At 36.7% G+C, this 70,196-nt stretch overlaps 7 protein-coding genes and 1 pseudogene across 11 annotated transcripts; 3 read left to right on the plus strand and 5 right to left on the minus strand.

Moving 5' to 3' along the window:
* Positions 1–1,238: 1,238 nt before the first annotated feature.
* Positions 1,239–4,961, minus strand: LOC115972133 (calmodulin-like protein 11). The gene is made up of 4 exons (XM_031092303.1): positions 4,784–4,961; positions 2,214–2,371; positions 2,013–2,090; positions 1,239–1,706 (listed from the first exon to the last, which is right to left on the minus strand). Exons 1-4 carry the CDS (start codon positions 4,857–4,859, stop codon positions 1,572–1,574), a joined length of 447 nt encoding a protein of 148 aa, XP_030948163.1. The 5' UTR covers positions 4,860–4,961; the 3' UTR covers positions 1,239–1,571.
* Positions 4,962–13,514: 8,553 nt separating this feature from the next.
* On the plus strand, positions 13,515–20,836 carry LOC115971149 (peptidyl-prolyl cis-trans isomerase CYP63). Its single transcript, XM_031090865.1, has 14 exons — positions 13,515–13,667; positions 15,429–15,526; positions 15,646–15,700; positions 15,882–15,970; positions 16,610–16,634; positions 16,744–16,782; positions 16,874–16,991; positions 17,204–17,364; positions 17,487–17,835; positions 17,934–18,067; positions 18,249–18,462; positions 18,610–18,963; positions 19,049–19,120; positions 19,967–20,836. Exons 2-14 carry the CDS (start codon positions 15,449–15,451, stop codon positions 20,346–20,348), a joined length of 2,070 nt encoding a protein of 689 aa, XP_030946725.1. The 5' UTR covers positions 13,515–13,667; positions 15,429–15,448; the 3' UTR covers positions 20,349–20,836.
* A 947-nt stretch (positions 20,837–21,783) lies between these two features.
* On the minus strand, positions 21,784–26,319 carry LOC115971346 (2-methyl-6-phytyl-1,4-hydroquinone methyltransferase, chloroplastic). 2 transcript variants are annotated; one of them, XR_004087308.1, is made up of 4 exons: positions 25,448–26,319; positions 24,305–24,611; positions 22,954–23,032; positions 22,212–22,236 (listed from the first exon to the last, which is right to left on the minus strand). XR_004087308.1 is itself a non-coding variant. In XM_031091211.1 (3 exons), exons 1-3 carry the CDS (start codon positions 26,005–26,007, stop codon positions 22,081–22,083), a joined length of 1,023 nt encoding a protein of 340 aa, XP_030947071.1. In that variant the 5' UTR covers positions 26,008–26,303; the 3' UTR covers positions 21,784–22,080. The 2 variants fall into 2 exon arrangements, 1 of the variants encoding a protein (XP_030947071.1); XM_031091211.1 differs by lacking the exon at positions 22,954–23,032 and having other exon boundaries at positions 21,784–22,236; positions 25,448–26,303.
* A 4,677-nt stretch (positions 26,320–30,996) lies between these two features.
* Positions 30,997–45,768, plus strand: LOC115970686 (annotated as a pseudogene).
* LOC115970034 lies at positions 40,528–42,717 on the minus strand. The gene is made up of 3 exons (XM_031089694.1): positions 42,110–42,717; positions 41,634–42,031; positions 40,528–41,565 (listed from the first exon to the last, which is right to left on the minus strand). Exons 2-3 carry the CDS (start codon positions 42,027–42,029, stop codon positions 40,990–40,992), a joined length of 972 nt encoding a protein of 323 aa, XP_030945554.1. The 5' UTR covers positions 42,030–42,031; positions 42,110–42,717; the 3' UTR covers positions 40,528–40,989.
* Positions 45,769–48,087: 2,319 nt separating the features above from the next.
* On the plus strand, positions 48,088–51,902 carry LOC115971757 (guanine nucleotide-binding protein subunit gamma 1). Its single transcript, XM_031091786.1, has 4 exons — positions 48,088–48,537; positions 51,107–51,159; positions 51,459–51,503; positions 51,597–51,902. Exons 1-4 carry the CDS (start codon positions 48,391–48,393, stop codon positions 51,679–51,681), a joined length of 330 nt encoding a protein of 109 aa, XP_030947646.1. The 5' UTR covers positions 48,088–48,390; the 3' UTR covers positions 51,682–51,902.
* LOC115971756 (SOSS complex subunit B homolog) lies at positions 51,886–53,434 on the minus strand. 3 transcript variants are annotated; one of them, XR_004087347.1, is made up of 3 exons: positions 53,172–53,433; positions 52,109–52,601; positions 51,886–51,972 (listed from the first exon to the last, which is right to left on the minus strand). XR_004087347.1 is itself a non-coding variant. In XM_031091785.1 (2 exons), the coding sequence occupies exon 2, from the start codon at positions 52,576–52,578 to the stop codon at positions 52,171–52,173; it is 408 nt and encodes a 135-aa protein (XP_030947645.1). In that variant the 5' UTR covers positions 52,579–52,591; positions 53,172–53,434; the 3' UTR covers positions 52,012–52,170. The 3 variants fall into 3 exon arrangements, 2 of the variants coding, with proteins under 2 accessions (XP_030947645.1, XP_030947644.1); XM_031091785.1 differs by lacking the exon at positions 51,886–51,972 and having other exon boundaries at positions 52,012–52,591; positions 53,172–53,434; XM_031091784.1 differs by lacking the exon at positions 51,886–51,972 and having other exon boundaries at positions 52,012–52,601.
* Positions 53,435–55,166: 1,732 nt separating this feature from the next.
* LOC115972271 lies at positions 55,167–60,388 on the minus strand. 2 transcript variants are annotated; one of them, XM_031092487.1, is made up of 4 exons: positions 60,006–60,388; positions 58,728–59,150; positions 56,042–56,278; positions 55,167–55,954 (listed from the first exon to the last, which is right to left on the minus strand). In XM_031092487.1, exons 2-4 carry the CDS (start codon positions 59,124–59,126, stop codon positions 55,469–55,471), a joined length of 1,122 nt encoding a protein of 373 aa, XP_030948347.1. In that variant the 5' UTR covers positions 59,127–59,150; positions 60,006–60,388; the 3' UTR covers positions 55,167–55,468. The 2 variants fall into 2 exon arrangements, with proteins under 2 accessions (XP_030948347.1, XP_030948345.1); XM_031092485.1 differs by having other exon boundaries at positions 55,167–56,278; positions 60,006–60,386.
* Between the last annotated feature and the right edge of the window lie 9,808 nt (positions 60,389–70,196).

The raw sequence follows: 70,196 nt of genomic DNA on the forward strand, positions 1-70,196 counted from the left end.
TTTCTGTAAGTTGTGGTAGTCGAGGTAGCACTGTTCACAGGTCCTCTCCACATTAATGCGGCCATAAAAGTAGCTGCAACACATTTAATGTGGCAGCTGCAGCCTCTTCTTGGACATCTTACGTTTCCTTTCTTGCCAAGGGTCTGTGGGACTTGTCCTTGTTACTAATGTTCGTTGGGGTGGGTCCTTTTAGTAGGCAGAGTGCATGTTTGAGTCATACTTATCACGTCCAAGGAGACATTTCTTCTCGGACTGCCCTTTAAGTGTCTTCATGCCCACGAGAACTGAGTTGGGAGCCCTTTTGGCACCCACGTTTTCTCCTCGAACGTGATTGATATTCCAGTATGGGGCCCAAGACCCATTATATGATTTTGGGCCTTTGCCCCCACAAAAACAATCTTAAACTTTTAAGGATAAAGCAATAATTTAATCTTTAGTTTACTATGTTTCATTTTGGTTCCCTTTAAAACATGAGAACCCCTCTCATGCAGGTTTTTTTTCCCCCCAAATAAGGGATCCTTGCCCCTAGACCCTAGTGTACATATATAAGTTACATTTTGTCCCTCTCTCATCATTTTCTTCGTTGTCCCTCCCATTTTTCTCTCATCTCTTACTCAAGAATGTTGAAGGCAAAAAGCATCTACTTTGTCTTGCCCGGATCCACCTTGATCTTGTCTAACGTAGGTTTACCCATGGTTTTAAAAATTGGACCAAACCGGCTGGTCCAACTAGTTCAACCAGAAATTAAGCACTATTCCGATTTGGTAAAAATCCCAAAAATCAATGAAAACCAACCAAAACCGATCAAAAATCGGGTTAAACCAAGAATTGGAGGCAAAACTGTTTTTGGCCCCAGTCTAGTTTTAAAATCATGGGTTTACCTTGACCCAAAAGGACCAAAACAGAATGGGGCAAATTGGGCAATAATAATTCAACCTCATACCATCCCATTGTTATTCTTAATCCTAATAAATAAATAAATAAAAAAGAAGAAGCAACACGTAGGTTAGGAACAGGATTCGAGCGCTAATTTGAATTTTTAATCAACACATGTTTAACTGGCATTCATTAAAAAAGTGAAGTTGTGGATTAAAGAGTTAAGGAGTTTTTTATTAGAATAGTTGACATAGTCTGATTGATGACTTATAGATCTTATTCATGCATCACTTATCAAAAAAAGTTCTTAATATATATATTTTTCAAAGAGTCTTAATATTGTACAGGAATTACAAAATACACAGAAGATGTATACCATATAATCTGTACCAATTTTATTACAAGGTAAAAAAATGAAGCCTAGACTCTGGCAACCCAAAACATGGTTTATTCTAATTTCTAACTTCAAATTTGTGTGGACTATCTGGCTAACCATGATGGAAATTACCAGCATCTATATTTCGTCATCATCAGTATAATAACACCATATTCTATTTATTTACCCCCCTCAACCAACCCCCCACCCCCCAAAAAAAAACTGCACAGTGTATTGCAATAAAAAAAATAAAAAAGGAAGGAAGTTGGGACATTGACAAGAATTGGGGAAGTTTTCCATTTTAATTTATTGAATAAGATCAATTAAGCATCATCATCCTTGCAAATTCTTCATAGCTGACTTGACCGTCACCATCTAAATCAGCCTCTCTAATCATTTGTTCAGCCTCTTCCACTGTCAGTCTCTCCCCCAAATTTATCATTACTTGTCTCAGCTACATTACAAAAATGTCTTGGTTTAGTTAAGGTATAAGAACTAATCATATTATTTACATTTATATAAAGATAAACTAAGAAAGATATAAAGCCCAGATCAAACAAAAAAAAAAAAAAGAAGAAGATATAAAGCAAAAAGAATTTGTGATAGCTCCAAAATTGGAAAGGAAAAATAAAAACTTGAAAAGCCAATAAATGGAAAATAAAATAGGCAAAAGTACAGTTATATATATATTTTTTTAAAATTTATACACATATAAAACAAGCTCTACCACATACATGAAGGTGGGGGTGGGGAGTCTCACCTCATTAGCTGAAATATATCCATCTTGATCCCTGTCGAATACTTTGAAGGCTTCTTTTAGCTCATCGGCAACATTTTCCTATTAGAATCACATCCTTGTCAAAATCTAAAAACTACTTAAGAAATTTACTAACAATATAAAATCAAACCCCAATTACCACTCCCCCACCCCCTCTCATTAAAAAAAAAAGATCTTATATACCTTCATTTTTCTTGCCATAATATTCAAGAACTCTTCAAAGTCTATTGTCCCACTTCCATCAGCATCAACTTCAACAATCATGTCTTGAACTTCTTCTTTTGTGGGATTTTCGTTCAATGATTGAATTATTGTTGCCAATTCTTCCATAGTGATGTAGCCTTCAAGTGGTGAAGTCAAGATTTTAATTAAGGGAGACAATATTAAAAGATAGTGTTAAAACTTGAAGACAGAAATAATTTAGAAAATGTTAAATAATATAAGTAACAAAATAAAATAAACAATTAACCTATTTAATTGTCATATAAGAAATATAATTAATGTAACTGCAAATTGAAATGAGATGGAAAGTTTTTATTTATTTGAGTGGGGGTCTAGGAGATTCAAAAGATGCAAGGTGATTTAGGACTAAATAATCTAATTATATCCATATTTCTTCCTAATAATAATTAACTGTAGTATATATTTCATATAGTAAAAAGATATAAAGAAAAATAGTTTATATATATTAATTTGAAAACTTAATATAAATATAAGAAATTTTTAAATAAGTCATTTGAATTCTTAAGAGTAAATTGAAAATTTAAATCAACATAGAAGTATTAAAAAAACTGATGATGTAATTGAAAATTTTCAGAAAGTTCTATATATGTGTTGATTTCTTTTAAGAATTTATACAATGCCTAATAACCTCTTTTTCTTATGCTCTCAATTCTCTCCCCCCATTATTCCAAATATGGATTTATTGCAGAAAACCCCAATGGTTCATTCGAATCGAAGTATTTGAAGAGATATATTATATATCGACTTTAGTTTAAATAGATTAAATAAAATAAAAGTATATATAATATAATTTTATTAATGAAATTCAGGGGTAATTTATATATTAATAATGGATTTGAAATGATTGGTATGCAAGATATTATTTCAAAATTAACACACAAGTATTTCAATTGAAGCAAGTTCTCAAAGCTCAAATCCATTATATATAGTTAAAATCCATATAAACTACTCTGTAATAGTAATTCTTTTTGAATCATTTACTTTAAATCCTTAAATTCAAATGCAACACAAAAGAGGTATTGAATTATATAGATTAAAAAAAAAACAACGAAAATATAATATTAGTTTTTATTATTATCATGTTAATTGTAAGACCAATAAAATTTAGAAGACCTTTTATTATTATTATTATTATTATTATTATAACAAATTGGAACCCTAGGAGGAAAGAAAATTTCTAGTTTATATAGGACCACATATGGGAGACTATATATATATATATATATATATAGAAAGAGGATCAAGTTACACCTAGTGTAACTGTAAGTAATGTTACATCACCCAATTTTAAGAATCTCATCGATGAATTACATGTTTTATGTGTGCTTAACATGCATATCAATTTTCATGCCAATCGAATGTTATTTACTATGTGATTTACAAAATCATCTTTTATGAATTATTTTAAACTACAAAAATTTGAATTTAAACAATTGATTGATAACATGACTATTAATCTTTGATCATTATGAAATTTTGCGAGTATGAAAAATATATGAAATAATGTAGTCTAACAGTAGATTTGTCAAAATTTGCATATAATAATACGTTATTAAGTGGTATAATATTACTTAAAATTATATCAAGTATAACTTGAATCTAACTTTTTATATATATATATATATATATATGTATGTATGTATGTATGTGTTTGTAGGAGACAAAAGTGGCCATTTATTAAGGGAAATATATTTTTCATAGGGACTGGACTTTTTTCGTGGGACTGGGGTTAATTAGGGGTCAATTGTCCCTTCTAGACCCCTATAGCCGTGACTTCACCCATGAGTCATGACTCCGACGTTACCGACAATTCAACAAACTAATTGTCAAATTAGACTAATATAACAAGTCCCAATTTTATACCCAAACAGAAATATTCAACTGTTTTCTTCTCATTATGCTTGTTTTTGGAAGCATTAAGCCTATTTGATCCTGCTTTCAGACATTTGTTTCTAAAAAGTGTTTTCAGAAAAAGGCCAAACAAAAAATATTACAAACAATATATTTCTCTGGTTCTTCAGCAAAAAAAAAAAAAAAAAAAAAAGAGGTTTGTTTCTCTGAACTGAAAACATAAATTTTCCTATTTCATCATATTCTTTGAAAAATAGGCTGTTTTAAATATAATTCATTAAAAAACAGATTTCGAAACACATTTGAGAATTGGTACTAGTTTTATATCTCCGTGAATTAAGAAACAAGAACCAAACGGCTTTATTAGTAATCTGGCATAGCAAAACACAAATAAAAAAGATTGGACTCTTAAACTCTCAAAAATAATGTAACACACAGTTTTTTTTTTTTTTTGATAAGAAACACGCAGTTTTATACAACTAGAACCTGAACCACACAACTATTAATTGCAAAGCTCATTTCCTCAACTATATATCCTCTATGACATGAGAGAATTATTATTATTTTAAATCAAACATATATATACATCAATTGCTAGGTGCTAAAGTAATTAAGAACAAAGATGCATTAAAAAAAAATTTAGCTACAAGAAAACACACCATCGGAGTCCTTGTCGATGAGACAAAAGGCCTCCCGGAACTCAGCAACCTGAGCTTCTGTCAATGTATCAGTCATGTTGAGTTTGATCTTTGAAACCCTAATCAAAATTGAGAAAAACTGTTTTCCAGGGTGAAGAAACTACAAGGAAGAGTGAATGGCAAGTATGATTAAGTTTTAGGCAAGAGTGCCATATAAACAAGTTTTTCATTCAGGTGAGGTGGGCATTAAATTATATTTTGAAATAGTCAAACACGCATGAGAAAATTCCCATTCAAAAGCTGGAATTTTTCTATAAGTCAGTCTTAGGCTCAACGTTTGAATGGTAACATTTTTCAACCATACGTGTTGTTGGCCCGTACTCAACGATAGTCAGCTAGACCACGACTTTCATTTGCTCCTTTTTTGAATTTTTCCAAACGTTTTGCTATAGTAAAAATTCATGGAGTTGAATTCACTCTTAATTTTATTTCTTCTCATTTTTTCATGTATCATTCTTCTTTTGAAGATTGACAAACATAATATGAATATATAATAGCCCCCATCTGAAGGAGAATCACGTAGAGCCAACGGTGAAGGTTGGTCGTTAATTTAGATCATGTGACGATTTTGTTGGAACAATATTTGACTATTTTCTGTAAAAAGAAAAGGAAAAATGTTTTAAACGGAAAAAGTTCATTATTTTAGAACTCAATAATTGATCATTGTTGATTGTTTAGTTTAGGAACGAGTTTTTTTTTTTTTTTTTCAAAACAAGCGTGCTATGTGAGAAATGTTTCAAAATGCATGTTGTTGATTAAGACGATCCTCTCCATTTGTGAACAATGGGTCACCTCTTCTAGATGACAACTTGAAAGATCTCATCTATCGTGAGATTCTCAAAGACGATTCCTCATCTTTCATAGGGATCTTACGTAGGATCGTGAAAAGTAAGTAGGATTGTGAATTGTAGGATCGGATCATGGATCGTAAGATTTTACATTATTTGAGAAAAAAAATACACATTGGTATGTTAAATAATCACATAAATTATATATTCATTGATATAATTACCATACATCGCTACATCAATTTGTAAGCATCATTTAAAGAGACCAAAAACCTCAAAACGTGACACTCTATTGAGATTTTTTTTTTTTTTTGGGTCCAATTGACACTCTCTACATTAAAGTGGAAAAACTTGGTCTATTGGGATTTTATTTTTCATTTGGGTTCAACTGAGCCTTTTATCAAGTTAAAGAATATTACAAGAAACCAAGGTTGTTTGGGATCGTCAGAATCGTACGATCCTACCTATCCTGAATGATCGCAAAGATCCAGATCATTTTGGACAGGTGAGATCGTAAAATCGTAGGATTGGAGAATCCAAATTGAGATTTTGACAACCATGCTCTTGAGACAATGTACCCTTTCTATGACAAAGTTAAGTGATAACCCATCTCCATACTTTGACCACCCACCTTAAGAAAGTCTAGGGCAAACTCCTTATGGTCAGTTTAGATAGACGAGCCCAAGCATGTCTAAGCATGAGTAACAAACAACATCAAGATTCCAATTATTACATCTTGCTCACATCTCATTATTAAAGAATAAATCCCTAAAAACAACCCCCATAAGGACCATAATTAAAGGGAACCATTACAATGAAGCAAGCCATAGATACTATCATCCTCTTTTTATTGATCCTAACATAAGCATTGGGGAATTTTAGGTTGACACCACACTAGTGCCTTTCAATGACATTCTTTCTTCTTACAGGTCATCCAACACTCTTGGATGCATGATTGGCTCGCTGATTTTTTGTAAATCATCAAGTACCTTAGTGCTTGAACTTGATTCATTTAACAAGGAGATTAGTAGATGACGGCCTTATAGTTGTAAACTCTAAACACACCCAAAAACAAGTAGTTTAACTCCCAAGGTAGTTTAAATACTTATAAAGCCACCATTTAACACCTTCCTTAATGGTTAATATTACAAGATAAAAATAATTTTTTATTCAATATAAATTAAACAATTAATAGAAAAAAAAAGGAAGTAAAGATGGCCTTATAAGTGTATGTTCCAAGTTCATCCAAAAAAGAGTACTATAACTCCTCAGATAGCCAACGTCTGTGTTGATCAAGCTTTTGATCTAAAATATTCTGCACATTTATTGCCATATATAGCCAAAGCATAAAATTCATTTGTGAGGACCAAAATGAAACTAACACCAAGTTTAGGACCAAAAGTTTATTTTAAACCTTTCATCTATATATATATATATATATATATATACACATATAAGTTTTTCTCACAAAGGAGCTAGTCTTCTTGGGTGTAGTAGAATAGTTTGTCCCTTCATCAAGAAGGTGTAGGTAGTCTTCGTGGAATAGAAATATTCCTCGACTAGTGGTTTCTTGTTTTGGGGGTTTGGGAAACAGGAGTGTGAGGTTAGGAATTATCACCCAAGCAATGGATGATCTTGCACAAGATTGGAGCCGTTTAACACTGTCTAATAGGGAAGGACCTAGCTGCTGCCTTACTGAAGAAGATAGCTTAAGTGATTTCTGTATTGCAGTGAAGTTCCTGACAAAGAGAGCTTTGAACATTGATGTGATCGCAAAAATTTTTACTCCTTTATGGAGAGCACAGAATGGCTTCGAAATTCAGAACCTTGGAGATCACAAAATGCAGTTTAGTTTTGATAATAAGGCGAATGTGGACAGAATTCTCCTAAGTGAACCATGGAGCTTTGACAAGGACCTAGTGGTGATGCAACGTTATGAAAAAAAGATCCCTGTGCAGGAGCTCAAGTTTGATAGAACAAGTTTTTGGGTCCAACTTCATGGCATCCCACCATGCTATATGACAGAGAATATTAGTGCAGTCATTGGAGAGGTCACTTGGCCCCCTGACTTTAAAGAGGCAGATGGCAGCAATTTTCTACGAGTTAGGGTATCAATTGACTTATCCCTTCCATTATGCCGTGGACGTCTAATGTTTTTGAAGAATGAGAAGCAAACATGGATAAGTTTCAGATATGAGAGACTCCCTAATTTGTGCTATTGGTGTGGTAGGCTAACACATGATGATAAGGACTATCAGATGTGGATTGAAAGTGAAGGAACGCTACTACCTGATCTAAGGCAATTTGGTCCAAGTATCCGTGCCCCTGCATTCATTTCATTGAGGAAAAATGCGATTATTGTACTAGGGTTTTACTCATCCAAGAAAACAGGAACCAGCAGCAATTCTATGGTCTGCGATTCCTCAGGTCAAGCTTCGGTGAAATCCACGATGAACCCTCCCGTTCTGGTGACCTCCAACCATCATCGGAGTAGCAAGTTAGGTAACCGTTTGGACACTGAAACTTCTGAGAAACTCAGTAATGCATGCCCTGGCGTTACTCCAATTAATGTCCCGTTACATGAATTGATTCCCACAAATAGCGGTGTGATTAATGGGATAAATTCTCATTCAATTTGTCCGGATATAGGTGTGATTAATGGGATTAATTCCCAATCAATTGGTCCGGATAAAGGTGTGATTAATGGACTTAATTCCTAATCAAATGGGCTAGATACAACAACAAGAGAATTCAACACCCAATTAAAGGATAATGATGGGGAGTTTTCAAAATTTAATTCTGAAGAGCCATCCATGTTAATGCCAGGTGTGAAGGAATCTCCCTTAGTCCGAATTCATGTCCAAATACATGAGACACAAGTAGCAAAGGGGAACGAGGCATATGCATCCCATAAGTCAAATAAGGTTTCCCAAAACCCTAAGCCACTTTGTGTCTTACCAACATGGAGCTGCTGACCAAGACCCCCATCCACAAACAACCATCATGTTGAACTATCCTCAGGGCAGAAACAAGATGCTACCAACTTTAATGATCATTCAAAATTACCATCTAAATGTCGTTAGGTTTTTTAGGATGATAACGGAGCTCTTTTTGAATTGGTGGAGGTTAATCATTAGCCCCACCAGGCACAATGAGTTGTCTAGCATGGAACTGTTGTGGGCTTGGGAATCTATGTACAGGGAGAGAGCTTGTAGATATTATACGGGCAAAAGATCCCTCTATCATTTTTTTAGCCGAAATCATGACAGATGATGCAAGGCTAGAATTAGTTCAAAGAAATATTAATTTTGACCATAGATAGGTGGTACCGACATAAGGACGAGGAGGATGTTTGGTTATGTTTTGGAAGTCAACAATAAATTTGAAGATGGAAGGTTCACATCGGTATTATATTGATGCTACAATAGATAAGGGTACGGATAATGATTGGCGTTTGATAGGGTTTTTACGGCAAACCAAAGACAAGTAAAAGGAGGGAGGCTTGGGAAATTCTCAGGCAATTCAACTCCTGCCAAGGAGTTCCGTGGTTATATGTTGGTGACTTTAATGAAATTACAAAATAAGACGAAAATTGGGAGGGGCCTTCAGACCACACAATCAGATGCAATTATTTCGCGATGTTATCGATGAATGTAATTTTATGGATTTAGGCTATGTGGGGCCGAAATTCACATGGAGCAAGCACTTTAAAAGTGGTCATTCAATTTGGGAGAGGCTGAATAGGGGTTTAGCTACAAGTAGTTGGTTCTTAAAATTCCCTGGTTCTCGAGTTTTCCATTTACAAGCGAATTCTTCAGACCATAAACCACTACTAATTGTCTTTGCTCCTCTAGATTTACCTCAACGAAAGAAATACTTCAGGTTCGAAGAGATGTGGTTGTCTAACCCAAGTTATGAAGAAACAGTTCAGGCAGCATGGTATCACAAAAGTAGTTTGGATCCAAGCAATGAAATCCTAAAAAAAAATGAGAAGTGTGGGCTGATCTAAGTTGGTGGAATCGTAATGTCTTTGGCAGCGTGAGACAAGAACTGATCCGAAAAAAGGAATTGCTGCATAAGGCCGAAAATGAGGCAATGAATCTTGGAGAAAATCAAGGGTTCAAGAATTGAAAGTTGAAATTAATGTTCTTTTGGATAGGGAAGCGAGGATGCGGGCACAGTGATCTAGACTCCTTTGGGCTAGTCAGGGTGATAAAAATACAAAGTATTTTCATAGTCGGGCTACAAAGAGGTATAGAAAAAATTAGATTGTGAGAATCAAAGATGGGCAGGAGTCATGGAAAGTTGAACCAGATGAAGTAGCAACAATTGTAATAGATTACTACCAAAAGCTATTCACATTTAAAAGAATAGATCCATCAAGCTGTGTTCTAAACCATGTACCTACTGTGATCACTAAAGAGATGAACTTTTCCCTATGCTGTGAGTTCAAGGAAGAAGAGGTATTATCAGCTATGAAACAAATGGCACTATTAAAAGCCCCTGGCCCAGATGGGATGCTATCGCTGTTTTACCAACACTTTTGGAGCACCATGGACAAGGATGTCATAACCTTAGTTTTGTCACGGCTGAATTCAGGTACCCTACCACACCCCTTAAACCACATTTTTGTTACACTCATTACAAAGACTAAAATTACTGAATGTGCACCAATTTCGACCTATTAGTCTTTGTAATGTTTTGTACAAAATTTTCTCTAAACTGCTTGCCAACTGTTTGAAAACACTACTCCCTATGATTATCACTGAACACCAATCAACTTTTACCAAAGATAGATTGATATCAGATAACATCATGATTGCCTTTGAAACTTTACATAATTTGCATAGATATAATTCCAAAAAATGGGGCTTTATAGCGCTTAAATTAGATATGAGTAAGGCATATGGTCGGGTTGAGTGGTCTTTCCTAGAAGAGTTGATAAGGAAAATGAGATTTAATGAAAAATGGATAAATTTGATTATGCTTTGTGTTAAGATGGTCACATATTCCATTTTAATTGACGGTGAACCAAGGGGTCTTATTCACCAAACTAGAGGCATTAGATATGGTGACCCTCTATCACAATTTATTTTTTTGCTTTGCATGGAAGGATTGAATGGTTTGATCAAACATGCTAAAAGGAATGGAGATATTCATGGATTCTCTCTTTGTAGGAGGGGCCCTAAACTAACACATCTATTTTTCGTAGATGATAGTCTTCTCTTTTGCAAGTCAACAGAGGAGGAATGTGATAAGATGCTGAAAATCTTGGAAACCTATGAGAGAGCATTGGGCCAAAAAGTGAATAAGGACAAAATTCCCCTATTCTTCAGTAGGTGCACTCCTCCAAATACCAAAACCAACATTAAGCGTGCTCTAGGGGTTTAAGAAATTCTGCATTATGAGAAGTACCTAGGGCTGCCATCACTTGTGGGGAAGGGTAAATAAGCAAGTTTTAATTATCTTAAGGAGAAGGTGTGGTAGAAATTACAAGGGTGGGAGGGAAAGTTGCTTTCACAAGTCGGAAGGGAAGTGTTGATCAAAGCCATAATTCAAGCCATTCCCACTTACACCATGGGTTGCTTTAAAATTCCTTTAGGCTTGTACTAAGAAATTGAGTCATTGATAAAAAAAATTCGGTGGGGTCAAAGAGGGAAGCGGAGGAAGATCCATTGGGTAAGGTGGGACTAGATGACAAAATCAAAAGTGGAGAGTGGAATGGGGTTTAGAGATTTGGCTTTTTATAATGACTCGCTTTTAGCAAAACAAGCTTGGCGCCTTATTCAGAATAAGTCCTCTCTTTTTTACAAGTTGTTTAAAGCAAGGTTTTTTTCCAAATTGTACACTCATGGAAGCAAATGAGACAAGATATGACTCCTATACTTGGAGGAGCATTCTTAATGGTAGAGAAGTCTTGCAACGAGGTGCTAGATGGAGAGTTGGAAATGGGGAAAAAATTAAAATATGGCAGCATTCCTGGCTCCCAAGGAAACACTCTCCCCAAGTGCTATCCCACCCTATTGAATTAATGGAGAACTCAACAGTGGTAGAGCTGATCAATGAAACAACAAGGCAGTGGAATGAAGAATTGATTGATGGAGTCTTGAAGGAAGAAACCGAGCTGCATTTTGCCCAACAGCACTCACTCTCGGATTCAAAGCTTTGGAAGGGATTGTGATCTCTTCAGGTGCCAAACAAAGTGGAGAATTTGATATGGCGTGCTTGCTCTATGCCAACAAAAGCGAATTTGGTGAGAAGGAAAACCATTGGCGATCCTCTTTGTGACTACTGCCATGAAGCTCATGAAACTGTTTTACATGCCATCTGGATGTGTAAGGAAGTTGACATTATCTGGGTTGATCATGAGTTATGGTCTTGTCGAAGGGAGGCACCTTTTCTCAACTTCAAAGAGCTATTATCCTGGATGGTAGAGCAGCAAAATAACACCGAACTTTTTGCCATGACTACATGGATGATCTGGAGACAAAGAAACCAGGTCCAACTTTACCAAGCGGCTTGCAACGTCTACCAAATCGCCCAACAATCCAAGAAGATGCTTGCCGAGTATCAAGCCTGCCAAACTACTCCGACAATGTCTTTGTTAGAGAGGCAAACACGAAGTAGGCAATGTTGGAGAGCTCCAACGGCGGACATAGCAAAAATTAATTTTGACGGGGCAATCTTTTCCGACGAGAACAAGTCAGGCATCGGCATCGTAATCAGAGACAACTCGAGCTTAGTCATTGCGTCATGTTCAAAAGAAGCTGCAACAAGCCTATAGTAGTGCTGAAGTTGAAGCACTAGAAGCTGTCACGGCCTTGTCCTTTGCAGCTGATATTGGTATTAACAGAGCAATTTTGGAAGGTGACTCACTGGAGGTTATCATAGCACTATCCCAGGATGCTCCTATAATGTCCTCAATTGGTCCATGGATTGATGATGCTAAGGTCTACTCAAATAGATTGATGTTACTAAGGTCTACTCAAATAGTTTTTTTTTTTTTTTTTTTTTTAATTGCAATACTCTCATATAAGAAGAGAATGTAATAGTGTGGAATCTAGATATGCGATAGATTCCAGATTTTATAGCGTGAATAGAGGATATTCTACTACACGTTTCATTTATTTTCCAGGCTGATTTAGCCGGGTTATCTTAATAAATTTTTAGTGTTTTCCCCCTAAAAAAAAATTATATATATATATATATATATATATAAACTTTCATCCCATTTATATGTCCCTCGAAGGCTCAAAGTATTTTTTACTTGCTTGACATCTTTTTCTTTAAAAAAAAAAAAATTTGTATCAACATATCTCTAGCTGTCTAAATTTAAAGTTAAATTAGATGAAAATTATGGTTTTTCTCATCCAATTCTCTTTTCATATATATATATATATATATATATATATATTTATTTATTTATTTATTTATTGGACATTTTATCATCCGACTACTTCATGGATTATCATTTTTTCCACTTTCTCAATTAGTTCCATAAAATGATCAAATGAAAGAAGAAAGAAAAAGAAAGACCTTACTTGAAAAATACCTTGTTTTTCACTTTTTTTTTTTTTTATTTATTGGAAAGAATCAAATCAAAATCCTTTTCGGACTCCTATTAAAAAAAAAAAAAAAAAATCATTTTCAGACTTATACTGGCCATAAATGTCGCTTTAAAAACTTTTTTTTTTTTTTTTTTTTGACTGAAGAAGGTAGAATTGATATATTAAAAAAATGGCAAGATTACAAAAGTTTCGTGGTATCAAATATCAATACCAAGAACACGTGGCAAACATAGAACCGATCACCTGTGTAAAAGTGTGCTCTGCAATGTATTGGATTCTTCCTCCAATACTACTTTCTTAAACATTTATTATATATATTCCCAGAAAATAAAAAATAAAAAAAATAAAAATCTCTGTGAAATAATGAGCTCAGCTCAGCTAGTTAAACCCTTCACTCTCAAATCTCTATACAAAGCTAATTATTTCGGCCACCGAGTTTGAGTCCGAGATTTCTCCCGAGTTCACTCAGTCCGACTCACTAACAATCAAGTTAGTCTCTGCAAATGATTTGCTCTTCTTCTTCAATTTTTATTTATTTATTTATATATTTTTTGTGGCTTCTAGGGTTTTAATTCTCTGCAATTTTGTTAATTTTTTTTTTTAGTTATTTATTTATTTATTATTATCTTTCAATTCTGGACTGATTTTGGTCCGATTCGGTGTATTATTATGCAAATTGAGCTTGTTTGAGTTGAGGCACAGTTTGATTTGGGGAATTAGGGTTTAGGGTTTTGTGTATTCTGCTGCAATGTGCTTATTAATTGCATATATTTGAAGATTTTAGCAGTATTTTGAGAAATTTTCGAATCTGAGGGATTTTGTATTTGAATGAGTTGGGGCACAACTTGATTAGGGAGATTAGGGTTTAGGGTTTTGTGGGTTCTGCTGCAATGCGCTTATTAGTGACCTTTATTTGAAGTTTCTTAGAGTATATATACTGCTTCAATGAAGAATTAGGGTTTTTACGGGTTTTGCAGGTTTGCTTCGAATGCTTTTATGTTCAAAAAAATTGGCAGTAGTCACCAGTATGTTGAATTCTTTCTTTTTGAATTTAATGAGTGATTTGTGAACAAGCTCGATGAAGTCTTTTAAGCTTGAATGAATATTTACACCATTTATTGGTTTTAAGTAGAATTTCCAAATTTTTGAATGATGCTTTGGGTTGTCTGTTTAATTTGGATTGTGTTAGATAGATATCTGCTGAAAATGGTATTTGCGAAGTTTTAGTTTCAAGGAAATGAAGACCTTTGTTTGCATTAATGTGCTTTCATATTGCCAATAAGCTCCAACTCAATTGGCACCTCCTCTCCTTATAAGTGCTAGGTGAAGGGTGAGGTCATGAGTTCAAAACCCATCAAGTGTATCTGTAAATTACCAGCTAAAAAAATGCGTGCTTTCATTTTCTATTTACTTTCTATTTTCATGTCTCTGAGGCAAATGCGTTGGTTGTTTTGTAAGTTAATGTTATATTTGAAGTGTTACTTGGGTGCTGAGTTTAAAATGTCTACCTTGTTGGGAGTTTAGCCAATGAACCGTCTCATGAGATCTGTAAACTTGAAATCTAAATGATTAGAATTTGTTGGACCACCTGAATTGCAGCTTCTCTTGGGAGTTCTCAACTTCTACTTCCTTCTTTACTTGAAAACAGATGTCGATTAAAACTCCTGCTTGAATTTTCTAAAAGGTAGCCCATATTTGTGATGCATTCCAAATTTTTTGTTTTGATGACTTGGAACCTCATCAAGGTCGGGCCCTTTAGATCCATCCCTGGAGATTAAACCTAGGATACCTGCAGTCTCCCGCAAACCAAAGGTATTGAGTAAGTGAGGGTGTGTTATGGGGGGATTGAACCAGGGTACTCCAGCTGGAGTGGGATTTTTCTGCTACCCCAACCAATTGGCCCACTCACTCGTGGGACATTCGAAATTAAAAGTACTTGAGTCATTTTTTTATTGTTAAGTTACACATGCACTTACTGGTTCTTGAAGCCACAACCTCTATGGGAGGAGGAAGTGCTAGTTGAGCTATAGCTCATTGGCACTCGTGTCCATGTGAAAGGGAGAATTATATTGAATGTATTGTTTGAACTTAGCTATGATATAATTGGTGAAAATTTTGGATGATGTGATTTCTGTGTAACATAAAAGAATCAAATGATGGCTAACAAACCCAGAGTAAGAAATGGATTATTTTGGTTATGTAGTGTTGCAATATATATGTTGAATATAGTCTCTCTTCTTTTTTCGCCAGCATCCTTGAAGCAAGTAGATATGACTCAGAAAAAGAACCCCTTTGTATTCTTAGATGTCTCAGTTGATGGGGATCCTGTGGAAAGAATTGTGATTGAGGTAATAAGATACCACAGAGATCTCTTTTTTGCTTGATTTTTGATCCTTTTTTCTTTTATTTAATTAAATGTACATTTAATTTTGAGATGAAGTTCCAATCTTTATTTTGAATTGTGCAGCTTTTTGCTGATGTTGTTCCTAAGACAGCAGAGAATTTTCAGGCACTCTGTACAGGTATCATTGAGGTTTTCAGTTTTTTATTATGATTTTAAGCAGTCATTCCACGGTTATGTATGGAGGTGAACAATCCATTGTCGAAGTCTAATTAGTAGTTACCCCATCTACTAGGGTTGCGCCCTAAAAGAAGTGTTTTGAGTAATATTTTGAATCTTGGTATTGTGCTGTTCTGCTGTAGGAGAGAAGGGCATTGGAAAGTCTACTGGGAAACCCTTGCACTTCAAGGGATCATATTTTCATCGAATAATTAAAGGGTTCATGGCCCAGGTATGTAATATTTCTTCTTTATAGACCATCTTTGTCATAAAAAATTACTTGCAATGATGCTTGTTCATTGACATTTGGTGGTGAAGACTCTGTTTAGTAGTTTCAATCTTAGAGCTGTCCAACTTATGGTTAATTTTAGGGTTATTCATATGCCTTAATTCTTCATGTTAATGTCTCCTGATTACTCCTCTTTGAATGTGAGAACAAGCTTTCAGATGATGCTTATTGGTTATTCAACAGGAATAGAGAAATTGACCCATATACAAGTTTCGATATGTTTTAAGAAATCACATTTCCTATAAAACAGAAGCATGGCTGGCTTCCCGTTCCCTGATTTTGCAATTTGCTGTGTCTACCTTGTCAGTGTCTAACTAATCCACCATGTTTATTTTTGTAAATGTTTGCACATATTCTGCATTGAATCATTTGAATTAAAATTGCATAGAAATGAATGATGCTACCAGACTTGCTTGAATTAGAGCACAATGATTCATCCATTCATCCTATTTCTGCAGTACATGGAATGTCATACATCATCATTTTTATTCTTTAACATACATCTGATCATACACAAATCTCCTGTCAAACATATATCCGATCATACACAAACTGTTCATATTTCTTCTGTTGTCCTTACAGGGTGGTGATTTTTCAAAGGGAGATGGTATGCTTTTCGTTCCCGTGATTTATATCTTTTGATTGATGCAGATTCTTTGTTTAATTTCTATATTCATGCCCAGATTTGTAAGGAACAAACTTTACTTGGTTTGCAGGCACTGGTGGAGAAAGTATATATGGAGGAAAATTTGCTGGTAATCTTTGTGTTTGATTTCCTTTTGCATTTGAGCATGTCTGATGTATTGGTTTCATGATTAACTATTCCAATTGGCATTCTATTTACAGATGAGAATTTTAGGCTGAAGCATGATGGATCTGGTTTTCTCTCAATGGCAAATTGTGGTCCAAACACAAATGGGTCCCAGTTCTTTATAACCTTCAAGCGCCAACCCCATCTTGATGGGTATTTGACATATTCCTGTGTTACTCATATTTTTGTGTCATATTACCTCTTGCTCATTACCACCTAAGCTTATTTCACCTGTTCACTGCTGCTTTTCATAGTCCTGGAAAACTATGTTAGGATAATAATATACAATTGCCCCTGCTCTTCATTGTAAACTATTGGGATTTTTATTCTTGTAATAATAATATTTTCTCATGTAATTTGGGTAGGAAACATGTTGTTTTTGGAAAAGTTGTCAAGGGATTGGACCTTTTGAAGAAAATTGAGCAGCTGGCAACAACTGGAGGGAAACCTGCTGGACCTGTGAAAATTGTAGATTGTGGTAAAACTAGTGAAAGTAATACTCAGGATGCAGTTGGGAAAGAGAAAGGTAATGCTAGGGTTGTCATGGTTTGGTTGCAAGGATTTTGTGATTCACTTTCTACTTTATCAAACAGCATGTTGGGCTTTTATTCTATATGTATTGCTGTATGATATCATTTTTTCTTTCAGGGAAAAAGAAAAAACCAGTGAAGGCTCTGTCTTCTACAGATAGTTCTGAATCTTCTGATGAGGAAATGAGAGGAAGACACAAAAAATCTTTGAAGGACAGAAGGAAAAAAAGAAAAAGGAGATACTCTTCATCTGATTCCTACAGTTCTGATACAGAATCTGATTCTTTTTCTTCAGATACTGATTCAGATTCATCACTATCTGATTCAAGTTATTCTAGTGATGGAAGGCATAGGAAGAGGAGGTCTGCAAAAAGAGATAAGCACCAGCGTGGGAGGAAAAGGAAGGATGGGCGAAGAGTGAGAAAAAGAGGCCGCCGGGACAAACGATCAAAGCGCAAGTCTAAATGGTGTGGCTTATGCTTAATTACGTTCAGCCTTTCTTCTTAGTTTCCATTGAAATTTCCCGATTGATTTTTCCATATATTCATAATGGTCTTATTGGCAGGAGTTCGGAGAGTTCAAGTGATACGGATAGCGAGAGTACAAGCATTAGCAGCAGTTCTGATGATGAAAAGACTGTTTCTGCTCGGAAAACCGGTAACTCAAAACATGTCAAAAATAGACCACCTAGAAATCTTGGTATCCCCCCACCTGTCCTTTTTCACATCTCATTTTTGGTTCATAATTTATGTATGTTTTTATCCATGCCATTTAGATTAATGTGATACTGCAAAATTTGAGTGAATTTCATCAACGCACTTCCATTTACATTGACATTGCACAGCCTAAACTCCTGGGTCATTGTGATATTACGATACAGGAAAAGAATCCTTAACCCCTCTCTCGGTAAAAGAAACAAATGTAGAGCAACTGAAGGATCATGAGATCAGGACCACTAGGGAAAACTCCTCACATGAGGAAGGTGAACTATCTCCAAAGAATGATGAAATTTTAAACAATGGCCACGGAAAAAATGCTAGATCTGATAAACGTGCTAATCAGCAGTCCTATTCAGATGAATCAAATAGATCCAGGTTTTTCTTCATGACAGGCTCCATTTGTATTTATATTTTCTCTTTATCTTAACATTTTATCTGTGTTTGACCATCACAGGTATAATGGGTTCTTTACACTTCTGTAATTGCGCTGACAAAGTTTCTATGAATATTAAAATTTAACAGGAGTCTGACTCCCAAAAGAATGACCAGAAACAGCAGCAGTCTAAGCCCAAGTCAAAAAAGAATTCCTAGTAGAAGTCCTGCTAGGAAGTCTGGTGAGCAAAATCATGGAAGGTATTCAAAGGGTCCATTGGGTAGTCCTGCACGCAAAGCCCCTGAACCTTCTACTTCCAACCATGACAAAGGTGTGTCGAGAAATCCTTCTCCAGATGGTGCTTCAAAGCGCGTCAGAAAAGGGCGTGGCTTCAGTGACAAGTACTCATTTGCACGTCGATACCGTACTCCATCTCCAGAGCGGTCACCTCGCAGTACCTATCGTTATGGGGGAAGAAATTTTTATGAAAGGAACCGTGATAGGTAATCTCAACGCAATGTCATTTAAGTTATGATGAACACTTCCATTATCGCTCAATTTTAATTCTTTTTGTGTGTGTGTGTGAAGGTATCCAAGCTACAGAACTTATAATGAGCGCTCACGTTACAGAAGTCCACAGGGAGGCAGGAGCCCACCAAGGTTCTCTCTCTCTCTCATGCATAAGGAGTATCTTAGGTTGCATACTGTCATAGAAAGATCACATCCTATGGTTTTTTAGTTATTTCTGCATATATTTTTTTTGTGTTACGTACAAGGACACGTCTTTTCTTTGGGTTACCATCTTGTACACTAATTGTATACTTAGGTAGTACCCCTTTTGGCAGTTTCAGTAATATTATTACTGATCAGTGAAGAATCTGAAAGCAATGTGAAGGTCTGATTGATGTTCTCTTCTTCTTTTTTTTTTTTTTGCTCTCTGCTCTTTAGGTTGTAAACCACACATTTTCTTGTCAACCAAACACACAGAAAATACAGGAAATAATATTTTTTTTCTTTACTTTTCTTATACTTTCTGTCAATCAAATGGAGCCTTAAGTGTGTTTGGCAAAGCACAAAATTGGTTCAGTCTGGTTCTGAACCAAACCTAAAACAAATACTAGTTGAACTTTACATAGGTTTATGTTTATATGCAATTTTTCTAAACAACATAATAATCGCAGTTTTGCCTTTTTACAGAAATAGTTTGTACTATTTTAAATGCCAAAGTAGCAAATTTACAACCAGTCCATATGTCTTGAAAGAGGAATAATTGTATATTTCTAGACCCCAACTGGCACTAAATAATTAAGTGGCCTGGCGTAAAGAGTGTCCATGGATGAATTTTAGCTCACACCAGTGTTTCCATTGCACCAATAGCAAGCTAGAATATTTATGATCAAAGTGAAAAAGCCATTAATTTTTAATTGGTGTGTTCCTTAATCCTGTAGATTATGCTATTTTGTTCCCAGCAGACTGAGGTTAATCTATGTTTCCCTTATCATGTAGATACCATAGTAGAAGAAGTCGAAGTAGGAGCATTTCTCGCAGTCCAGGTTATCGTGGCCGTAACAGGGATCATAGCCGAAGCCAGAGTCCAACACGCAGTCCGAGTCCAATAGATACACGACCACCTATAAGTGAGAGATTAAAATCTCGTCTTGGTCCTCGAATTGATGATCAGCAGTCTCCAGCCAGAGGAAGGTTGAGGTCCAGGTCCAGGAGTCATGGCTCCTCACTGTCCAGATCTCCGGATACTTCACCACAAAAGCGTCGTGACAGAAAGATCTCTGCATCTCCTGGCAGGTCTAGATCAAGCTCAAGCTCCCCATCTGGACAAAGAGGGTTGGTTTCCTACGGAGATGCCAGTCCTGATTCAGGGACAAGATAACTTGTTGTGGCATTAAATCTGAGTATGGAATTCTGGTTCTGGGATAAGGTCATGGAGTAATTTCAAGGATCTAATCTGAGTAAACCTATCTCCTTGGCTTACGGAATTGATTGAAGGGAATGAGAGAAACTATTCCTTTTAATGTATCCATTGTTTTTGTTGGTGCTGAATTGTAATTGAAATATGCATAAGCTCGCCTGGTCATATTTTTGCTCCTTATCAATTTCAATAACATGTCGTTGCAAAACTTGGCTGAAAACTGGAAGAACTCAACTGATATGTGAACTTTGTCCAAGTATGGATGTTTGTTCATGCTTTGCAAAGTTTTTGGTTATTTGGTCAAGCTCAGACGTTATCAAGGGAGTAGGGACCTTTAAAATATTTAGGGTCCTTGGATGGTAATGCCGATTTACGTCTAGGTGTCAAAAATGTATCCTCTCCATTTTTAGAACAAATATCATCTAAGTACAGTTTGGCTACTGTAAACATTGCATGTTTCAACCAAGTCTATTATCTCGTTTTTAAATTTTCATGAATCTAAAAGTGGAGTTTGGCTCGAGTCTTGTGTATTGAATGGGTTTCTGTGAATTTAACTGGTGAGATTTTTTGTCATTGGATAAAAAGACCTAGGTTCTAATTTTGCCGATACAAATTACAAAATCAATTGGTATTTTGATTTAGTGATAAAAAGTAAATCATCGTAGATTATACATACGTATACATACATACATCATTTAAAATATTATTTCACTATAAAATTAGTAATAATTTCATTTAAATAATGTGACTTTATTCATGTCTAGATTTGTGAACTACATCATTTCTTTGGATAAAATGAATTATTTCTATTTAGGAAATGGAGATGATCAATTATTCAATCATCATCATCAACATCACGTACTTATTGATTATTGATCACAATAATGTTCCAACCTAAGAAATCTTTTTATCTTGGGGGAGGGTTGGGGTAGGGAGGGGAAATGGATATCTAAATACTTTCCCACATTTCATTGGGGGGGTCAATTGAACATGGAACCAATAATAATAAGTTGGGAAATTACATTTTATGAAACTATGATCAAGCAAACAATAGTTGAAATAAAATTTTCATCCCTAAAGTTTGGCCAAGTTTAATTTCAATCCCCAAAATTTTTAAAAATTGCAATATTATTATTTTAAAATATAGAAGGTACCATTTATTTTAGACCGCCTAATTTTTAACCGAATGTTTTCATTTCAATAATTAACCTTTTTTCTCCACCAAAAAAAAAAAAAAAAAATCCTCAATTTGGAATTGACTTGTAATAAATTAGTGTAGATATATGTTGGAGTGGTGATACTAGTTTATATTTTTATTTCATAATACGTGAATACTCATTTGAGTAGCTATATAATGGGTAGGACAGATTAGAATGCAAATCAGTACGGAGAAAAATGAAAGAAAAGAGTGAATACTTCATCACCAAAGCATTGCATTTTCAAGTTAGTGGTTACTCGGAAAACAGTGAATAACTGAAAATAGATACACAAAACTAGAGAAGACTAGTAGGCTCTAGTGCAAACTATAAAACTACAGAAGACTAGTAGACTCTAGTGCAAACTTATTTTCAAAAGCATCAACAGAACCATGAAAAGGGCTATTAAGGTGCTGACTTGTTTACAAATGAGGGAAGAAAATGTACTCATATGGATAGAGCATTGCAATCAGGTGCAGGAGCCAAGAAATTCCCTCTCAGATTGGTTGACCTTTGGGCACAACTTGATCTTTGATCCACATGTAAATTGGAACAAGAACATAGTATGCTGATGCCAGGACACCCAAAATGAACCGCTGGAGGAACACAACTGGATTTACGGGCTTTCTTACATCCTCTTCAATCGGACCAAGCTGCACCAAAATGCACTTAGTCATAAATCTCAAGAGATAATGAGGGAAAAACAAGGAAAGATGCAGTCAGTAGTAGGGTAATCAGATATTTTTGTAAAGCAATATTTATATAATGACACAAGCATAATGGTACATGTACTATCCCCTCCAATGCAATAATACCATTCTAAAGTAGTCCAACAGCGTGGAATTTTGTAGTCACCATTCTACAACTATTATTAACGAAGGAAGATTGAAAGTAAAACTAAGATCCAAACACTTTTGAGTGAGCTGCATGAACCCTCTTTGGCCATTCAGCAAAATCTGAATGGTTGCAGGTCTTAGATTAAACAAAAGGTATTTGTTTAAATTATAATTGGGACAAATGGGATAAATTTGAATATCTAAATTAATTTTCTTTAGATATTTGGTTGTGTCATGACTTCAGATCAGCCATGAAATTGCTTCAATATTAGTGCTTGTGGTGGTGGAAATAGAAAAGAAGAGAATGGCACTGAAACCCCGATGGTAAAGAATGTCTATGTAGTTTGTTTGTTAAATCCTCCCTCATACACAGAACTGCTTTCAAGAATTCCAATAAAATTTCAAATCAGTATTAAAATAATCGGGTTCTTGATCAGAATGTTTACCATCGTGAACATGATGCTCAGTTTTTTTGAATAAAAGTTTTATTACCTATCAAAAAAAAAAAAAAAATAATCGGGTTCTATGGCATACTTGCTGCTGTGACCAAACTAATTCAATTACAAGCTTCAACCCATCAAACACAATCACCACCTTAAGAAGAGTGCAGAACCTACAACCAACCAAGCAAAGATTCTGATGAGGTACAAACAACAGTTCACTTTAAAGGTATGGAAATCAGTGCTTTGGTTTAATAATTCTTATTGAAAAATTTTTTTCTCTGATAATTCTTATTAACATTTTTCTCTGATCATCTATTTAACCATTCGAGCCAAACTTGTGAATCTTAAAGTCCAGCTTTTTTTTTTTTTTTTTTTTTTTTTTTTTTCAATAAAACCAAACTTCATTAAGACGAAACAAAAATATAAAATAGCACAAATGAGTGAAAATTTGTAATAAACTACAGATGAATGCTTTGCTTCATGCCATTCTTTCTAGCGTAGCACACTCTTCTAAATTTTCCATTTCATTATACTACTAGTGTATTATACTCTTTATTAATGATATTTTTTATTTATATTACTAGCATTGTTAGCAATATCATTCTTTTTTATGCTGATTTATTGTGGTTACACAACTTTTCCACATGTTCTCTATTTCCCTTTGTCTCTCTGTCACAAACACAAACAGCATCTCTTACAGAATACATTAAGTTTGTAAAGTGAGTAAAGAACTCTTGAATTTCAATTTAACAGATCCACAACCATATCTGAGACAATTGATATATGGTTTAACTCTGAGAAAACAATTTCCCAAAACAAGTCAAAGTAGATGAGTGTTAAATAACCATTTGTCCCAAAAGCTTAACCATTATTCTAACTCTCCCCCTTATATTCGAGCCCAAGCTCCCCCTTAGTAAGTGGGACCCAACTATAGGGTTCAAAATTAGAACCACATGCTCTAACCATGATAAATTACTTGTCCAAAAAGCTAAAGCCAATAGTAAATGATGAATCTAATCACTTGACCATTATCATAACAATAAGCAAACTATCGCAATAACAATAACATGAACTATACTTAAATGCATAGCCTGGATATGCTAGAGACTTTAAGCCAACACAACAAGAGAGCAACCAACACATGTTGTCCACACACACAATACTTTTAACAGACTTGATAAGATTAAGCTTTCAAATGCATTAAAATAGAATCATAAAATGTCACGGGAAGGGTGCAAACAGGAAAACACTCTGTTAAGCTTTCTAACAATCTCACCAATTGTACCCATTCATGTGTCAGCCTTAATTTAAAATGAAGTTACAAACTGGTCATAAATTTGAAGTGAAAAACTCACAGATTGGAGGTATGAGATAGCATATACACTGCAGCAAATGTCATCCAACAAAGCAACATAATACAGAGTATTATAAAGAACAATTACCTGCAAAGGAGAATCACCAGATGCAGGTTTGACACCAGTCACAGAACAGCCCATGATCAGTCCATGGCGACGAACTCCACGATACCATTTTGGGCCAATCCTTTTCAGCTGGACATCTTTAAATCCAGCCTTTTCGAACCACTCAATGTACTCTTCCTCCTTAGGGAAAAGCATCCAGACATCTGCAAAGAAGCGAGACAACCAAAATGTTGGATAAACAGGACCAATTAAGCATGCTTTTCCTCCAAGTTTTAACACCCTGTATGCTTCCTTGATGCCACGCTGCGGGTCTGGCCAGTACTCAATACTGAGAAATGCAACCATAAGATATGCAACCATAATAAAACCCACATAAGATATCAACTTAAAAAAAGAAAAAGAAAAAAAATCCATAAGATACACTACTGAAAAGGTTAATCCCTCTCTCCCAGATCAGCAAAAATTTCTATCGTTGTTACAATCTGTACATTGAAATACCAAAATCTATATATAGACTCCTACAAGACCCTTTTGGTTGAAGGGGTTGGAGGAAAATGGGCCTAGTACACAAGAATAGCATTTGGTATTCAATATCACTCTACGTCCATAATGTTTCTATCATTTATTCATTCATATGCCAACAAAGACCCTATACAAAGTATCAACCTTCTTCTGCTTGGTGGTTAGTGGTGTGTTTTGCTACCCCAAGATCAAAGGTTCAGATGTTGCCCAAGGAAATAGGAGGGAAAATCCTATACAAATATGCATCTATCTACATGTATCAATTGGGTAAACACTTATATTCAAACAGGATTTTGGAAAACGCATTATCAAAGTGAAGAAAGCATATTTCAAACGAATTAATAGATATTCAATCTAATTTTTTTGAACTCAAAAATCTAGGTCAAGCACAATCCTGAGCAGAATCTTAATTCACATCTTACTGGCAATAATTATATCTTTACCTAAGACAACGCATGAATCTCACAAACAAAGCCAAGTCACCAATAAAGTATCATCCACAACCAAAACTTCTCCAATTACAAAAATCATGATGTGGTTAAGAATTGAAATTATAGACAAAATTGAATCAAAATATATACAATAGGATACAGTATAAAGAAAAGGCAGCGTAAGACCAAATAAAGAGATTGCACAATATACCTTCCTGCAGACACATATCTATCTGCATAATCAGTTTTGAAAGGGAGATCTTCCGCGTCGCCCTCAATAATTTTGCACTCCTTCAAGGGTTCCTTCTGCTTAGCCTTAGCAAGCTGATGAGGTGACTGATCCAAAATTGTAACATTCTTGGCATCAACATGCTTAACTATACCCAAAGTGGTAAAACCGGTTCCACCACCAACATCTACTACTATCATATTCCGGTCACTGAGATCAGCAGGCTCAAGTGCATCATCCCTCATGTCCTCAGTCCAATGCCCAGGATTTATAACATGGTCATACACAATTGAGAGGAACCTATAGAACCAAAATGCCTCTTGCTTGTGCTGTATGAACCTAGGCTGTGAAGCTGGCCTTGAATTTGATACACTACACATGGGCACCATGGTCCTATCTTTGGAAATCCTAGTACTAGACACCAAACCCAGCTTGGGAAAATGCCTCCCATGAAAATCCGAACCCTTAAAACCTAACCCATTTGGGGTTATTCCTCTTATAAGTCTTAGGCTTTCAGCTCCACTTAGCATAGCAGAGGCCATGGATATATCAAACACAGAAAACCCACAAAGTAAAGCTAGTGAATTTGAGTTGGGTTCAGTGACCCAGATGCAAAAATCTAAGCAAGTTTCGATTTTTGTTGGTTACTCAGTGAGAATCATATGGATTTTTCACTAAAAGATTGTGTTTTTAAACTACAAGAATGGAAGAAACTAGAAAGAAACCCTATAGTACCCAGAAAAAGACGAAGAGCTTAGCTTAGCAATTCAGTGAGTGTGTGGAGATAACAAGCTCACTAGGTGGTGGACCAGTGAATACAAACAAAATTTATGAGGTTGGTTATTGGTTTGCAGTTTGATATGGCCCAATGGGGCAATCTTGTGGTGCTGTGGTTGGACTTCAACGGTGAAAGTGGCATTTTTAGCCGATGTCAATTATACCACAAAACTTTTGGCATAAAAAAGTTTGGATCATTCTATTTACTCAGTTTGTTTTAATTAAAAAAAGAAAAAGAGATAGGTTTTCACGTTTTTCTGTATTTGATAATATCAAATAAAAATGAGTTAAAGCAAAATTATTTTCTAATTTCTTTTATTTAGGTGAAGATAAGTTTTCACTAAAAACAACTTTATCTCATGTGAAATTAAATAAAGAAAACAATTTTTTTTTATACGAATTTAAATAAGTGAAGTCAAGAAATAATTTTTCAACTTATTTTAAGATTGTTGCCAAACATAAGAAAATAAGATAATTTTCTAGATTTTTTTTTTTTAAATGATAGTGTTAATGTGAAAACAGTCTACATTTTTCATTTATAATAACATATCACGTCATGTTACACTTTAATTAATACGGGTGATTTTGGCTAATTAGTTCTCTTTAGTGAATTTTTTAGCCAAATAGCTATCCTTTTGAAAAATTTATGGTGGTAGCCTTTTGTGGAACTTGATGTTACTAAAATTGAGTTTTCCATAGAAGTCAACGTTTCTAAAATCAAGTTCTCACCAAATACGGTTGCCAAATGAAACTCAACATTAGTAAAATCAAGCACTGTTTCAAGGAAGCTAGCAAATGCGATGAAGGAGTTTTACTAAAGGAAAAGTAGAGTTTCATGTCAAAAAACTGTGGTTCCCTCTATATAGTTCCTACAATTTAGTTGATGGGGTGTTTTCAACAAACTATAGGACTTATAGTAAGCAACATGTGCCGGAAAATTAAAGGCCCATTTAGTAACGTTATTCTAATAATATTGTTTGTATTTTTTGAAAATACGTATAGAGTAAAAAAAATATAAAAATATGTATAATATTGTTTAATAACTAAAAAATATTGCTTAAACTACTATACCAAACAGCCCTAAAGCTGATGGAAAGAGCTTCTTTGTTTTGGGGAAAACACACGTGTGCTGGCAATGTTATAGATGAACAAATCATAAAATGATCAGTTTCCATCTCCAACTTTTCGCCTAGTTAGTTGAGGCTATGGGTAGAGATAGTCCTAGGCCTTCTCCTAGTTGTATTTCTCCTGTTTTGTCTTGATTCTCTTGAATAAAGCATTTATTCAGCCAAAAAAAAAAAAAAACTCTAGTCAACTAAGCCTACTCAAGCTTCTTTTTGAATGCTTTCCCACAATAGATTCCATGAAAAAATTTACTTATGAAAAAAAAAAAAAAATCTACCTAAAAATTTTATATAAACCACGCCCAATCCCTTAAAAAAATTACACACACTTTAAACATGTATGCATCAATGTTATTAATTCTGTTCTGTTCTATTCTGGCCAGAATGGACGGAATTTCTTGTATCGGCATGAAAACCGGAACAAGAATACACTTTGTTCCACCTCGGCTCCAATTCCGACCCATTTCGGCCAATTTTGGGTAATTTCGACCAGAATGAATGAATTTTGTTCTCTTTTATCGTTACATGCACAGTAGTGGCTTCAGGACATATATTTAGGGAGGTCAATTAGAAGATACATTTTGGGTAAAAAAAGTGAGTCTTGCAGTCTATGTGATTTCTTTATTACAAAATTTTTCACAGTACATACTAGCAGGAGAATAAAAGATGAGAAGTGTTACATCTACAACATTTCACAACACTTTTCTAACAAATTTTAGATTATACATTTTTATTAGTTCTAATTTAAACTTATTACTGAAACTACTTTTTTCCCTATCAATAACAGTTAGTAACAATCAGTCACTTAAACGTTGTTCTGAGCGTATTATGAACATAGTGTTTCTCAAATAAGATAAACTATAAGTTCATTGCATATTGTTTATTAATATGGTGAAGATACTAATTATTATTGTTAAGATTAAATATTGGAAATCATCTATTGTTTGTAAATACAATCAACATATGAATTATTGTTGTTAAGTGAACTCTAAGCTAGATCTAAATATAATAAAATTTTATGTATTAGTTTATTTTAAATTTGTTAAGATCTAAATGATTTTTTTAAGATTTAAGATAAACAAATTTATATTTTTGTTATTAGGTTTACTATTTTTCCCTCTTATTTTAGATAAAATTGGTTTGTTTTGGGGTTTTTTTTTTTTTTTTTTTTTTTTTTTTAAAGACCAAGATGTTGTCAACATGATCATATTCAAGTTCATTTCAACTAGGCTTAAAAAAAAATTTAGATCCAAGGGGTTCAAAATTTATTTTAGTAGCCTCAAATAAAAAAAAAATAAAAAATTATATATAAACTTTCTTTTTGGCCCAGCTCAGGGAGTTCAACTCTGAACCCCCTGAATTGTACCTAGAGCCGCCCGTGTACATGCAGCAATGTTTTGATCTTCTGAGTTCCACCGTTTCTATTCTACCTCACGGCATCAAATATAATAGTAAAAAAAATTCTACAACAATGAGCAGAGAGAGAGAGAGAGGGGTAAAGAACAGAAAGTGACCTTTGATGATTCTTCTGAGGTGGATTACTCATGAAACTTCAACCTTCTCACATACTTGCATTTTGCACTTTGCAGCACAAAGCCACAAAGAGAGAGGCAGGGAGAGTAACCAGTTAAAATTTTAAAACACAGAGATTTGAGAAGAATTTGAAAGGATGAATACTTGTATTCCGGTGGAGGAGATGGAGTTACGTGGCGTAAGTGAAATGAATAAATGTGTATGCAATGTAACAGTGCCACGTTTTTGGCCATTATTGCAAATAGTTCGACGTGACCATCATCCTATGAAAGCCATGAAAAGTCTATGTGTTCAGAACTAGCTAAAGAAGGACCATCAGGTTGAATTTTGAAGCAGCAATTCGATAAGAAGCTTCATTTGGAGCTGTTATTTTGTAGAGGTGAACAAGGAAAGTTAGTCCATGCTTGATTGAGAATGTATGTTACTGTTGCTAGGCTTCAAGCATCTTTATCTTTTACGGGGATGAAAGAAATGTGCTTGATACAATCAATGTTGAATCTATGGAGGTACATTGGTCTTCAGTCTTCAAAAGCCATAGTAACTAGGTCCAATGGGCTGCTGCTTGTAACTTTAATTGGGCTTGTTCTCATCTCTTATTTGGGTTTCAGGGGGAGAGAGATGGACTAGGCCCATGAAACCTGAAATTTTGTTCATCTAATCAAATCTTTATTTAGGAGGGAAAAAAGAAGCATGATTTTTTTTTTTGGTTAAAAAAAAAAAAAGTAGAAAGGGCGATCAGTGTGACTTTTTTACCTAGGTATGACCATAGTAGCATCTTATCCGCTCCCAGACGAGACCCTATACTCCCGGTCTGTGAGAAATTCACTTATTGTTCTTTGGACCATTTGAGATGGAGATGGGATATAAGGAGCACTAACATACAGTTAGTTGTTGAGACTCGAATCCAAGTCCTGGGCGTGACCCATGTTTACTACATGCATAATGTATTAAATAAATTAAAAATATATCAGATATAAATATTCCTTCATGCCGCTAAAAGGTAATATAGTTCACACTTTGAAATTGAAGGTTTTTCGCATCCAGAAAGTTGTGATATCCCTCAGCTTGTGACTTAAATTTTATTTTGGCTAATGTAGATAATAAGCCGTAGTCCAAGCCCACAAAGATGCCTAGGCCACAACTACTACTACATTTAAAATACTTTTACAGCTAATTGATTGGCTCTTAAAGCATAATTCTCGTATAGAGCATTAGTATCAGGAAATGCCACTCTATTCTATTTTACCATCTCAAAATCCTACTTTATCAATTATACCATCTCATTTTACAATACTTCCAGCATCCCAAACTTTTATTTTCCTATTTTACTCATTAAAATAATATATCTACACAATAAAATAATATTTCTCCCAACCACCATAATTTATTCTTTATTTTTCCCAATCACCGTCACAATAAAATATTAGTTTTTTTTTTTTTAAGAATTGTACTACAGTGCAATTCTAACAGTGCAATTCTAAAGATAGAATTGCACTGTAGTATTATTGCAAAAAAATTTACAATACTTAACAATGGCATTTCCTGATGCAATATATTTTTGGACTTAAAATATCAAATATCCCTTACATTTGACATTAACATTCTCCAATGCTAATGTTCTAAGTACTATCAATCATAGGTCCAAAATTAAAAAGCTTCGCCCCAGTTTGCGACGGGAATTCCAGTGCTCTAAACATCTAGATCTAGGATTCTCCGCCCAACAATCAGACACGTACAAAATCTATGAGTTTTTATGTATTAACTTAATGCCCTTGAAAATCTCAAACTTCCACTTTTAACCCTTGAAATCACAAAAAGCTGTTACCCCAAAAGTACTTTACCAAGGACATTTCAGTAACTTCACAAATGCTGCACAATCTAATCTAGGACAAAATGTACATAATAAAAATATCACGTAGAAAAAGACGTGGTACAAGCCTAATACAGAAGGCATCAAAACCTCTCTCTCTCTCTCTCTCTCTCTCTCTATATATATATATATATATATATACATATAAAAGCATTCATTTCCTTCACTTCCACCACCTCATTCATCATCATTTTGTGCTCGAACCACTGTGTGGCAGACCCAACAAAATGGCTATCGCGCTCCTGGCTAACCTGGCGCCCGACCAAACAAGCCCTATCTGGTTGAACAAGGGTGACTACGCGTGGCAGCTCACCACCACCACTTTGGTGGGCTTACAGAGTGTTCCGGGCCTTGTTATCCTCCACGGTAGCATAGTAAAAAAGAAATGGGCTGTGAACTCGGCCTTCATGGCCCTTTACGCCTTTGCGGCCGTGCTTGTATGCTGGATGGGTTGGGGCTATCAAATGTCTTTTGGCAAGGCAGGCTTCCATTTTATAGGCCGGCCCAATGTTGCCTTGGATGAAAAGTTTCTTTTGGACCAAACTTTTATTGGGTACTTGCCAAATGCAACAATGGTTTATTTTCAATTTGTGTTTGCAGCTATCACATTGATTTTGATTGCTGGGGCATTGCTTGGGAGAATGAATTTTTATGCATGGATGTTGTTTGTGCCACTTGGCTTGCCCTTACACTATTTGTGCGTTTAGCATATGGTCTCCAAATGGATGGTTGACAAAAATGGGCATTATTGATTACTCTATAGGCTTTGTTATTCACCTATTTGCTGGGGTGACTGATTTCACTGCAGCTTACTGGGTAATTATTAATTATCACATAATTATTTATTATTTTTTTTAAAAAAAATTTCATAGTAACTTTAGAAAAACAACCTTTTTTTTACCATTGTTGTTGTGGCAAGCTGTGATTAAAAAAAACATCATTTTTATATGACCTTACCAATAACTACTTTTCTTAGCACAAATCCTAGTACACCACCATAAAAATTGTAAACAAGATTATAGACTTACTGATGTTTTTTTTTGGAGCGACCTATGTTGAAATCACATTAGGACAATCATTATGAAATGGATTTATAGGTTTTAAATTCTATTGCATCTAAAAAAAAAAAAGTACCAGTATTTGTGGTTGGTCCTATCTTTTCTAATATGATAAGTCGAAAACAAGTGGGGAATTCAAACCCATATTTTCTTGAAGGGAAAGAGAAAAACCAGACAGGAAAACTGAGTCATAGCGTCCGTTTGGTTTGCGCGTCCACATCCCTTGCGTTTGAGTTTTCAGCTTTTTTTTTTAACCAACACCTATTGCACTGTTTATGGGACATGAATAGTGCAATAAGACATATGAACAGTAACCAAAACTCAAACAGTAACTTTTTTATTATTTTCAGTTTTTAGCAAAATAAGCGGTATCCAAATGCACACTTAAAACTCTTGTGTAGAGACAATTATCATTTATCATAATTATTAGACAGCTTAGACTAGGTTTTTTTGGAATGTAATTTGAGTTAATAGATTTGCAACTGTGGTAACTCATCTTTTGCTAAGAGCATCTATAGCAGTGGAGCTAAAAATTTAGCTATTTGACACCACAAAAAGTTACTATATCTATTTTACCTAAACATATGCTACAGTAGTGGATCTATTTTAGCTTTCAACACAATAAAATAATATAAATATCACAATAAAATAAGATATCTACTACAATAAAATAATATTTTCACTATAATAAAATAATATTTCCACTACACATAATCATTGTATACAATTATCACAGCCACACACACAACCACAACCACCACCACCGCCACCACCACCACAGCTCACAACAAAGAAAAAAAAAAAAATCAACCAAGCCCACACCCATTAGACCCACCAGGCAACACCCACACCCACCCGAGCCACTATCACGAACACACCAATCTACACACAAACCTACCCACACAGACACTGTATTGAACCTAGGGACCCACTCACGAACCACACTGACCCACCACGACACACCAACCACACCACAATCCACCGACGTCGATGAATCCAACCAACGCCAACTATTCAACCACACCACAGCCCACTGATGTCGACGAACCCAGCCACCCATTGACGTCGATCTACCCACACAACCATAACCACCACCACACCACAGCCTACAGCAAGAGAGAGAAAAAAAAAAAAAAAAACCTAGTAAGGGCGAGATGGATTGGTGGCATGGGTCTGCGGCATGAGCCGATGGTGTGGGTTGGTAGCGTGGGAGTGGGTTGGCAGTGGTGAGAGGAAGTTGAGAGATAGAGGTGAGAGTTGAGAGTTCCGAACAATAAAGAAAAGGAAAAAAGAAGAAAAAAAAAACAAATAAATAATATTTTAATAGGAAGTGAGGATTAAAAAAAAAAAAATTAGCTTTTAGCTACAGTGCACGGTAGCAATGAAGCTAAAAAAAAATAGCTTTAACTCCATTGCTATATGGTTATTTTTTAGCTTCACTGCAACAGGTGTTCTAATATGTTCAGTTGAATTGTAAGCCCAACCTAGTTTCCCATTGTACATGAATGCTGCTGTCTCTTTTGATGCTTGTAACCTTTGTTTACAGATTAATGGAAGAACTTTGTCAGAGTAGAGAAGAAAAGGTTGCTATTTAAACTTTAAAGTTCATTTCCAAAGATAATTTGTTGAAAAAATCTTTATGTGTCAGGAAACTATGCAAAAAAAATAGACAAAAGACAAAAGGAAAAACAATTATATATCCCATCAAAAAAAAAAAAAAAACAATTATATATTAATAATAAATTATTGTGTCCAAAAAAAAATATATATATATATATATATATATATAAAATGAATGAAGAAGAAAGTCCGAATGACCAGGAAAAAAATGAAATGATGCAGGTGGGGCCAAGGGCAGTAAAGGATAGAGAGAGGTTCCCACCAAACAACGTAATTCTGATGCTGACAGGGGCACTGGATTCAACGGTGGAGATCCTTATACTGTTAGCGTAGACGCATCTCTGGCCGTCCTTAACACACACGTCTGTACGGCCACTAGCTTTGCTCACTTGGCTCCTTCTTTGATATTCTTTTCTTTGGAAAACCTTCTGTGATTGGTGCCACACAGGGCATGATCCCTGGTTTAGTCTGCATCACCCCAGCTGCAGGTACTATCTAATTTTCTTTCTTTATACATTTCACATTCTGATGAGGATAAAAGGAGAGCTTAAACCACACGGACATAAAGCCGACGGTTTAATACTTTTTCTTTGGGCGTAGCAGACGGTGCTTATGCTGACGGTCATAGTATCAGCTGACTCCGTGGTTGACGACTCAAATGCTGACGGTATAACAAAGGTGACGGAGGAAAATTGAGGCTGACGGATCGGGCACAAGTTTACTTGCTTTCCACGCTAGATAATATTTAAAGGATCCCCATAAGGAAAAGATCCCGTAAAATACGCTCAAAAGGACTCCTATAAGGAAAGGACTTCTACTCCAAGGTAAAGAGGTCAACCTTCTACTAGTATAAAAGCCCAAGCATCCTCACAAACTAAGGTACGCATAATTTACCCTCTCTAGCACTCTAGAGCAGTGAGAATAGTTCTAACTTGACCTTCGGAGGGTGTTTGGCCGGTACCACACCGGTACTCTCTGCTAGGTTCTTCCTTTTCGTTGTGCAGGTGCCGTTTGATCGTACGAGGAACGTGTGACTCACTGGTGATACTATTTTCGACATCATCAGTTGGCGCCGTCTGTGGGAACCGTAGCACGTTCTCGCTTCCTAGACAAAAGAGTTACATGGTACTCACTCGCTCAATGGCGACTACCAACGACGCTCAAGAAGAAGAAGCCCCTACGACTGCTCTTGAAAGACAGGTGAGGACACTCGCCGCTGCCGTAGAGCGCCTCACCAAACAAAATCACGACCTAGAAGAGCAACTGAGACAGAAGAATGCAGCCCCCAACAACCAAGGAGCAGATCAAGAGGGAACTAGCGCCGACAGGAGAAATCAGGAAGGCCCCCAGGCCAGCAACGCCCCGAGCAAACCAGAACGGCAGAACACGAGCATCCCCTCCCTCGCAGAGATTGCTCCGCCACTTGTTATCGCGGAGATGCAGGCCATGAAGGAACAAATGGAGGTCATGATGAATGCTCTCAAGGGACGAGTATCAAGCGACCTGGACGACCTTGTCAACCGAACTGACTCGCCGTTCACCGCCACCGTCAACTCCTACCCTTTACCAAGCAAATTCCGCATGCCACAGATAGACAGTTATGACGGGGTCAAGGACCCGCTGGACCACCTGGAGACCTTCAAGACCCTAATGCACCTTCAAGGAGTAGCGGACGCCATCATGTGTAGGGCCTTCCCTACAACACTGAAGGGCGCAGCGAGAATTTGGTTCAGCCGACTGGCACCAAACTCCATCGGCACCTTCAAAGAGCTCAGCGCTTAGTTTACCGCACACTTCATTGGAGGCCATCGATACAAGAAGTCTACAGCGTGCTTGATGAGCATGAAACAGCGAGAAGATGAAACTTTAAGGGCTTACATCTCCCGCTTCAACAAAGAGGCACTCTCAGTCGATGAAGCCGACGATAAGATCCTTGTTGCGGCATTCACGAATGGCTTGAAGAAGGGAAAGTTTTTGTTTTCCCTATACAAAAACGACCCTAAGACCATGTCGGAAGTGCTTTACCGCGCCACGAAGTATATGAACGCTGAAGATGCCCTATTAGCTCGGGAAGAGAAGCCCAGGAAAAGAGAACGACAAGAAGACAATCGGCAAGACCAAGGCCGCAAGAAGACAAGAACAGGAGACCGGAGGGAAGAAAGACGCCCTAGACCAATGGGGGGAAGGTTCACAAGCTTCACTCCGCTAACAGCCCCGGTGGATCAAGTCCTTATGCAAATCAAGGACGAAGAGGCTCTGACGTTCCCAGGAAAACTGAAAAGCGACCCTTCCAGGGATAAGTATTGCCGTTTCCACCGCGACCACGGCCACGACACGGCTGATTGCTATGACCTCAAGCAGCAGATTGAGGCCCTTATCAGACAAGGAAAGCTGCAGAGATTCGTTAGCAAGGAGAGAGCGGATCCCCCCGCACAAGACCAGCACCCCCGACGGGACAATGAGCGACCGAGGCCTCCGATCGGGGATATCAGGATGATCGTAGGAGGAACGGCTGCCGCCGGGTCATCCAAGAAAGCCCGCAAGACCTATCTTCGGATGGTACAAAATGTTCAGCTGACGGGAGTCGTGCCGAAGATAGCACGGAGAGAAGGTCCCATAATCGGATTCTCAGAGGAAGACGCGCAACGCCCTCACCATCCACATGACGATGCGCTCGTCGTCAGCCTGCGTGTGGGGGACTACAACATGCACCGGGTGCTGGTCGACAATGGCAGTTCAGCGGATATTCTATACTATACAGCGTTCCAGCAGATGAGGATCGACAGAGAGCGGTTGATCCCAACCAACGCCCCGCTTGTTGGCTTCGGCGGGAGCCGGGTATTCCCATTAGGCGCAGTCACATTATCCGTCATTGTAGGCGACTACCCTCGACAAATAGCCAGGGACGTGACATTCTTGGTGGTCGATTGCTCATCAGCCTACAACGCTATCCTCGGGCGACCCACGCTCAACTCATGGAAAGCAGTAACCTCCACCTATCACCTAATGATCAAGTTCCCGACTGATTACGGAGTAGGCGAACTGCGCGGGAGTCAGATGGCCGCACGCGAATGCTACATAGCCATGATGGAAATGGAGGATCAGGTTCAGGCTTTAAGCATAGAAGAGCGCCGGACGGTAACAGAGCCGGTCGAGAAGTTGGAAGAGATACCCCTTGACAATTCCGATCCTAGTCGAACGACCAAAATTGGAACGCTCGCTAACACCACGATCCGTCAGGAGCTCGTAACCTTCCTCAGACGCAATCGGGACGTATTCGCGTGGGATCATGAAGATATGCCGGGAATAGATCCTTCAGTCATGGTGTATAGGTTGAACGTATCGCCCGCCTTTCCACCTATCAGACAGAAGAAAAGAGTGTTTGCCCCCGAGCGAGACCGAGCCATAGCAGAAGAAGTCAGAAAGTTACGGGAAGCAAGTTTTATTAGAGAAGTATACTATCCCGACTGGTTAGCAAATGTGGTGATGGTCAAGAAGGCGAGCGGGAAATGGCGGATGTGCGTGGACTTCACCGATCTCAATAAGGCCTGCCCCAAGGATAGCTACCCCCTCCCGAGGGTCGATATCCTAGTAGACTCCACGGCTCGACACCAGCTGCTGAGCTTTATGGACGCCTTCTCGGGGTACAACCAAATCCGAATGCATGAAGCCGACCAAGAGAAAACGTCGTTCGTAACCAGCCAAGGCCTCTTCTGTTACAAGGTGATGCCCTTCGGCCTAAAAAACGCAGGCGCAACGTACCAGAGACTCATGAACAAAATGTTCGCGCAGCAGATTGGGAGGAATGTCCAAGTCTATGTGGACGACATGTTGGTGAAAAGCCGAAAGGAGGAAGATCATCTAGGAGATCTCAAAGAAACATTCGACACACTTCGCTCCTACAATATGAAGCTCAATCCAGGAAAGTGTGCCTTTGGAGTAACGGCAGGAAAATTCTTAGGATTCATGGTGTCTCAGAGGGGCATCGAAGCAAATCCGGACAAGATCCAGGCCATCCTGGATATGGCACCACCAAGAAATGTGAAGGAGGTACAAAGCCTCAACGGAAAGATAGCGGCACTAAACAGGTTCGTGTCAAGGGCTACGGACAAGTGTTTACCCTTCTTCCGAACATTGAAGAAGTCCTTCGAGTGGACTGACGAATGCCAGCAAGCGTTCGAAGAACTGAAGGTTTACCTTTCCTCCCCACCATTACTAAGCCCGTCGCAGCCAGGAGAAGAGCTTTTTCTCTATCTAGCCGTCTCCCCCGCGGCAGTTAGCGCGGCCCTGATCAGAGAAGAGGAGAAAGTACAAAAGCCCGTGTACTACGCAAGCCGAGCGCTTCATGGGGCCGAAGAAAGATACCCGCCCATGGAAAAACTTGCCCTGGCATTGATCACGGCGGCCCGCAAGCTCAAACCGTACTTCCAAGCCCACACGGTGAACGTTTTGACCGATAAGCCTTTAAGGCGAGCAATGAGCAGTCCCGAGGCTGCGGGACGATTGGCATTATGGGCTATAGAACTGAGCGAATTTGATATTCAGTACCGCCCGCGGACTGCCATCAAGGGACAGGTCGTCGCCGACTTTATAGCTGAGTTCACTCATGATGAAGACAAGGAAGCAGCAGAGTCCCCTCAATGGAGTATATATACGGACGGGTCATCCAACAGGCAAGCCGCAGGGGCCGGCATTGTGCTATTATCGCCCGAAGGGGACACCATCGAATGTATGGTCCGTCTCGACTTCCCTGCCACCAACAATGAATCAGAGTATGAGGCTCTGATAGCAGGGCTCGACCTCGCCAAAGCAGCAGGAGCCGCGAGGGTAGTCATCTACTGCGATTCACAGGTCGTCACTAACCAAATCAATGGAGACTATGAGTGCAAGGGCGAAAAGATGAAGAAGTACCTTGGTGAAGTAAAAGCGAGAGTGGCTGACCTAGAAGCTAAAGTTGTCCAAATCCCTAGAGAAGAAAACGAGCGGGCCGATCGCCTAGCGAAAGCCGCCTCAGCAGAACAAATGGTCATCCCTGGTAATGTACTCTCCTTCATACAGCTTTCTCCGCTAATAGACCTCAGCAACATGCAGGAAATATGCTCCGACAAAAGCTGGACGACGCCGTTAGTTTCATACTTGAGGGACGGGGTCTTACCAGACGAAAAGGAAGCCGCAAGAAGACTTAAGGTCCAGGCAGCGAGGTTCGTCTTGATAAAAGATGTCCTTTACAAAAGAGGTTTCTCCCGACCATATCTAAGATGCTTGGGTGTGGAAGAGGCAGACTATGTCATGAGAGAGGTGCATGAAGGAATCTGCGGAAACCACTCAGGGACCAAATCGTTGGTACACAAGCTTGTGCGAGCAGGATACTATTGGCCCACTATGCAGAAGGACGCCGAAGCCTATGTCAGGGCCTGCGACAAGTGCCAAAGGTTCAGCAACATTATTAGGCAACCAACCGAAGAGCTGACCCCAATGACGGCCCCATGGCCGTTCGCACAGTGGGGCTTAGATATCATGGGACCCTTCCCTACAGCAGCACGACAGCTAAAGTTCCTGGTGGTAGGCATCGACTATTTCACAAAATGGGTGGAAGCTGAAGCATTGGCCACAATCACGGAGAAAAACGTACGAAGCTTTGTTTGGAGATGTATCATATGCAGGTTTGGCATTCCTAGAGTCTTCGTCTCGGACAACGGACGGCAATTCGACAACGACCCCTTTCGAGATTTCTGCTCACAACTAGGAATAAAGAACCACTATTCCTCCCCCGCCCACCCTCAGGCTAATGGCCAAGTCGAAGTAACGAACCGATCCTTGCTCAAAATTATCAAGACCCGGCTCGAGGGGGCAAAGGGTATATGGCCCGATGAATTGCCAAGCATATTATGGGCTTACAGGACGACAGCAAGGACACCCACAGGAGAAACACCATTCCGACTGACATATGGAAATGAAGCGGTCATTCCAGCAGAAGTTGGGCTCACAAGCTACAGGGTGCACAACCACGACGAAAACAAAAATGATGAGGCCATGCGACTACAGCTGGACCTAATAGACGAAATCAGGGCAATAGCAGAACAAAGGCTCGCTCGATACCAGGACCGTATGGCTAAACACTACAACTCTCGGGTTCGACACAGGGACTTCCAGGTTGGAGACCTTGTTCTTAGAAAGGTCATGGGCGCCGCTAGGGACCCTACCCAAGGGAAACTCGGCCCCAATTGGGAAGGACCCTACAGAGTTACGTCGTGGCTAAGGAAAGGCACATACCATCTAGAGACATTGGAAGGAAAGAAACTGCCGCACCCGTGGAACACCGAGCACCTACGAAGATACTACCAGTAGGAGCGACAGCACAAAGTTCAATTTTTTATTTTACATTCCAGCAAGACTTTAGTCTCACTCCTCATAACTATCATTTACTTTAATCTTTTGCAACAATTCTTCTTTTTAGCCCAAGGGGCAGGATTTGGTTTTAATTACTTTCATTTGAATGCATGACAATAAGAGGAGTTTTTCAGAAATTACTGAAGTGTATTTCTTCTACGGTCTACTAGGTTCGCGGCCAAAACCGCTAAGTCCATAACATACGGACCAAAAAGACGTCAAAGACATCAAGGCTAAGGCCGACGGTCCAAAAGATGAAACAATCATCGTATGGACGAAGTCCTAAAAAACTAAGGACTAATGAAGGTGTTAAATACACCAAAGCTTAAAAAGCTGACGAACCAAAAAAGATGTCAGAGACATCAAGGCTAAGGCCAACGGTCCGGGAAATCTAAAAAACCGACGGTCCAAAAGATGAAACAATCATCAAATGGACGAAGTCCTAAAAAACTAAGGACTAATGAAGGTGTTAAATACACCAAAGCTTAAAAAGCTGACGGGCCAAAAAAGATGTCAGAGAAATCAAGTCTAAGGCCAACGGTCCGGGAAATCTAATAAGCCGACGGTCCAAAAGATGAAGCGATCATCAAATGGACGAAGTCCTAAAAAACTAAGGACTAATGAAGGTGTTAGATACACCAGGCTTAAAAAGCTGACGGTCTAGTGGATGAAAATATCATCATATGGACCAGGACTTAAAAAACTGACGGACTAATAAAGGTGTCAAAAACGTCAAGGCTAAGGCCAAGAAAACAACGGTCCGGAAAAACCAAAATTAAAAAAGTCACGGTCCAACAAAGTCAACAATCCAATAGATGAAAATATCATCATATGGACCAGGTCCTAAAACTAACGGACCTATAAGGCAGACGGTCCAATAGATGACGGTCTAACGAAAAAGTAAGACCCTACTTACAAACGTGGTTCTCAAACCAACAAGCCCGTAGAAATGATAAAAAGGGGCTAAAAAATCAAAAAAATAACGATCTCATCAAATAAATGGGGCCATAAGAAATTAGAATCAGTATACATGTTCAAAGCGACGAATTCCAAGTGCCATAAAAAGGGGCAAATAGAGTTACAGGTAAAAAGCCCAATAAACAAAAGGACATTTAAAAACATTGTTCAAAAATTACAATAGAAAAGCTATGGTTAAATGGCAGGAACATCCTTGGAGACCCCGTCAGCTTTATCCTTGGCAATTTGTGCCGCATCTGAAGACTCGGCAGGAATAGTGACGGCTGGCTGAGCCAAAATAACTCCGGCATCATTAAGCAAAGAGTCCAAACTAATAGGTCCGTCACCTTTGTCAGCAACAGTTTCACGAGCAGGAGTCATCGGCACGGAGGCGTCCATGGTAATTCCGGATAGATCCAACTCTGGATAAGCTGACGCTACCTGCCTCAGACAATCGTCGAAACCTGTGCCGTAATAATCAGCGCAGGAGTCAATAAATGACTGGGTTGTCTTGAATTTTTGGACCGCATCAGTCCCAGCCGTCTCTACTTGTGCACGTAAGGATGAAACCTCCTCCTCAAGCTTCTTCTGCTGACCCTCAGCCTCTCCCAACTTCTCCTTTACATCCTTCAGCTCTGAGTTTAAGAGACGGACGGCCTCCTTATATTGCGCTTGCTGATCCATCAGATTGGCGTTATGCCTCCTAACCCGAGAAACGACGCCTTCTTTGGCCACGCACCGGTCTTGAAGTGCTTTTACACGAACCAAGGCCTGAAGGAAGTACAACCGTCAGCCATAAAGCAAGGCAAACATTAAATTAATCAAAGTAAAAAGCATACCCGTGCTATGTCAAAGAAAGCTGACGCCCCCAGGTCTTCCGTCCCTAGCTGAGCACAAGGGTCAAGATCCGTCTGTTTTATGAGGGATTCTACCCCCTCAACAGCATAATCCTTGTGGGTCAGCAAGCAACGGGGTCCCTCAATGACGGGACCAGAAGAGGTCATCACTCCTTTCCCAGCACCGTGACCAGACTTGGGAGGCGACTTCGTGGAAGGCACATCCCCTGCACTGACAGCTACCTTCTTAGAAGGAGGATCGTCCTTTCCGTCAGCCTTCCTCTTAACTGAACTCTTCAAAGAGGAATGAGGGGTTGACGCTCCTTCTTTTCCCTTAGCTTTCTCCTCCTCCTTCTTACGGGCAGCAGCGGCCCTCACCCTTTGCTTCGCAGCTTCCATCTCTACACAAAATAAATTGACGGATCAGTAATAGCCGACGAAAGAAATAAACCGACGGGTCATGTAAGGCTTCGACTTACGTTTACGAGAAAATTCTTCCAACTTCCGAGCTTCAACCGTCGGCTCTGGACCCCCACAATACAAATGGAGGGTGTCTAGGGTGATCAAGTCCCTACACTTCCGTTGCTCAAGCGATATGCCAAGTATCCGACGGATAAATTCCCTTTGTTCGTCAGATATCTCCGGGCGAGCACTAGCTGAAATAAAAGGGAATAGACGGTGTTAAAGGAGACGGACTCAAGAAAACTCCCTGATAAATGAAAAGAGACGGTAAGAAGAAAGACAAGGGGGCAACCTGACTCCCTAATATAGGCCCAAGTGTTATCAAAATAACCGCCAGGCAGTGTATCCCACTCACCTGGACGGCACACCCAATCCGTCCCTTTAACAAAGAAAAATCTATTCTTCCAATTTCTATTGGAGTCTGGCATATCAAACACTAATCTTAAGCTCTTCTCACGTGGAGCAAAATGGTAAGTCCCCTTGGCAGATACTTTATGCTGGGGTCTGTAGCAATAAAAGAACTCGTCTAGCGAAAGCTGACGGTTCCCCCCACTCAAGCGACCCCAAAGGATCTCAGCACCAATAAAAATCCTCCAGGCATTCGGAGCAATTTGGCTGACGGACAATCCCAAGAAATCCGCTAGACGGTGTAAAGCCGTCAGTGGTAATCTAAGGCCAGCAGCGAACATGGCATCGTACATCCCCACATCAGCAGTCCTCCCTGTATAACACTTCTCATTTTTTCTAGGGAGACGGATAGGAATGTGGTCTGGGATTTGGAAACGGGTACGCAACTCGTTAAAAACTCTGTTGCTCATCTTTGGAAGGAATTTATTGACGGCCCACTCCTCCGGGAGGATGAAGGGACGGTTACCTCCAGAACTCCCTGAAGTTCCATCACAGGACTCGTCGTCACCTTCATCCTCATTTCCGTCACTACTAACCTCGTTACCCTCGTCCCTACTCCCGTCACTATCCGACTCCTCGTCGCCTTCATCCCCGTTCCCGTCCACACAAATTTCCTCGTCTCTCCTCTCGACCTCAACCTCACTTAACACTTTATCCCTAACTTCCTCAACTTGGCCTTCTACATCAATACTAAGGGACTGGGCTGACGTTTCCTTTCCTGACGATTCAGAAAAGCCGTCGGACTCTTGACCTGAGCCAAAGAATTCGTCGTAGCCCGCTCCATCGAGGACTGACGACTGATCACTCGACGCGTCACTCGACATCTGACTACCTACAAGTGACGGATATGCTCTAAGTTCCTAGACTGACTTTGTTTTTTCAGGAAAAAATAAAAAAGGGAGAAAAAAGCGAAGAGAAGGAAAGAAGAACTTACAGGTGAAGCAGATCTTGAATGGATGGAACGACCTTGAAAGTGATGGTGTTGATAACAGCTGACGGATCAAATTGGAAGTAAGGGTGACGGATTCTCTCTTGAAAAACCAGCGAGGTTGAAATGATGAAATGAGTGAAGGGGCGTGGTATTTATACAAGAGAGAAAACGCACGGAAGACGAGGCGACGCCCGCGCCCAGAAACGAGGCCAACGAATGAATGCCACGTGACCTTGCATTTAATAGATCGAAGATCGAGGAGTCGTTCATATTTGATTTTTCCCTAGTCATCTTCTAACTCCACATGCTGACGGTCTTATTCGTCGAACATGTAGAGTAGGGGGCAACTGATGAGGATAAAAGGAGAGCTTAAACCACACGGACATAAAGCCGACGGTTTAATACTTTTTCTTTGGGCGTAGCAGACGGTGCTTATGCTGACGGTCATAGTATCAGCTGACTCGTGGTTGACGACTCAAATGCTGACGGTATAACAAAGGTGACGGAGGAAAATTGAGGCTGACGGACCGGGCACAAGTTTACTTGCTTTCCACGCTAGATAATATTTAAAGGATCCCCATAAGGAAAAGATCCCGTAAAATACGCTCAAAAGGACTCCTATAAGGAAAGGACTTCTACTCCAAGGTAAAGAGGTCAACCTTCTACTAGTATAAAAGCCCAAGCATCCTCACAAACTAAGGTACGCATAATTTACCCTCTCTAGCACTCTAGAGCAGTGAGAATAGTTCTAACTTGACCTTCGGAGGGTGTTTGGCCGGTACCACACCGGTACTCTCTGCTAGGTTCTTCCTTTTCGTTGTGCAGGTGCCGTTTGATCGTACGAGGAACGTGTGACTCACTGGTGATACTATTTTCGGCATCATCACATTCCACAGTAGCCTCGTAGGATTCCTATAATTTTTCAACAAAGTAATAGTATCAATAAATGAAATCCATGCAACAACGAGTAAATTTTTATATGTTTTTAGCATTCCTCTTTTTTCTTTTCGAGTACCCTAAAAGTAGTCGTCAAGGTAGAATTTTTAATGTAGCAAAATCGTTTTTTTTTTTTTTTTTTAAGTAAAGTCACTTTTAATAGTTGTTAAATTTCTTCTTCCATGTAGATATGACTTATTTTATTCTCTTTAACGATGGGGCTGATATTATAAACAAAATGGTAAAAAGATTTGCAAATTGTGCACTTACCAAGGTTATAATTCTCGAGTAGGAATAAACATAAGAGGAGCAAATATAGTCTTATTGTGTGTCAACATCTCAATATTTATACTAGCAATGATGCATAGACAGTAGAACCAAGTTTTGGACAATGTAATGTCTTCTCTCACCCGGACTAGTTCACTTTGCTTTAACCTTCCTTGCTACTGTTTAGTGTTTTGTTGATTTTGATAATTCAGTGGACGTTAGTCTCAACTTGTACCTAACACTTTGTTGGCTGAGTTTAGAATCTTCTTTATATATAAATGTTATATATTCTAGTTGTACATAGTGGAATCCTAGTATAAACAAGTTTGGACAAGATAATAGAATGGTCTTTTCTTTTGGGCCCTCAGTCCATATATGATTCTCTTTTTTGAACCAGCTTGAGATGTTGTTACATTCTCAGTTATTATGTACCTAACTCAATAATTTTGTACAGGAGTGGTGCAAGGTTGGGCAGCCATTATAATGGGAATCATGTCAGGAAGCATTCCATGGTACACCATGATGGTCCTCCACAAAAGAATTGGGCTCCTAAAATAAGTAGATGACACAATGGCAGTTTTCCACACACATGCTGTGGCTGGAAGCCTAGGTGGCATTCTCGCAGGCGTGTTTGCTGAGCCTAAGCTCTGCCGCCTCTTCTACTTAGTAGATGATTGGGAACATTATGTAGGTTTTTTCTATGGTCTTCATGATGGCAACCCCAGATCTGGGGTCAAGCAATTGTGTATTCACTATTCAACTCTTAGGAATTGTGTTTGTAGTTGTACTCAATATTGTTACAACTAGCATAATTTGTAATGTGGTTGGTTTAGTGGTTCCACTTAGACTGTCTGAGGAAGAGTCGCAAACTGGGGATGATGCAATTCATGGAGAGGAAGCCTATGCATTGTGGTGGTGAGAAGGAGAGGTTTGCGAATTCTAAGCTTAACTTAACCTATGGTGACAATTTCCCTACAAAAGGTGAAGTTCAAATGACTTGACTTGCCTTCTGCACTGCTTGTTTAATGAGAAAAATGTGGGGAAAGGATAGGGCTTTGAGGCTGTGATGGGAGTGTGGAAAAAAGTTTCTTCTGCCTTCTTTTTCTTTTATTTTGTTTTTTGTTTTTTTTTTTTTTGGTAATTTATGGGAGAATTATTGACATGGGTTTGGCAAAAAAATGACTTTTATGTAGTCATCTTTGTAATAAGATCATTATTGACATGGACTCAAAATAAAATGTCTCTATACTCAAGATGCAAGGCTTTTATCAATGCATTAAACTAGACAAATCAGAAGAATGAATATGTGATCAAGTTTAGACGTGTTACATCGGTGTCACATTTAGCAATACAATACACTCAAGAGGGGCAAGTCAAGAGCAACTTGGCCAGAGTGTGGTCATTGTACTTGTCCTGGTCAGACTCATTTCATCCATCCATTTAATGTCTCGACTTGGTCTGCTTAGATTGTAATAAGAAAAGTCCAAATATATTATTGGGTATGTAACATGCGATGGGAAGGACAGTTATATTATTCCCTAGCAGCATACATTCAACATTTGGATATATATATTCTATTTCTTCTCTTTGCTGAATCATTTTCTAATGTAAAGTGAATGAAAACTATGTTTGTTAATTTATTTCCCCAAAACATGTGGCAGTGACAATGATTAATAAAATGGGAGTTGTGATTGCTTTGGGCACTTTGATTGAAGGGTATTAGTTGTGGTAGGCCAATCTGGACCCAGAAATAACTTTTGAATAGAGGGGATTGAGATTTTTTTATAAGAATATTTTTTTTTCTTGGATGAATGATTAGAGGGGCATGAGTATTAATATTAACACTGGAGATGTTCATATGGAAAGAATAGAAAGGAAGCAATGACTAGTGAAAGGCACTCTGATAGTGGGAATGAAATAACATTAAAAAGGCACTTTCTGTACAAAAAACGGCATCCTTGTGTTTGCCAGTTGCCACCACTAGAGAAAGTGGATGACATTTTGATTTACAACATTTTCCAGAAATCTAAAACAAAAAGGGTGGCATGACAAGAGTACTTATAGTGTTTTTTTTTTTTTTTTTCAATGGCTAGTAAGTAGTGAGAGTTCCAGTAAGTAATTATTCTTCTTTTGCCGAGTAAGTTGAAGGAGATGATTAGATGAATAGATGAACTACTCGTTAATCTCTCTAATCCTAATGAATGTCAAATAACTCATCCTTTCCTTTAAACTATCAATTCTTGATCTAATTAAGTAAAACTTAATTACAAGGTTCTAATACGATACAGAGCTCTCTTGTGTTAGTTGGCAGAGGATTTCTCTCTTCCTAATCGGACATGTAAAAGTCAAGTTGCGGGTTAATCCTCAACTTGACTGCCACTAATTGGCGTGTTACTTGAGAATTATCAAGTAAATGACAATTCATTCCCTTGAAGTTGAAGTTTGTAGATGAATGACATTCTTTCTCTTGAGGAATGTATAGTTAATAGTAGTTTTTTAACAATGAAATATTTATACAAACTTAGAGGGAGAGTTTCTTTCCATAAAACATTGGAAGGTACATGTGGCTTCAAGAGAAGTCAAGGGAGATTGGTGTAATTTACATTATAAAGTATAATTGAAAAGGGAAGGTTGATAAGAAAAACGATTTTTTAAGGCAACTGAGATGGTATATTATAAATGGTGTATAATAAAAATATGATCATTAGTAAATTTATATGAAAGTGATATCGAATCAATTAAAACTAATTACTTTAATAAATGTAATGAAAATTTTTGTGTTTTTTCTTTTTTTAAAAACATTTCATTTTTTACCACTCTGAAGAGGTGACAGGATGGAAACAAGTTTTACTTATTCTGTCTCATCTAGAATGTTTGTGTGTATATGGAAATATAATCTATTTATTAATATACAATATAATTTTTTTTATTCTATTTATAATTTATATATATATATATATATATTCTACTATCTTCCCCAAAACATTTGTTATTCTCTCTACCACTCTCATAACTCTCTCTCTCTCATTTATTTTTCATCTCTACCTTATTAAGGTGGAAGACACTTCATTATAGATAACAAATCCGTCAAACCGTCCACCCTTGTACCTATCTTGCTCTTATTCTGAGTGGGTTTTAGGTGGGGAATAAGATAGAACACTCCTAATCTGAACTTGTCTTGCTTTTTTTACTATTATTTTCTATAGTAGGTCCATAGGATAATTAATAACAATTTATCAACTCAACATTTTACTAGTTTATTTTATTATTTTTTAAAGAAATTTTATTTTAGGTGTTGTTATCATTATTATTTTTGGTCTGGTTAACGGTTTAATCCGTCTCATCTAGAATGTTTGTGTGTATATAGAAATATAATTTATTTATTAATATACAATAATAATTATTTTTTTCATAAATTAAAAAATAAAAAATCTAAACTAATGCCTTTGAGGCATCCTTAACATTACTCTTATTTTTTATTTGTGGAAGAGGAAACTAAGACCAAAAGTAGGGACGGAAATCACAAAATAAAACTCAGATCTACAAGGTTTAGAGAGGGATAGGGGCATATACTATATATATATAAATATAAAATAAAGTAAACGTTAATGTTTGTTGAAACTGGAGACTGGAGACTGGGAATGAAAACAATGGGCAGGTGGGTTTCGGGATGAGCTAAGCTAGCTAGCGTAGTGTTTGTGTTGTGTGACTTGTGAGCTTGGATTGGGATTGGATTGGAGGAAGAGGAAGTAAGTAATGGCGTCTGAAACGGCTTCGTCGGTGGACGAAGTAGCCGTTGCTTCATCACCAGTAGCAGTAGGTGTAGGAGGAACTGATAACAGAGGCAGGCATCGGATTCTTGCTGAACTCAAGCGCGTCGAGCAAGATTCCAGATTTTTAGAGGTGTCACTTTCTTCTTCATTATTATTGTTGCTGTTTTAGCTTTGTTGGGTTTGGTTTTGAACTGGGTTTTGATGCATTTCCTTGTGTGACTATGATATTTTTGGTATTACTGCTTGTTTTGCTATGATGCTTGGAGATTTTTTTTTTTTTTTGGGGAGGGGTTGTGGGGGGGTTTGCTTTAATGGGTAGTTTTGTTTCTTAGTAAATTGTTCATTGGAAAAAGAAAGACCCCATTTTGTTTGTTTTGGTGTTAGGAGGTACTAAAAGATTAGGGGAAAAAGTAAAAGGAAAGAACTTTACACTTTGTTTAAAGAAGGGAAAAATGGTGTCTTTTAAAGAAATGGAGTGGAAAGCTCTGTTTGGGAGGAGGATAGGATGAAGGAAATGATGGTGATATTGCTTGAAATTGATTCAATTACAATTGGATTTCTTCCTTTTTAAGACTTGTGTGATCTTTATTTTGTGTGAGGTAAGATTTGAACAAAGCCCCATACCAATTACTAAATTACCATGACCAACCTGAGCATATCCTGCCACTTGGGGCTTGATGTCTCAAGTGGTAAGGGGTGGGCTGGAATTGCAGTGGATCTCTAGGTTCAAATCTTACTATGGTTGGTGGAACTAGTGCTGCCAGTCTACTTGTAAGCTTTTCTGAATGTTTATATGGTATTAATTTGAGAATTTGTGTAGAGTAGCTGTGGCTGTCAGTACATGTGTAAGATTAGCCAAAATAGGCTGCTTGCCTGGCCACTGGCTCTTTGATTGGAGCAATGGCTTTAGGAGAAGATGGCTAAAAGAAATTGCCCATTAACCCAGGTTTTTTGGGTACAAAATAGATGCATAAGCAAAACAAACAAAACTAAAGAATGTATGTTAGACTTAGACAGGTGATCATCATAAGTATATAGCTTGGCTGGTTGCACTGAACCAACAAGAAAGGTTTTTTCTTTTTTCTTTATATGATATCTCACCGAAATCATACTGCTTGAGCCTGTCAGATGCACCAAACCCATAGAGTGTATGATTTTTTAATAACTGGTACATTGTTCCCTAAAGCTCAACCAAAGCTGTTCATTGAACATCCATGCAATATTATGGAGCATCAGAACAATTATGTTGTGGCTCCTGAATGTGGGATGACTGAACCTTTTTTTCTGTCTCTATTGTTTTAGTTAAGCTGATAGGATGTGCAAAGCAGTTAAGTGATTGATCTTATCAATTTTCTGTGTCTGTATAACACATTGGGGCACACTTCAATTACTTACTTAAATTTTGCTTAGATGAGAGCACTTAAACTTGTGTTCTGAGTTGTTGGCAATGTTAAACTTTGGGATAAGAAGAGTTGTATGTAATATTTGAGCGCACTGTGTGGTGTAATGTCACAGGCTCATAGCATAAGCCCCTCAGGGCCAAATTAAGTTACTGAATAAAAAAGTATTGTTTTTTCTCTTCTGTAAGTTCCAATTTATAGTAAATGCTCTTGATTTTCTTCATACCCTTGGTCATTAATGCTATCTGATTTTTAGACTTTTGAATGGTCCCTATCTGGATTTTTAGACTTTCGAATAGTTCCAAGTTATACTCTTTATCCAAAAAAAAAGAAAGTAAATGCTCTTTATTTTCTTCATGTCCTTTAGTCATTGATGCTATCAGATTGTTAGACTTCTGAATAGTCCCTATCTGGTTTTCTATATAATAATATATGCAGGAAAGGCTCTGCTGAATATGTTTAGGTCTTGTTTTGTAGCACTGTTAGATCATTAAAAAATGTGTTTCTTGAACATTTATGGGTCTTGTTCTGGATATATTTTGCACTTCTCCAGCAATCTTATGTGTAATATCTAGTCTGAACTGTTCTTCATGTTCTATCAATATCTGTTTATACACTGCACAAATAGTGAAATTGGGAACAAAGGCTGTATGCCATGGGTACGTCCTCTTTGACAGTGACAATGCTTGCCAGTGATAAAGCAGTCCATTGAATTCTAGTACTTAGAAAAGCTATGATATTCATTAGTAGGGCAAAAGGGCTTCAATATTCTGTTGAACTGTCTTAAAGTTTCCCTATTCTAATATCAGGGTGGGCTTATGTTTTCAAAAAACTCATCTGCACAGTGAATTTTTAGAACAGATTTGAAAAACTAAAATAATAAAAACAGCAAACCAAACACCATCTGGGATACTCTTTTTTTTTTTTTTTTTTTAATGGCTACCAAACAGCCCGTTTGTCTGAATTAGAAATTCTAGCCATCTTATCTTTGTGGAGCTATAGGTTACTGTTTGGGGCTTACTTACCCTCATACGTATATATGCGCACATGCTTTGGTAGTATCTTTCAACTGACAAAAGAGACCAAAAGTAAAAGCCTTTATAGTTTGCTCTATTCATGCATATTAGATCCAGTTTACTAGTTGCTCTTGCAGATGGCAATGCAGTTTAGAACTATCTTTCTTATTTCTGCATTTTCAAGCTAACTTCAGCATAAGTCACTGCTGTGTTGTGCACTTGATTTCAATTTACATTTTATTCCTGATTTATGTTACCTGGTTTTTGCATGAATTGTTTCCAGGAAGAGTTAGAAGAGCTTCAAAGAACAGAAAATGTCTCAACATTATGTGAGGAGTAAGTATAAGAATCAATTCTTTTGAAAGGAAAAAAAAAGGATTGAATATAAGCAGTTTGCAAAATAGGCTGGTGAAGAGGAGATAGCATATTCTTTTCAGTCCAACAGGCTATAAACATGGTGGTGAAATTTCTTGTTTTGGTTGACTCGTTCAATTACCATTTACTGAAGAGCATATCTTCAATATTTTGCCAGCCCATTCTGTTAATTAAACACCTATAGCATGATTTATAAGCTCATAAACTGACTGCAATTTTTTATTTTGTATGATAATCTGTTTTTTGTGTTTGGCTCTCAGATTGTTGCGCAATATTGAAGTCATACCTGATCCACTGCTCCCACTGTAAGTTCTGCAAACCTTATCCCACTGTCTTACATACATACTACTCTTAGTTTGATATCCGAATGCATAGTCATCAATATATTTTTATTACAGAACAAATGGCCCCCTGAACCAGTTATGGGACCGATGGTTTGAAGGACCCCAGGATTCACAAGGTTGCAGGTGCTGGATTCTTTGATTAAAAGCAATCTAACATTCATTGCCATTTGTTGCGAGAGGCTTCAAGATGTGTACTTGAGAGAATTGTTCAAAAGTTACTGCACAGTTCTTATTTTAGCAAATGTTTGATCAAAATTTTCACCACGTCTGAGATTGAAATTTGTAGGTTGATCATACTGCATGTATAATTTACAATTTATTCATATAAAGTTTGTAAATGAAAAGTACCTAGTCTTCAAATTCTGTGATTTGAAACGGTTTGGGATGGTATATAAAGTTCCAGTTCTTCAAGTTCAAAGAGCTGAATGAGCTACAAATCAAGGCAGTTTCAGTGTTTCACTTTCTATAATTTTCAAATTCTACTATGCATCATTGATATATTGCTCAAAGGGATGTGAAACATGTAAGAAATAAATATTGTATTAAGCAAATTCAATTGGTCTCACCATTTATGGTGACCTTAATTGTAGTAAGGAGGACTATTCCATGAAAGCAAAAGGCTCAACAACTAAGGTATTGGTGGGAAAATGCGTGAATATGGCGAAATAACAGTCTTCTGCACAAACTTAGATTGACTTGGGTCATGAACCCATTCGATCTCGCTCATGTTGGGTGTCTCAACATACGCCATAGTGAATTCTCCCACCTTCTCTACCTTCCCTCTCTTGCCTGCCCTCAGTGCCCATTTTTTCCGGTTGTAAGAGAAAATTCCATCAGTCAGGTGGATAATATCACCCGGTTCAAAAGCATCACACTCATTCCCCCAGAACTGGAAGTGAACTGCAGCTGTCTCATCAGCCACAAGTGCCAAGCATGTCTTATTTTGCCCTTCCAATGTCTTGTGTTTGTTCAGAAGTATGAACTGTGTGTTTATGTCATTCTTGGCTGCAGGTACAATGTCTTTAAGAGAGAGCATCCTTGCTTTCTAACTGCAACAACCTAAAAAATCAAAGTGATAACTCCTGGTTGGCTTCATTTCAAATTATTTCATACCCAAGCTTTTCTCAACAAGAATTTATAGCAATTAACACTTATCATTCAAATGAGCAATAGATGTTCATATGGGCAGCAAGAAACTTGGATGTTGAGTCAAGAAAATGATGATTGAAAAAAATTCTATGAAGCAAAATGATTTAATCTTTTCCTGGGCATGTACTCACTCGGGATAAAATTATAAAATATTATTATTTGCACTTGGTGCTTGCTTATTATTGTGTCAGTGAAAGCATGAAAAATACTTGAGCGCAAAGAAGAAAGCATGAAAAATCAACATGGTTTAGCCAACAATGTTTTACAAGAACATCAATTTAGCTCTAGCTAAAATAGTAGGATCAGTTTATTATGATGACAATTAACAACAAAGGGGCAGGCTATTACAAGCAATTTGATACTAGTAATTCATTGGGTCATTTTTTCGAACAGTTAGCATGCACACCCATAAAAAGATTGCAACTTATGAAATAGCGAAACTGTAAATTTTAGTTTGAATAAAGAGAGAGTGATGCATACAATTTGTTGAGTCTCTTCCAAGGTATATTGGACACCGGTTGAGGCAATCTCCAATTGGGGTCGAAATGCGAACCTTATTTGACTACTTTTTCTTATGGTAGGTCCGTGGGAATTTACAGCTTAGGTACCCGCTAAAAAAGCACTATAAACGGCAGTCATATAACTTGAGAGGTTGAAAACGCCAGGTCGTTTGGGATTCGGGGTATCAGTGACGTTGAGGGTTTTGATGATAAATGTCACGTGATCTCTGTGTCTGGGATAAATTTAAAGGGTGTGACTGGATTTTTTTTCTGCTCAGATATAAAATTCTACTATGTACTGAGGACTTGAATCTCGACTTTCACTATGTTATATGGGCGCGCGGTGGTTTGGGTGGATTTTTCTTTTTACTTCCTATGATGAGACTATTTTTCTAATGTTTGATAAAATTTGTCATATTGAAATACCAAAACTCGGTGTATCATACTGGCAGGTAGTTAAATGCTAAAAGTTGTCTAATATGATTTGTAATGGGCAATGGGCTTGGCCTCTAGTAATATCAGACCAATTTCAATCATAATCAAGTTTCAATTTCCATCATTTCCCCCTTCTTTTTTGCGTACCAAACATTAAACTCAGGAATTTCTTTATTACTACCCCGTACACAATGACATGGTGGGCATATTTCAATGTTTTTAATGACGGGCTGATTTAACGCAATTGCATTTTGGAAGGCTTAAATTTCACTATACTACAGAGCATACAGTGTGGAATGACGATAAACTTTAAAGGCCATTCAAATTATTTTGACACTTAGTTGGAAAAGGTTTATATATATTGATAGTTGAGATGAGAGATTTGAGCTACAAGACTTATGTCGTTGGAAAATGCTTGCTTCATATTTAGCAAAGCATTTAGGGTCTGTTTGGATAGGTGCAATTCATTGAAAATGAAGAGGATGAAGCATGAAGCATATTGAAGACATCTCTGGCACAGTAATTGAGAGAAAGAAGAAGACTGTTTTGAGAAATTAGCCGTTAGTGTTGCGCACCATTTTGTGAGAAATCTCCTCTGCATTTCGTGGGTCAGATGAGTTTAATAGGAATATCACAGGTTTTTAAAACAAAACGCACCGTTCAAAATTGTAGCAACGCGTGTTGTGGGTTATGAACAATACACGCATGCCCACTATTTTATTTAAACGGTGCGTTCAGCCAAATGTTTATGCGTTTTTTCTGAAGTTGCTGCGTTTATCTTTGTGGGCATTGTAGCCATGGGTCCCACTGTTTAAAACGCAAACACAGACGTGGTTTGATTTTAATGCAATTCAAACTCACTTTTTTGAAGTATAATTTTTTTTATCTTCTTTCTTAATGCGCCTTTTTCAAACAATCTCAATTTAGGCATATTTAGTGTGCATTTGGATTGAGATGAAAAATTAAAATTATTTTACTATTCAATTTATTTTTGCTACTATTCATAAACCCTACTGCACTTTTTGGTACTATTCATTGACTCAACTGTACTATTTCAACTAATTTTTATCTTTATCTACAGTACTTTTAGCAATAAATTTTCAGTTTCAGCAAAATAAGCAGTATCCAAACACACTCATTGGCCTTGTCATGATGAGTTGGTTGAATTCTTGAAGGCTAATGGTTTGAATCCAAACGGTTCTAATGAATGGCTTCCCACATTCGATATCCCAGAACAATATTGCACAATTCGTGCAGTACAATTTCATCAACCAAGGGCTTTCTCAGCCAGACATTTCTTTGTAATTCCATTGTTGTTTATGAAAGGATAACAAACAATTGCCTCAAGTATAGTGGAAACTGCTAAAATCTATGTTACCTCTAAAGTACAAATTATATGATTTTGAGACATAGATTTACCTCTGTAAAACCAGTAGCTACTGGCAAATGCTGAACAGTAAGGAGGATTAACTGAACAAAATCTAAAATCATTAGATATTGGCAAAATATATCTTGCAGTGAAATGTCAAACTCAGCAATCAAGACGTAATCAAGTAAAGCTTGAAGAATATCAATTGGAAACGTATTACAGCCTAATATACAGAAAGGAGAGAAAAATTGTTAACTTTACAACTATAAGAACTGGATTTATGTCTAGGGGCAGTTTCTAAAACCAAAAGTCAATTCCTCTCGAAAAGCTAAAAAGCTACACAGATTTACAATGGAAAAGCTCACCTAAAATACTCGTGAAGTTATTTGAGAATTGGCTGGATTGTCTGTTACCAATTCTATGGCCATTGAGTTTCAGCTCATAGCAGGACAAATGACTGATAATGGCAATTGTTAACCAACTTGAGTGGATAAAAGGTGCCGAAGCTGGAGTAAATGTTCTTCATTTGAAATGTGAAGTGAGAGGCGAAGATTTGTTAAGAGGGACTCTTGCTCCCAGCTAAGGGGACCTGAAGCATACAGTGCCTGCACGGTTGAGTTATAAGCTTGAAGCTCTAATTTATGGACATCAACTTCCAGTTTGTGTCTAGGAGATGGGGGTGAGTTTCTTTTGCTGACCAAAGGTGGAAATGATGACTCAGCATCAGAGTTGTCGAGAATAATTTCCACATGGTCTCCTGAATTTTCACCAGGATAGTCATCGTAAGCATTCAAACTACAGCTAGCAATAGAGCATTGGTCGCTACCCTCACTAAACAAAGGCAGTATGCTAGTATTATGTATCCAATTGTTTGTTTCTTTTTTCATTTTGGCATCCATCTCAATAGATTTATTCCTGGATTTCTCATCCACCCGTACTTTTGGAGAAGGATCATCTACCTGCATAAAGAAGCAATGATTTCTCATAAGGGGCTGGTCACATCTTCTGGCACTTGTGCTTGATTTTCTTTTCTTGCAGCTTCTTACCCTTGGGTCCTCAGAGGATGGTGGTTCATAACAATGGATATAACTTCTCTTTGAGGTTCTTGCAGGGAGACACATTTCATTATGGTTATGCTTGTCTTTAAGATGTTTCTTTGCATCTGCTACTCTTAAATGAATTCCTTGATGAATAGCTTGTGGTGGAGCCCTACAAATCAAGCTTCCAGGTTGTTCTGAATAATCTTGCGTGTGATTGTTCCCAGTCTGTTTATTTTCTGTAAACTGTAAGCACACGTGCTTAGATGTCAGAAACTGTACTAAGTCCCACAAACCAGCAAAATAAAGAAGTTAACTAGCTATTGTGACGAGATAGCAAGCAACTATTGATCCTTGAGAACTACAGAATTATTGAAAATTTCTGCTGAAGCCAACAGGAGCAATGTGCTCCATCTGAGAATACTTCTCCCACATTGGTAGCAGTTATTTGGGCCTGTTCTCATTCATCTAACATAGGGAATAATAGGATTTCAAATCCTAGAAGTATGATGTAGATAGCAAGAACAGCTTGCTCCAAGCCAATTTGAAGCAAATCTTTATGAAACTTGTTCAAAAAGGATTGTAACATTTCAAATTTTTTAAACACGTATTCCTTTTCCTTCCATATTATGAGTATGATATTAACATATCAGCAATTAATGCTAAGCGCATAAACACTTCCAGCCAGATAATATATGTAAAATACAACAGAGTGAAATTAATCTCACAAAAGGGACCTAATTGTTTGCAGATATCATGTGACAGTACACATAAAAATTTGTCAATAAGAAGTGAGATAGCATCCAAGTCCCAAGGGTGAAAGCACAAACAGCTTGTTATATCAATAAAGATTACAGGCACAGACTTATTTCCTCTTTAAATCAAAATACTTTCAATAAATTATATTTAGTAAATTAGTGATGTAAGAAGAAGAATATATTCTACAACAGTTGACAACTCCTTTTCTTCTTTTTTCAAAAATCTCAAGGAAATGATATGTTGTCATTGGAAGTTTGTTGATCCTTAACTTAAGTTGTTTCATCAACTTATACAAGGATTAGTAGGCACAAAATAAATGATAATCTTCAAATCTAAGTTAGTACATTGAGATACCCAAACATAGTATGGGATATATGCCAATTTGGCAACATTGAAATTAAAGTAAGCTGTGCATAAATGTTAAGGGATGTTTGTATTCATTAATTAGAATACAAATCTCATGTAACAATTACTAAGAATACTCATTCAAGCTGCACAAAAGCAATTTTCTAGAGCAAGAGTAAGACAACTCCACTCCAAAACTAAATAGGGGTGGTGTGAGGGATACGCCCAAATCTCATTTAGTTGGGTTGGGATAGGTTGTGCACTCCTATGGCAAATGGTGGTTTAGGGATAAGGAATATTGCTACCATCAATAAAACCTTATTGGGGAAATGGCTGTGGCAGTTTGGGGTTGAGGAGACAAGGCTTTGGAGGTGAGTCATGGCTATGAAATTTGGGGAAGAATGGGGGGATGGACGTCTAAGTTGGGTAGGGGTTCTCATGGTTGTGGTCTTTGGAGGAGTATTAGAATGGAATGGGAAGCTTTTAGCCCCTACACTCAGTTTGAGGTTGGGGTGGGGAATTGGGTGGGGTTTTGGCACAATTGTTGGTGTGGTGAACAACCTCTCAAAGTGTTTTCCCAGTATTGTATGAGGTTGCCATTGATAAGGAGGCATCCATGGAATCTTTATTGGTGAGGCAGCAGCTAGGGGAGGGGAGGAGTTGGGACCTGATGCTCTTCATGATTTTAATGATTGGGGAGTTGGATTCAGTGGAGGTTTTCTACATATTCTGGAATCTAATAGCCCTGCTATTGAGGGTGGGGACCGTGTGAAGTGGAAGTTGAAGAAAAAAATGGGGACTTTGATATACATTCTTCTTATTATGTGTTAAGAGGGTCTTCCTCTATCATCTTTCCTTGGAAAGGTATTTGGGGGGTTAAAGTCCCTAGGAAAGTGTCCTTTTTTATTTGAACAATGGCATGGGGGAAGATACTTACTGGAGACAATCTGAGGAGAAAAGGTTTATCTATTGTGGGTTAGTGTTGTATGTACCGGTGTAGTAGGGAGAGGACCATCTTTTGATTCATCATGCGAAGGCTTATCAATTGTGGTGTTTTGTCTTTAGATCATTTAGGGTTTCTTAGGTTTTACCAAAAAGGGCGCTACACTCATTTGACATTTGAAATTTGACATTGTCATATTTTATGTGGTTTATTTGGAGGGAGCATAATAACCACACATTTGAGGATGTGGAGAGTTTTGAGAATCAGCTTCTTACCTCATTCATCAGCACTTTGTTTGATTGGTCTTGGGCTCAGGGACTCACATCTAGTGATTCCCTTCCAACGTAAATAGACTCTTCTTTCTTGTACATAGATTTTTCAGTTTTTATTTATTTTCTTTGTACTTTTTGGCTGTTTCATGCAAAGTCTTTTATTAATAAAATTGTTCTTACTTATCTGGAAAAAAAAAAATAGTATACAAGTAAATGTTTAGAACATATGCATGACAAAAAAGATGATAAGAAGAACCCAAAGAAAAACAGTGAAAGAGGAGAACCAAGGGCAAACCAACAGTAAACAGAAAAAGATGCAGCTAATGATACAGAACTGAAAAGGCATTTTATATAAAACTTGAAAAATGTCCCCTACCTTCCCAACCACTGACCACTTATTGTTATGCCAAGCTTGTCGAATCCTTAGATTAGATTTGTGAAACTCTCTCAGCTGAATGGACCCAAACAACCTCACAACAAAATGAACATTCTTCAGTACCTTGACAATCTTTGCAACCCTCCAACATTGAATATCAAACACCTCTGCTATATCACCAACCTTCCATCCTTCCCCCTTCTCAATTGGAGGCCAAGGCCTAACATCCTCCCCATGCACTCTCTCCACAACTGGCTCTCCTTTGTTGTTTATTACTCCCTTGTACCTAACAATGCAGTTATTGCCATCTGCTGAAGCTACTATGCCGGGAAACCAGCAGCCACAAGGATCTTTTTCTTTCTTTAACACCTCCACCAAATTCCCCTCCTTGAACCTCATTTTTATTTTCTATCTAGCTTGAAACTGAAAAATCCAAACAAAATAAGTAAATAAACTATGGGAACCGTATAAGAATTTGGAACATTCTTAAGCAAGTATATGACTCAAAATAAAGATTCTGCTATACCCACCCACCACCAAAAAAAACCCAGGAAGTTCAATTTTGCTACAGAAGATTGATGGATCCACAAGGTTTTTGAGCTTCTAAAGCAGTGAAAAAGATTTGAATTTTTATATTGCTTTCCATTTTTACATGTTGAATCATTTCATAAGGTCAAAAATAGTTAATCCTAAAGAACTTTCTACCATAAGGGAGTATAGCAACCGACACAAACAAGAAACATCACGATTTCCAAAGTCCAAACAAATTAGCAACAAAAAGAACTAAACTTCCAACATTCTATGCCATTATAGGAACTCAAAACTGAGATCTATGCATTCAAACTCTTTCCTTTAATTAAGACAAAGATTCTATGCCAAAATTAGACAAGAAACAAAATGAGGACAGCAGAAATCTAATCCGATAGAAGAAATAAGTCTTTGTAACTTCAAAGATATTGCACAGTATACCTTTTTTTTTTCATCATCATCATCTTCTTCTTCTTCTTTATTTGGAAGTATTACTCAAAAAAAAAAAAAAATTAAAAAAAAAAAAAAAAAACTACCTCACTAAAAAAAAAAAAAAAAAAAAAACCACCTACCCATAACATAAAACTTTGCAATTATATTAAAGAGCTTGTGAAACTAAGATATCAAACAAAGTCAAAATGACCCACTTCAGATTTTGGACTGAAAAACATAGTGATCAAGGCAGAATTCATGAAAACAAAGAAGGTAAAAAAATTTACTTTTTGAGAAATTAAATTGAAAGGGACTGACCTGGGAGTGAAGGTTGAAAACGAATGGGACAAAGCCTGTTCTTGCTGTGCTCATGACCACAACTTCTTTACACAGAATGGTTTTTGTTGTGTGTGTGTGTGTGCTCTCTTTTATTTATTTATTTTTAATTTTTAGATAATCAAAATTTCCAGCAAGTTAAAAACCCAATTGCAGTTTGGTATTATCACGTAATTGTCTCTCACATAAAACATTTGACATAGTTACCAAAGAAGTAATTGTATCCTACATGAACTTGTAAATGGAACATCAATATCCAATACGGTATCTTCCGCTTTAGTTGCGTTTTGGACAAACCTATGTAACCTTAAATCTATATTGATGGTGATTAATGGAGATGATTGATAACGGACCCAACTCATACCAGAGCTGACCCAGTTATAATATATATTTCAATAAATTTAGTCACATTATAGCACTTAGATAAGAAGAATGACATATTCCACGTCCTCCCCGTCTCAAAGAGGTGATGGATGATGGGCCGAGAACGGGTTTTGCTAGTCTTATCTTGAATATGGATTTATATGTACTCATAGCACGATATCTCAACTAGCAAAAGTTGTCTATGGTTTAACTCTTTTCTTTTAGTATAGCAATCTTAACGTGATGGTCACTTTACAAATAAAAAGTTCTTATGAAGTAGGAGGTAAGAGTTGGGGTTCAAGTTCTCAAGAGAGAGTTTCACACACATATACAGTTAGATTAAGTTAGAGTAAAATTTTATCTTATATCTACAAAAAAAAAAACTCTCATCTTTTTCAACTATCGAATTATTATATTTTCTTTTGTTACCTCTCATTTCTATAATTTCTTTTATATATTGTATTTCCATCTCAAACCATTTGTCTCATTAAGAGGGTTGCACTTTATACACCACTTACTAGAGTTTGCTACATATTTTAATTTTCTTTATTAATCCTTGGTTAATTTATAAAGGGGAAGGAAAAAAAAAAAGATATATGACAAAGTGTGATTGGTCTACTCCTAATAAAATTCTCCTTATTGCCATCCAAACTTAAATCTTGCGGCGTGGGGGATGAGGGTTAATTTTCCCCCCCTGAATTGGGTATGGATTTGGGATTGGGTCTAGGTGGGGGCCAGGTAAAATTTTTAAAAATTTATTTCACAATTACTAACGTAAGTTATTGTAATTGATTCATAAGAAAAGTGGTGTTAATAATAGTAAACCTAAATAAAATCGATTTTTCTTCAATTATGATTTATTGCCTTAGCAAAAGTGCATGTATATATATACCTTTATACGGAATTTGACTTCATGTAACAAACGCTTGTAGTCCAAGAAAATTATAATGTTTTTTTTTTAAAAGATAAAAAACACTTTTTTAATGGTGATTTCAAACACACTTTTTTTTTTCTAAAACATTTTTTCCTTGTTTTAAATGAGGTATTAAAAACTCTTTATTTATCTAAATGTTCAAGGTGTACAATCTCAATCCCACACGTATTAAGCAATCATTGACATAAAATTTTCAAAGTTAATCTTAAAAAATTGATTGGACAAACCTTGAACCTTGAGTGAGAATACGGTCCTTAATTCTTGTAAGTAGAGTGTGTCTAACTTGTTCATCTCAAGAATAATTCCGATCTAATCCCATATCAAACCGAGCTTAAGAAAACAGATTTGTTTCTAGCGTTTGATTGATCTCCATATGATTCTGGGTGCAAATGTTGGCCCAAATCCAAATGTATTGCATATCTAACACTTCCTCTTCGTGCACGTTACGGGAATTCAATTCAGTAATGGTGGAACAAATCAAGCTAGAAAAATAGAAATTAAATAAAAGGGTATTGTTTGTAGCACGGAATTAATTCCCACGTTTTTCTCACTTTTTTTTTTTTTTTCTTTTTGTGAGAAACAAGTTGTTCTCACTTTGTACACAAAATTGAAGAATTGTATGCATAGGATCCGTGTGCTACACTTATATTATTATTATTATTATTATTATTATTATTATTTATAGGATATATTTATTATTTATTATTGAATTTGAAGTCCTTATATTAAAAACTCTTTAAATGATTTTTTTTTTATATTTTTTATTGAGGAAACTTAAAATGAAACATCTTGGGTATCATATGATGCCATTGGCAGCATGTCAGGTGTCATTATCTTGAGTGGGTAGTAAAAGATAACAATAATTAGCTATGAGCTCATTCTCAAAACCCAAAAAAAAAAAAAAAGCTATGAGCTATAGTGAGGAAGCATGGTATCTGACCAAAATTAGAAAGGAAAAGACAAAAAGGTCAGATTGTATGTAAATGAAAAGTGATGAGCTTATGGTGATGATGCTGATTGCTGATGACTTTTCCTTTTCTTTTCATTTTAATTTTCTTTCTTTTTCTGGGCCTTGAGGCAAGGCAACTCTGAATTTGTCTAAAACTCAAAAATGAAAGTGCTTGCTGATATGATGGCCTATTTTATACACACTTAAAAATTAAATTACAAGCCTATGCACCATATTTAAGCCCAAATATGTACCTTTTATAATATACATTGATGAATAGTAGGCAGGTAGGCCCAACAAGTTCAAAAAAGGGCCCAACTATTTAATTGACTTGCGGCTTCATTTTTTTCCCCTTTAAATTATGTTTGCGGCCATGTTTTGTAAAGACAAAATTCTATCTGCACAATGCACAACTTGCATACAAGGGACAAGAAAAGTTGAAGACGAGAAATTTTTTGGGACTCGTTCAAATTTAACCACCTCTAGTTTCCTTGTTGAATTGTTTGTATTTAGATTTTCGGGAAAATATACTATCCTAACTCAACCTTTATTTTGTTTTTTATTTTTTGAGAAAAGAAAAAGGAGACTCGCGTGTGGCAGTCATTATCCCACGTCCCACGATACAGTTGGGTAAGCCCATAGATACTATCAGCTCGAATTGGAGCTAGAAACTTTGAACCCACACACACCCCAGGCTCTATTGGTTTCTAGGACTTCCAGAAATTGCAAGTACAATCCTATGAGAACTCAAACCTGGGATTGGTGAAAGTACAGCAGTCACCTACCAGTTGTTGGATACTATCAGCTCGAATTGGAGCTCAGAAACTTTGAACCCACACACACCCCAGGCTCTATTGGTTTCTAGGACTTCCAGAAATTGCAAGTACAATCCTCATGAGAACTCAAACCTGGGATATGGTGAAAGTCACAGCAGTCACCTACCAGTTGTACCACACCCACTGGTGGTACCTTTATTTTATTTTATTTTTAATCATCTATCTTTGATTGATTAATAAATTTTATATTCAGAATCCTTCGCCGAAATTATTATTAAAAAAAAAAAAAAAAAGGAGCCAAACCTCTAGTGGCAAACTCTTTTTTATGGTAAGCAAAAAAGGAATCATATTGAAAAACTTTGTGCAACTTTTTATAAATTCGTTGTATATCAAGATATAACAATGATTTATAATCCATACAAGATCTTCTGGCATGTAAGAGAATTGGTTCAATTTTTTTTTGCACGAATTTTTAAGGATAAGATAAGTATGTGAGAAGCGTCGTAAACCTTTGCAAACAGTAAAGAGACAGTTCATGCTACTAGCTTATACTGTACAATTAAAATATAAAAGTTACATGAATTTTGTTGTAGGGACACTTAAGTCATGTTTTTGTATTTGTTTTATTTTATTCCTAATTTTCATAATAGAATGTATGTTGTAGATGAATATTCATTGTTCTAATAGTCTTCTTTTAGTCATTCCCATCTTTTTTGTACTTTATCTCGATACATCATCTTTTTCTATATATAAGAGATACAATTCATTTGTAAAGAGTAGCGAATACAATAATATTACTACTTTTTTCTATATTGTGTCAGATTTCTTTTTTATTTTCTCTGTCTGTAATTGGTATTAAAAGAAAAAAGAAAGAAAAATTAGAATAGCCAAATTTTACTTCAGTCTTTTTTCGACTGAAAATTTTACTTCATTCTTGAACTCTGATTAAGTCCACAAATCGTTGGTTTTGAACTGGCTCACTTTTTAGTATTTCACGTCCATGAGCTTGTTGCTAATTGCTTTATTCATGCAGGCCCTTTTTGAGCAAAAAGGAAATGAAGAACCTACTAAACCAGGCCTTTTTGAACTGCATGCGTACCTATCTCTATATAGGCAGCCCTTTTTGAGCATTTCACTTCCAAGAGCTTGTAGCGAATTGCTTTATTCATGCAGCCCACTGATGTTTATGATGTTTTTTGATTCTAAGGTACCTAGTCAAGGCCCAACTCAATAAGGTTGATGCAAAAGCAGTGGTCACTTTACTCAACTCCCATGGTTCTTCTCTTGCTTCATATCACCAATGCAGCACTTTGATCATTGATTGCAGGTCCTCCTCCAGCTTTTTTAGCAAGTCTCATATTCACCACATCTTTTGTGAAGGAAATCATTGCAAGGACCTTTTCATCAAGATCTTCTATTAATAATAGCTTTATTTTGTATTTGCATCCTCCTTCTTTTATTTTGTATCAATTATTAACGGATACTTGAGGTGTTTTTTACCCTAGACTTCGTATTATTTAACTTGTTTTAATTAAATTTCCTCATGTTTGAAAGTAAGAGATACACTAACCCACCCAACCCAATCCAACCCAACAAAAAAAAAAAAAAAAAAAAAAAAAAAAAAATAGGAGAAAGAATGCATTTGGGCAATTATAATTGTAAGAGGTCCATATTAAAAACAGTTGTATTCAATCTTCAAACTATATAGCCAAGTATACTTAATTTCCTCCTATAATTATAGAGGACAGTGGACACACAACAAAGGATGAGTAATTGTGGGTAGGATTTCGTTCTAATGTTCTAGTATATTGGACAAGATATTAGTCTAGTGTTCTAAAATATTGGGTGCAATATTAATATGACAGATCTTTAAAAATGGTCATGTGCTAGCTATTTCTATGCTGCATCCAATATATTGGACAGAGAACTTTCACCCGTGTAGGTATAAAATTTGTGAAATGGGAAAATTAATATTCAATTATTTATTTTGAGATATAGAGAGAAGTAGACAAAATATGCATGATTGCATGGAATGATTTTGGATGAAATTGCGCCGTATTTGAATTGAGCCTATAATCTAGTGAGTAGTGACTACTGACTAGTATCAACGAGATAAAGACAATTCCAAATTTAAAATTTTTAGCATTCGGCTTTCCGTACGGCACTAATCTTAATATATATTATTATTGGATAATGAGGAATTTGAAATTCCTGTCTCGATTTTGGCCCCCTAAAATAAAGCACATTTGCACTTTTAAGTAACTTTTACATTACATCTATTTTAGCTATAGTATATTTTACAACAAGCATAGCCACTGCTAGAAGCTAGACTAATAGGAATTTTTTTTGATGCATAGAGTCATAGACTAATAGGTATTAACACAGGCTTTAACCCTTCCACAAATTTAGGGCCGAATGAGCTAAAAACAAAAACACAATACGGTGGAGGGGGATAATCTATTTCATGAAAGAATTACACTAGTGTTTAGCGTATTATTCACATTTTTTTAGGTGGTAAAGGTTCTGATTTGTATAACGTATTTTACATGAGCCTATTATTAAAATTATTTTTATTAACTTGTTATGTAATAAGTTATGAAAAAGCAATTTGTGTATTGTTTTATCTCAAGTATTTACACCACAACTAGGCAATTCAAATGATAAAGTTCATCCTTACAAAAAACTTAAAACCTTAAGCACCATGTAACCAAAGTTGATTAATATCATATGTGGCTTGTTTATATTGGCTTATTTTTCTTAAAAAATATAAATTAGATAAAAGCATAGTTATACACTTATTATTATTTTTAAAAAGGGGGGAGTTTTAAAAAGTAAAAACTTACCTAACTAAATAACTCGAATAATCTATATTTATATATTATTTAATCATTTGTTGTTGCTACGCTCCTATTGAGCTACATTAGTGTAGCATTTCGGTCCACTTTGGTCCATTCAGTATATTTTGGTCCATTCAGTATATTCGGTCCATTTAGTCCATTCATTCCCCTTGTGTCCAATTTGGACTATTCGGTCCAATTTGGTCTGCTCAGTCCATTCATTTCCCTTAAGTCTATTTCGGTCCAATTTGGTCTACTTTTGTCCTTTAGCTCCACTATGGTCCATTCGGTCACTTCAATCCAATTTGATCCATTTTAGTTCACTTTGGTCCATTCGGTGCACTTAAGAATGATCAAAAATAAGTTAAGGTTGAAATTATATATTCTAAATCCAAATTTATTAAGGAAAAATGAAAGGAACCCAAACGAAGTGAGGTTGCTCATTTTTTCAAAAGCTAGGTAAGTGCATGCTTGTTTAAAGATGCAAAATTAACCTAAATCAAAATAAAGTCACAAAATCTTGTCATAGGAAGAGGTCATAATTTGATTTTCCTTTTATTTTTATAAGTCAAAAGACAGCAACGTGATCAATTTATAAATTTTTGATAACAACTACTTATCCTAAAGATAGCAATTGTAGATTGAAGTTGGGCAATTCTTGTTAGCCAGAAAATTTTCACCCCTCTGATCCAAAAAAATAACAATAGTGTTATATGTTCAATAAGCCTTATATAATTTAGTATTAAGAAACGCAAAATACGATGGAATCCAAATTGGCCGGCAAGCATAAAGTATGAAAACGAGTAATTCTAAAGATAGTATTATATGGATAGGTTATACCTACTCTAGTATGCTTAGTTCATTGTCCTATGAAGCTCCGTCACCTGCTGATAGTGATAGTTAACTTTGAACCTAGAGAAAATAAATTTTTTAAAATAACAATAGGAGGATATAATTTGTTACAATCAAAATTAATTAATTTTTAAAACCAGAACATTGCGTCATCATTATAAACAAACAAAAAATGTATTGATATTCGAACACTTAAACGGTATAATATTTATAAAGCAATTAAACATTGCTATTAAATTCTCTAAGTTATGATTACATTAAGGTTAATCTCAGCAAATTATGAGTTATATCACGGTGCCTCCATGTGATGGAGGGCATTCATCGATGAGAAAGCTCACTACTTTTGGCGGATTAGCTACGCTTCCCAAGCAAAGTGGAAAGTGGAAACCAACCCCACACCACGTTCCATTTCATTTTTTTTTTGTAAATGCAGATTAACCCAATCTCAGTCTCTGCAAAGTGCAAAGCTTAAACACCGTTTTAAGCATCTCTTTTTACTATCAAGTTCACTTTGTCATTCTTGTTGGCCCCATTGATTAAAAAGGGACAGTCTTAATCCATTGTCTTGGGAGAATTAATGAACGATATAATGTGCATGCAAGTCCCTAGCATCCATTTTTGCCTCTGCCTCGTTGCTCTTTGAAGTGCTTTCCTTTCAATATTTAAAGCAAGCTTGAACATCATAGAGTCATAGACCTCTAGCACTTTTAAGTGCAACTTTCTTGCATTAGTAGCGTGTCATGTTTCAAAAACATGGTTTATCTTAACGGATGCCCTTAGCTGATCTATTAATAAACTATTTTAGAAAATTTTGATACTATTTTTAGAGAAAATATAAAAAACTGTCAAAAAAATCAGTTTTTTTTTTTTTTTTTCATAAAAAGTTTTTATTAATATTTTCTAATTAAATCATAATTGCATTCAAATACTAAGGAGTTTAATCTACCTTTGAGATCAATCAGGACATGCCCTATATACAAGGGTCACATTGGCATTAATCTAATTATGCAATAACACACACAACAACAACCAAAAAAAAAAACCTAGCCAACTCTCTCCAAGTTGATAACATATATCCTACCTTTATCGATTAATGCATCCCCGCTGGCAACCAAATATCATAACAAAAAACCCTAAGTGCCACCTTCACCTTTGCCTACTCTCTCTACCTAAACAACTTGGAGATGGTATCTTGTGTGCCCACACTGCCCACTCCATAGAGCAAGCACATAAGATAATTCCTGCCAAACTTGGGCTAGTTTCTACTTCCTTCTAACCATGATCCTTTTGCAAAATTAAGGGAAAGTTAATATTTCCTAGGATATATGCAGTAAGAAATTCACATTCAAAGCATTTAATCTTGTTTGAAGGGATAGATTAATTAACGAAAACTGTAGACCTAAATCGATTTTTAGTTTTTGAATGATATTATTAATGTGAATGATAACTGTGACATATGATTGCTTCACGTTGCTTGATTATGATGTTAAATCTAAATATTAATAACAGATTAGAAGATAGATAAGGGGCAAGATCTAGCATAAAAACATGCTTGTGTAAGATGGATGTCATTATCATGTGCAAACTCTTAGTCTTATCCTCTCTCACTCTCTCAAATTTTTGAACAGATAAATATGTCATGTGCATGTTAGCTAGGAGAAATGTGCTTTCACTTTTTTGGATATTTGTGAAATTCGGACCCTTGTTTGAGCTTGACTATTATTCCATATATCTAGTACTTAAGGAATGAGAATAGAATTCATATTCTATCAAGGAAAGAAGGATTTGCCTTCCCTACTACATGACAAAGACGCCAACTAATCATCCAGATTTTAAGATGTACTTTGTTTCAATAATTCTAAAGAATAAGAAGGTATTAAAATAAATTTACTTTCATTTTGACTCAATATTATTATTCCTCATTGCAGATTCATTGTCTTATGACACAAACTAGTCCAACATTTGTTGATTTTTGACATAACTGAAGGTTTTAAAAAACACTTCTATATGTATAGAATTATATATTTTTTGCAAACTACAACCTTAGGGCCTAAGCTTTTGTGTCGAATTTAGTTCTTTCTAGCTAAACATGCAAAATATCACTTCTAAGCATGGTGTTAAAATATAAAGAACAAGAAATATAAAAAGATATAAAGATAGCGGAAGTAAAAGAATTAACGCGGTTCGATTATGTCTACAACAAAAAAACTCTTTAATACAGATCTTTATATATTTTAAGGAATACATTAAATTTAGTACGGTAATCCTAAAACCACAAATAATTCATGATATCATAAAACAACTATAGCTCATAGTATTCTATAAAAAGTTTGGGTAATATATTCTAGCACAAGCAACGACTAAGCTGAAATCAGTAGGTATGACTGATAATCATAATAGTATATTTTCTCGACCTAAACTATTAGTTCTAAAGATATTGAGCTCAAGAGCCTCTCATTTTTCTAAGGGTTGTGTTAACAATAGCTTTTTATACATCTTTTTCACTTTTTGCAACTTTTTGTCATTTTTGATAATTTTTTAGCAATTTTTTTTTATCCTTTTTGGCAATATTTTTAATAATTTTTGTCCCTTTTATTAACACAACCCATGGAAAATCTTTTTTTTTTTTTTTTTTTTTGAGCTAACCCATGGAAAATCTTAACAAATACCACCCCGTGATTGTTAATATTTTCCTTTTTCTAACGCGGAGCCAAACAGCATATTCCTCAAGAAAGCATGGTATCCCAATCTCTAAGTAAGGTGCCCTTGGCAGAGCACAGTTTGCTTGCACATGAAACGAAAAGTGAAATGTACAATAAGGTATTGTACGTACGGTTTTCAAAAAGACATGGACAGAAAGAAAGTATTCAGATACAGGCTACGTACGCTTTTGATTTGTGTTACTTTAAGTTTGAAGCAGGACCCTAGCTAGAAGGTAATTTTACACTTGATATTTTCCCTTCAACGTTTGAAAACCTTAGTACCACGATATTTTTTTGTTGAACCCTGTTACACACACATATTTTTTGATGAACACCGTTACGCATATATGGTGGGCGCAAAAATACAAAAATTGAAGCAGATGCGGCTCTGACCAAGATAAATAATGCAGCAAAATTGAAAAGGGAGAGTTATAGCTATCCATTAAATAAAGCAAGTAAAATGTTCATGTGAGTAAGGGATGGATAGGACTTATCAATTATGTCTTCAAAGTTCAAAGTGGTCCAACTGCTAAACCCCAGAGAGGAATCAGAATCCCATCTAGCTCTTTCATGATTGATTCAGCATTCCCAAATCCATTGAGGCCAATCAATTCGTTTGTAGAATAAAATATTATGGTAAGGGCTTCTGCAAGCATATGGGGGCAATGTGTAAATATATATATATATATATAGAGAGGCACATTTCCCTTGACAAAGTTTGAATATTCATATGAGAGTAGTTTTTTACTTGCCACCTATT

The sequence above is a fragment of the Quercus lobata genome, chromosome 12 (assembly GCF_001633185.2).
Source record: "Quercus lobata isolate SW786 chromosome 12, ValleyOak3.0 Primary Assembly, whole genome shotgun sequence".
Lineage (NCBI taxonomy): Eukaryota > Viridiplantae > Streptophyta > Magnoliopsida > Fagales > Fagaceae > Quercus > Quercus lobata.

What these genes read in the sequence shown, in the direction of transcription:
- LOC115972133 (XM_031092303.1), bottom strand. Translation starts at nt 4,859, where the DNA reads ATGACTGATACATTGACAGAAGCTCAGGTTGCTGAGTTCCGGGAGGCC. An exon ending in TTATGGCAAGAAAAATGAAG is followed by an intron (nt 2,091 to 2,213) that starts GTATATAAGATC and finishes TGATTCTAATAG; the next exon opens with GAAAATGTTGCCGATGAGCT. An exon ending in GATATATTTCAGCTAATGAG is followed by an intron (nt 1,707 to 2,012) that starts GTGAGACTCCCC and finishes TTTGTAATGTAG; the next exon opens with CTGAGACAAGTAATGATAAA.
- LOC115971149 (XM_031090865.1), top strand. Translation starts at nt 15,449, where the DNA reads ATGACTCAGAAAAAGAACCCCTTTGTATTCTTAGATGTCTCAGTTGAT. An exon ending in TCAAAGCGCAAGTCTAAATG is followed by an intron (nt 17,836 to 17,933) that starts GTGTGGCTTATG and finishes TCTTATTGGCAG; the next exon opens with GAGTTCGGAGAGTTCAAGTG. An exon ending in TAGACCACCTAGAAATCTTG is followed by an intron (nt 18,068 to 18,248) that starts GTATCCCCCCAC and finishes ATTACGATACAG; the next exon opens with GAAAAGAATCCTTAACCCCT.
- LOC115971346 (XM_031091211.1), bottom strand. Translation starts at nt 26,007, where the DNA reads ATGGCCTCTGCTATGCTAAGTGGAGCTGAAAGCCTAAGACTTATAAGA. An exon ending in AGATATGTGTCTGCAGGAAG is followed by an intron (nt 24,612 to 25,447) that starts GTATATTGTGCA and finishes TGCATTTCTCAG; the next exon opens with TATTGAGTACTGGCCAGACC. An exon ending in CTGGTGATTCTCCTTTGCAG is followed by an intron (nt 22,237 to 24,304) that starts GTAATTGTTCTT and finishes ATTTTGGTGCAG; the next exon opens with CTTGGTCCGATTGAAGAGGA.
- LOC115970034 (XM_031089694.1), bottom strand. Translation starts at nt 42,029, where the DNA reads ATGGAAGCTGCGAAGCAAAGGGTGAGGGCCGCTGCTGCCCGTAAGAAG. An exon ending in CTTTCTTTGACATAGCACGG is followed by an intron (nt 41,566 to 41,633) that starts GTATGCTTTTTA and finishes TACTTCCTTCAG; the next exon opens with GCCTTGGTTCGTGTAAAAGC.
- LOC115971757 (XM_031091786.1), top strand. Translation starts at nt 48,391, where the DNA reads ATGGCGTCTGAAACGGCTTCGTCGGTGGACGAAGTAGCCGTTGCTTCA. An exon ending in AAGATTCCAGATTTTTAGAG is followed by an intron (nt 48,538 to 51,106) that starts GTGTCACTTTCT and finishes AATTGTTTCCAG; the next exon opens with GAAGAGTTAGAAGAGCTTCA. An exon ending in GTCTCAACATTATGTGAGGA is followed by an intron (nt 51,160 to 51,458) that starts GTAAGTATAAGA and finishes TTTGGCTCTCAG; the next exon opens with ATTGTTGCGCAATATTGAAG.
- LOC115971756 (XM_031091785.1), bottom strand. Translation starts at nt 52,578, where the DNA reads ATGCTCTCTCTTAAAGACATTGTACCTGCAGCCAAGAATGACATAAAC.
- LOC115972271 (XM_031092485.1), bottom strand. Translation starts at nt 59,126, where the DNA reads ATGAGGTTCAAGGAGGGGAATTTGGTGGAGGTGTTAAAGAAAGAAAAA. An exon ending in AGTGGTCAGTGGTTGGGAAG is followed by an intron (nt 56,279 to 58,727) that starts GTAGGGGACATT and finishes GTGTGCTTACAG; the next exon opens with TTTACAGAAAATAAACAGAC.